At 43.8% G+C, this 72089-nt stretch overlaps 1 protein-coding gene across 1 annotated transcript; it reads right to left on the bottom strand.

The window, feature by feature from the left end:
• Nucleotides 1–58789: 58789 nt before the first annotated feature.
• On the bottom strand, nt 58790–60691 carry LOC138674470 (uncharacterized). Its single transcript, XM_069762311.1, has 2 exons — nt 59875–60691; nt 58790–59400 (listed from the first exon to the last, which is right to left on the bottom strand). The coding sequence occupies exons 1-2, from the start codon at nt 60292–60294 to the stop codon at nt 58873–58875; spliced, it is 948 nt and encodes a 315-aa protein (XP_069618412.1). The 5' UTR covers nt 60295–60691; the 3' UTR covers nt 58790–58872.
• Between the last annotated feature and the right edge of the window lie 11398 nt (nt 60692–72089).

Here is a 72089-nt window from a genome sequence, read left to right as displayed (position 1 = left end):
GTTTGAAAATTGCTAAATTTTAAAATTTTTCGCCATATTTCTGTTTTTTTCATAAATAATCGCAAGTAATATCGAAGAAATGTTACCACTAACATGAAGTACAATATGTCACGAAAAAACAGTCTCAGAATCAGCGGGATCTGTTGAAGCGTTCCAGAGTTATAACCTCATAAAGTGACAGTGGTCAGAATTGTAAAAATTGGCTCGGTCATTAAGTACCAAATTGGCTCTGTCACTAAGGGGTTAAATTATTGTTTATTATTTGCTCTTTTGTATTTAACACGACTGATCTATACAAAAAAACTATTTCACTTGATTCATTTTTTTTCAGGAGATATTCCACATTATGTACTTAATTCATGTGTGCTAATAAGGATGAGCAGTACTTTATATATTGTAATGCATTTTGTACACATACAGTAATGTGTTATGTGAAATGTGAATTATGTACTGCGGTTTTAGTGTATATACTGTGATATTGTAATGTATAGAATAGGATAAATATAGATTAGGATCTAGGACATAAGACAAGGGCAATAAGCTTAATATATAGTGTTATAGGATAAGGTACAGTTAATGTTTCGGGCTACCCTACAATAAGATGGGGCTAATGCTAGTATGAAGCAGGCTACTTCCTGATAGTTAGTCAGATAGGGAAGTACAGTTACAAGGTCCAATTCAAGTGCAGTGGGCTGCTAGGGCCATCATTCAAGGCAGTGGGAGGCTGTACTAGAATTTTGCGCCGACATTCCGGCAATGTTAGGAGCTCAATACTTGGCATAGGGGCTAAAGGGCGAATTGTGATCTTTAGCGCACAGGTGAGGATGGACGCGGAATCATGTGAAGAGAAGGTAGCGAATCCTGAGTGCATTGCGATATGGCTGAATATGTATTGTGCTAAGAAGATAGGGAACATAAAATGTTGTGCCCTATCCAATGTAATAAACAGGCACTGGGATGCAGCGACATAAATGCTGCAGAGCAGGGATAAACTGTATTTAATTATTTAGCAGTGGGAGAACTCCTCACAGGGAGATAGTAGCGTAAACAAAGAGTACAGTCATGGCCAAAAGTTTTGAAAATGACACCAAAATTATATTTTCACATGATCTGCTGCCCTCTGGTTTTTATTAGTGTTTGTCTGATGGTTATATTACATACAGAAATATAATTGCAATCATATTATGAGTACCAATAGGTTATATTGACAGTTAGAATGAGTTAATGCAGCAAGTCAATATTTGCAGTGTTGACCCTTCTTTTTCAAGACCGCTGCAATTCTCCCTGGCGTGCTCTCAATCAACTTCTGGACCAAATCCTGACTGATAGCAGTCCATTCTTGCATAATCAATGCTTGCATTTTGCCAGAATTTGTTGGTTTTTGTTTGTCCACCCATCTCTTGATGATTGACCACAAGTTCTCAATGGGATTAAGATCTGGGGAGTTTCCAGGCCATGGACCCAAAATCTCTATGTTTTGTTCCATGAGCCATTTAGTTATCACCTTTGCTTTATGGCAAGGTGCTCCATCATGCTGGAAAAGGCATTATTGGGCGCCAAACTGCTCTTGGACGGTTGGGAGAAGTTGCTGTTGGAGGACATTCTGGTACCATTCTTTATTCATGGCTGTGTTTTTAGGCAAAACTGTGAGTGAGCCGATTCCCTTGGCTGAGAATCAACCCCACACATGAATGGTTTCAGGATGATTTACAGTTGGCATGAGACAAGACTGGTGGTATCGCTCACCTCTTCTTCTCCGAATAAGCTGTTTTCCAGATGTCCCAAACAATCGAAAAGGGGATTCATCAGAGAAAATGACTTTGCCCCAGTCCACAGCAGTCCACTCCCTGTACCTTTTGCAGAATATCAGTCGGTCCCTGATGTTTTTTCTGGAGAGAAGTGGCTTCTTTGCTGCCCTCCTTGAAACCAGGCCTTGCTCAAAGAGTCTCCGCCTCACAGTGCGTGCAGAAGCACTCACACCAGCCTGCTGCCATTCCTGAGCAAGCTCGGCACTGCTGGTAGTCTGATCCCGCAGCTGAAACAGTTTTAAGATACGGTCCTGGCACTTGCTGGTCTTTCTTGGGCGCCCTGGAGCCTTTTTGACAACAATGGAAGCTCTCTCCTTGAAGTTCTTGATGATGCGATAGATTGTTGACTGAGGTGCAATCTTTGTAGCTGCAATACTCTTCCCTGTTAGGCCATTTTTGTGCAGTGCAATGATGGCTGCACGTGTTTCTTTAGAGATAACCATGGTTAACTGAAGAGAAACAATGATACCAAGCACCAGCCTCCTTTTAAAGTGTCCAGTGATGTCATTCTTACTTAATCATGACTGATTGATCGCCAGCCCAGTCCTCATCAACACCAACACCTGTGTTAATGGATCAATCACTAAAACGATGTTAGCTGCTCCTTTTAAGGCAGGACTGCAATGATGTTGAAATGTGTTTTGGGGGTTAAAGTTCATTTTCTGGACAAATATTGACTTTGCAAGTACAGTAATTGCTGTTAAGCTGATCACTCTGACATTCAGGAGTATATGCAAATTGCCATTAGAAAAAATGAAGCCGTAGACTTTGGAAAAATTAATATTTGTCTCATTCTCAAAATTTTTGTCCATGACTGTACTAAGGTAAAACTGAATAAACATTGGTTAACTAAACAGTCTCTTGTTAATGGTTCCACATATTGTGACTCCGTGGCCTGTCACTCTCTGAAGACGCTGTGGATCGCAGAATGCTGGCGGTGTTTGGTATAATGTCTGCTGGTATCCTCACCTTGCACACGGTCCTATTTCTGCTGCTGGCAGCGGGCAATCTCTGGTTTTACCAGCTGAGCCCCCTGTCCATATATCTGTGGAGTAGGAGAATAGAGCTCCCCACAAGATTCCTCACGGCGTGGGTCTCCTTGAGCAGCCGCTGTGACCTGAAGGGCTGCGCTGCAATGTTTTACCCGGTGTTTGCCTCTCTGGATATCAGCCAACATCCGGACATTTGTACTGCGATGCTCCGTCGATCACACGCTCCCTTGCGCACCCACCGGTTTTGGTGAGTCCCTCACTATGCCGCCCTTTCTCTTTGTGACGGGAGTCAGGAACGTAGTTGTGGCTGACATAGATTGCTCAAACACGCCCTGGTCTCCCACCACATGTATGCAATGTCCCCTTTGCCGCGTACCATCTTTAACACCTTCTGTAACTTTAGAGTCCCCTCTGGTCTGCTGTGGGTTCACTCCTATTGGTTTCACACAAAGAGAGACAGAGTCCAGTTTCAGCTTGTAACAGACAGTTCAGTTACAGCAACTTCACAGGGAACATCACAGTACGCATCCTTGTCTATTCCTGTGCTTTTCCCTACTTCTTCTAGAATACTCACGGGTTGTACCTTTTTGTCCAGTACCGCAGTGTTCCTTTTGTCCATCTTAACTACCTTCAGGAGTTCCCCTGTCCGTTTAATGCCAGACATAAGGAAATCTGCCCACGTAATAAGCTGCCACATCTTGGTGCTGCCCTGCATTCCACTGCTTATGTGTCCTTCAATTCCCAAGCCCTGGACGATGGGGCTCCTAGCTTGAAACATTGCACGGTCACTGTTTTGTCTGGGCTCTAAGGCCCTACAGGACTGTCTGGGCTCCCTGGCCCTACTAACCACATTCAGGAAATACTCCAGTCTTATTCACAGTAGGCCCCTCCTATGTTAGCTATTTATTATACTAAGCTCCTATTCCTATCCTACTATGCCCCCTCTAGTGGCTAACCCTATAACTGCACTTTCCCTATCTACCCAACATATACTGTATATATACCGTATATATATATGTATGTATATATGTATGTATATAAATATATATATATATATATATATATACATAGCAGCATCAAGTACATTATATATACAATATACGAATACCAACATGAGAAAAGGGAGTGGAGCATCACGTGATCTTGTTACTCCTCTTACATCTTCACGCAGTGGTCTGTCGCTCCCCTTTCAGCGTTTGCTGTCTGTACCCCATCAGCATTCTGGCGGGATGACCGCTTCCGTTGCCGCGCAACCCATTTTACCTCACACACACTGGTCAGGCCCCTTGACCCTGGTTACTGGCTCACTCCAGCTGCAATCTCGTTACCCCCAGGAACAGGAGGCTCGGCCCTAGCAGTTCTGGACCCAGCACCTCAGCAGCCCTGGCAGCCCGTCCCTCCCTTCTACACCTACATGCTACAATCTGATGCACATTGAGACTGGGGAATGATTTTCCTCCAAAGTGCCGGAGCAATGTGAAGCAGAAGCTCAGTCATCACTGCTGCCTGTTGTCACTTTACAGTGGTTAGCATTGTTGTCTTGCATTGCTGAGTTCCTGCGTTCAACTCACACCAAGAACAACATGTGCAAGGAGTTTGTATGTTCTCCCTTTGTTTGTGTGGAATTCTTCTGGGTAGTCTATCTTCTTCCCAAACACATACTAATAGGGAATTTACCTTGTGAGTCCCAACAGGGACTGTGGTAATAATATCTGTTAAGCGGTGTGAAATATGATGGTGTATAGTAACTAAATAATTGGGAGAATCTGAAATACCAAAGTACTTGTAAACAGACTGCTCTTTGGTTTTTGAAGAAAACAGCCATGTTTTTCCAATGCAGTACTCCCTTTTTATTCATTATGATGAGCTATTGAGCTGCAAAGGGCCCATACATTGTTCTTGCACAGGGGCCCTCTTCTGTTCTTGTCTGCCAGTGTATTACACTACTTCATAAATTCTATCTACAGTAAAAGTGACCTCATCTACTTTGGATTCCTTTGTACTCACACAATCTAATAGATATTGCAGGAACAGTGTTCTTGTTAGTCACAGCCGTTTTGTCTGACAGAACTTATTATGTAAGCCATTTCATGACACAACATGCTGTAAATGACGGGAATCCTGCTGTGACTGATCACTAAAGCCCAGGGCAGACTCAAACATCCTCACTATCCTGAAGTAATTAGTAATATAGTTCAGAGAGCAGCTGGTCATAAAAGTTAGTTATTGACGTAAGAAACAAGACTGCATACCGGCATTGAGAACCATACTGCTGCCTTCATACAATGCTCATTCATTCTTTCAGAGGGAAAAAAGTGGCCAGTAGGCTGGTCTTTATCCGAGAGTCGGGGCGACCGCAGACAAAATACTTTTACGTGTGATAATTGAACACACCAGCCCATATGAAACATCCATACAAAAGATTTATGCCTCCTTTCTAGTTGTGCAGCTATATAGATAAGCAAGTCATAACCACATTGTATTAGATTTGGCCAGAATATGTGCCATCTTTCACCACTAACCCAAAAATAAACCCTAGTCACACATTTTGACCTAAAAAAAATATTACTGTTGCCTACGGTTTGTGTAAACCAACATGTAACCTATTTCCAATCAAATTTGTGCCCTAATAAGTATTGCACCAATTTATCACTCCATTGTACATTACAATAACCTGTGGTTTAATTCTAATTATCTAATAAAAAACCTATACTGATAAACTGGAGCCAATTATAGCCAATAATTGCTGCAGAGTATGATGGAGCTATGTAAGTGAGCATAATAAATAAATGGTATAGCAACTGCATGATGCATTCATATACACACGTGGTAAAAATTAGTTGGTACCCCTCGATTAATGACAGAAAAACCCACAATGTTCACAGTAATAACAACTCTTAAAAAAAGTAATAAAAAATCTATGACAACGAACAAATGAAGTTAGACGTTTCTATGCGTTTATATGCGTTTTTTCCTGCGTTTGCGTTTTTGGTACACATGACGAGAAATTTCACAAGAGAAAAATCAAGATAACCAGACACCGCCAACTGGACTACAGAGGGCGTGTATTATGACGAAACGCGGAACGGTATTAATGGCCCCCCATAAGAAATTCATGAATAGCTGGTTTTTGTTCATTCTGCTTCACAAAATTCGGAATAAAAAGCGATCAAAAATGTCACGTGCCCGAAAAGGTTACCAATAAAAATTTCAACTCGTCCCGCAAAAAACAAGACCTCACATGACTCTGTGGAACAAAATATGGAAAAATTGTAGCTCTCAAAATGTGGTGAAGCAAAAAATATTTTTTGGAATAAAAAGCGTCTTTTAGTGTGTGACAGCTGCCAATCATAAAAATCCACTAGAAAAACCCCTATAAATAGAAATCAAACCCCCTTCATCAACTCCTTAGTTAGGGAAAGATAAAAAAATTAAAAAAATGTATTTATTTCCATTTTCCCATTAGGGCTAGGGTTAGGGTTAGGGCTAGGGTTAAGGTTAAGGTTAGGGTTAGGGCTAGGGTTAGGGTTATGGTTAGGGTTAGGGCTAGGGTTAGGGTTAGGGCTAGGGTTAGGGTTTATCACCTTGATGGTGGGGGGTGGCTTATCAGTGTCTAGACTTGTTTTTCTCTATTGAAACACATGCATTCAAAAATGCAACCAAACGCATGTGCTTAAAAACGCATGCGTTTACATAGACAGCAATGCGTTTTTTTGAAGCAAACCTTGCGCAATCGAACGCATGCGTTTCCTGGCGCAAATAGACGCCTCTAGAAATTACTACATGTTGCATTTCCGCGCCAAGCCGCAAGCGACGAAACGACGCATGCATCGTCAAACGCGGCAAAACGCGAACAAATAAAAACCGCCTGCGTTTTTAATGTTAAAAATACTGTAGGAAAACACGACGCATGCATTTATATGCGGTACAAACGCTGCGGCAAAAAAGGCAAATGTGAAACCAGCCTAAGATGCATCTTATTCAGGCAGCTAAACTCTGCTCCGCAATGATGAGAGTAAAAAACCTCAAAAAGCTATCTGTAAATGGATGTCTGTTTATACGAATTTCTCTAGTGATGCTGCAATGCTCATTAAATAGTTGGAGATTGATTTATAGGGTAGCTGCTAGAGATGAGTGAATTGATGCAAATAAAATTTCTGTAATTCTGTAATTTCTGTAAACTTCAATTCAAACAATTTGTGAATTGATTCCAGTGGATCAACTAAAATCGTTGCCACCAATTTACTCATTGCAGAAAATTGCATCAGCCATAAAAGGCTCAAACAATGTTGGAAACAGCCAGGTGGACTTACCCAATGCCCAGCGGCTATAACATCACATGTTAAATTAAAACCAATCAAGAACAATCATAGCCGGTGTAAAAGCAAAAGCAAGGAATGCAGCAGCCATTTTTTGCTGAGTCTGGATAGTGAGAAGATTTAACAGCTCACTACTTAGCCATGGAGATAGGGAGAGAAAGCCAGAAAACACAGAATAAACATTACAGAAAATGTGTGACTGCATAGCAGTGAAGAAAAGTGACCATCTATCCATTTATCTATGTATGTTGAGGTCAATTTGACATGACTAAGGCTGTGTTTGTATTAAAAAGCTTGAAAGGAGTTAAATTCATTGCTAGGAGACCTCAGAGTATGTTGAGTGCCTTTTTGGGGCATATGAAGTACTTTTGTTGTGAATCAAATTTATAAGAAAAGTTAATTCAAATTTAAAAAGATTCACTCATGTCTAGTAGCTACTTCCAATAGCGGGCATTTTATGAGTGTTTTTTCATGGGAAAGATCTAATTTACATACTTTTTACTTATGGAGGTTTGCCAATAAGACGTCATACTCAGTTAGAATCAATAATTGGTACCAGGCCCTTCCCCCACTAAATTGTATTAGGGAAGTGGTACAATTAGCGAATTATTGCAACATTCAAAAAGAAACAGTTAAATGACAAATTCAGCAATTCTACATCTTTATGTGTAGAATATTCTATATTTCCTTGTCACAGAACATAAACACATGAAAGCAAGTAAAAAAACAACTGAGCCACATTGTTATGTAATGAATTGCTGTATAAGCATTACTCCGACAGAAAGCAAAAAGCAGAAACTGCTGACCAAGCTGTTATCTGGACTGTTCTGTATATTGAGCTAAGAACAGTAAAGCCTTACCACAACTGACAATAGGATATTTACTAGGGTTAGTCGGTTGCTAGTTTTAGTTTTTATTGTGAAAGATGAGGTTGAGCTGAACATGTGCATGATTGCATTTGAGGTCACTTTATTTTTAGAGCACGTTAACTAATTTAGATTATTACAGAACTTCCATTTTGGGAAGTCTTCCCTGGTGGAAATCTTATCCTGATCTGCATTACCCTATAATTCTTCCAATGACAGTATATGATTGTTATAAATGATTTTTTTTTACCGGAGAGGGCACCACATTTTTGCATGTCATAGCTTTGCTGGATACTGTCTTACATGTTTTCTCATTACATTTATTGATTTTTTTATTGAATGCATTAGGATGAAGACTATTAATATTTTGTACTTATAATATTGAGACATAAATAACTATGACAAATGACTGCAATTGTCTATTTCTAACTGTAGAAATGTAGACCGTTCTTAAATATTCTAAAAATTTGTAGAAGCAATATAAAAGCAAATATTATCAACAATAAAACCATCTCTATGCCGACGACACCGAATTATACACCTCTTCTCCTGTTGTCACGGCGACCTTTTTAGAAAACACCAGTGATTGTCTTACCGCTGTCTCTAACATCATGTCCTCCCTCTATCTGAAACTAAACCTGTCAAAAACTGAACTCCTCGTGTTCTCTCCCTCTACTAAACCTACCTTTGCCTGACATTGCCATCTCCGTGTGCGGTTCCACCATTACTCCAAAGCAACATGCCCGCTGCCTTGGGGTCATCCTTGATTCTGACCTTTCATTCACCCCCCACATCCGATCACTGGCTCGCTCTTCTTACCTGCATCTCAAAAACATTTCTAGAATTCGCCCTTTTCTTACTTTCGACTCTGCAAAAACTCTTACTGTTTCACTTATTCATTCTCGTCTGGACTATTGTAACTCTCTACTAATCGGCCTCCCTCTTACCAAACTCTCCCCGCTAAAATCTGTCCTGAATGCTGCTGCCAGGATCATATTCCTCACCAACCGTTACACCGATGCCTCTACCTTGTGCCAGTCATTACACTGGTTACCCATCCACTCCAGAATCCAGTACAAAACTACTACCCTCATCCACAAAGCACTCCATGGCTTTAGCACCACCCTACATCTCCTCTCTGGTCTCAGTCTACCACCCTACCCGTGCCCTCCGCTCCGCTAATGACCTCAGGTTAGCATCCTCAATAATCAGAACCTCCCACTCCCGTCTCCAAGACTTTACACGTGCTGCGCCGATTCTTTGGAATGCACTACCCAGGTTAATACGATTAATCCCCAATCCCCACAGTTTTAAGCATACCCTAAAAACTCATTTGTTCAGACTGGCCTACAGCCTCAATGCATTAACCTAACGATCCCTGTGTGGCCTAATTAAAAAAAAAAAAAACAATCAGGTTCCTCGCATCATGTTCTCATTCACTTTATGCAGTTAATAGCCCTCTGTGTCTGTACTGCTACATACTTAGGCAGTTAACTGGTTCATGCAGCTTTACATGAACACCCGAGCCTTACACTATGGCCGGTCCGAATAACTAAAGCAATTGTTACCATTCACCTCTCGTGTCTCCCCTTTTCCTCATAGTTTGTAAGCTTGCGAGCAGGGCCCTCATTCCTCCTGGTATCTGTTTTGAACTGTATTTCTGTTATGCTGTAATGTCTATTGTCTGTACAAGTCCCCTCTATAATTTGTAAAGCGCTGCGGAATATGTTGGCGCTATATAAATAAAAATTATTATTATTATTATTATTATTATTATTAATAAAACAAATTGTTATGTTCAGAATATGACTTTTCATATTTTGATTTGATTTTTGCGATCACTTGTTTTTTCTTCTTTTGTCCTGCTTCTGTAGCTAACAGCTAGAAGATGTCTGTTTACATGACAAGAAAAAAGGCTGACAAACCACAAGACCTATTATCTGCTAAGTCCATTATACACATTAGACTAATATCAGCCAAACCCACTGATAATAACTGTTTCTACCGAGAGTATAAGGCTACTTTCACACTAGCGTCGTACAACGCACGTCGCAACGTATCCTGCAAAGTTGTTTGCAGGATGCGTTTTTTCTCCATAGGCTTGTATTAGCGACGCATTGCGACGCATTGCCACACATCGCAACTGTCGTGCGATGGTTGCGTCGTGTTGTGGCGGACCGACGGCACCAAAAAACGTTGCTTGTAATGTTTTTTGGTGCGTTGTGGCCGCCATTTGCGACTGCGCATGCGCGGCCGGAACTCCGCCCCTTCCTCCCCGCAACTCACAATGGGGCAGCGGATGCGTTGTAATAATACATCCGCTGCCCCCGTTGTGCTGCGTTGGCACAGGATGCGTCGGTATGTAGGCCCGACGCACTGCGATGGGCCGACGCCGACGCTAGCATGAAAGTAGCCTAATGTATATGGAAGTCCTGGATAATTGATTGTTGGGGAAGTTAAGGATTTGGCATGTCACATTTTGGACTGCTGATCATTTTTTCTCTCAGGGATAAGCCACCGCCAGACATAGAGAACATGGCCAAGCAAGTGCTCCCGTGTATGGGAGAGATGGTCAAGATGGATGCTGGCCAAATGATCAGATGAACATCTATCTAAGTTGTATGGGGGGGGTGCTTTACTTCATAAAGGAGTGAGAAAAGTTGTCAAACCATATAGGATCTAAGTTGACATCTTGCCCTCTCAATATGTAGATGAACTGAATTGTGACTTATTTGTTGTTCAATATGGTAACCAGGGGCAGACATACCATGGTGCAACTTGGGTAGCCACACAGAGGCCCAAGATCTATGGGGGCCATGTTATGTTTGCAAATGACAGGTGTTATGAAGGCAATCCAGAAACACAGTGTGCTTAGCGATCAGAGCGCACACAGTGATCTGACAAATACCCAAAAATACAAGAACGAGCTCTGAGACGTGGAAACTCTGTAGACTGCACACCTGATCCTATCCTAAACACAACTAAAAGCGGCTGTGGATTGCGCCTAACAACTACCTAGGCAACTCGGCACAGCCTAAGAAACTAGCTAGCCTGAAGATAGAAAAATAGGCCTGACTTGCCCCAGAGAAATTCCCCAAAGGAAAAGGCAGCCCCCCACATATAATGACTGTGAGTAAGATGAAAAGACAAAACGTAGGGATGAAATAGATTCAGCAAAGTGGGGCCCGATATTCTAGGACAGAGCGAGGACAGTAAAGCGAACTTTGCAGTCTACAAAAAACCCTAAAGCAAAACCACGCAAAGGGGGCAAAAAAAACCCACCGTGCCGAACTAACGGCACGGCGGTACACCCTTTGCGTCTCAGAGCTTCCAGCAAAACAAAAGACAAGCTGGACAGAAAAAAAGCAACAAAAAAGCAAAAAGCACTTAGCTATACAGAGCAGCAGGTCACAGGAACAATCAGGAGAAGCTCAGATCCAACACTGAAACATTGACAAGGAGCAAGGATAGCAGCATCAGGCGGAGTTAAGTAATGAAGCAGTTAACGAGCTCACCAGAACACCTGAGGGAGGAAGCTCAGAAGCTGCAGTACCACTTGTGACCACAGGAGTGAATTCAGCCACAGAATTCACAACAGTACCCCCCCCTTGAGGAGGGGGTCACCGAACCCTCACCAGAGCCCCCAGGCCGACCAGGATGAGCCACATGAAAGGCACGAACAAGATCGGAAGCATGAACATCAGAGGCAAAAACCCAGGAATTATCTTCCTGAGCATAACCCTTCCATTTAACCAGATACTGGAGTTTCCGTCTAGAAACACGAGAATCCAAAATCTTCTCCACAATATACTCCAATTCCCCCTCCACCAAAACCGGGGCAGGAGGCTCAACAGATGGAACCATAGGTGCCACGTATCTCCGCAACAACGACCTATGGAATACATTATGTATGGAAAAGGAGTCTGGGAGGGTCAAACGAAAAGACACAGGATTGAGAACCTCAGAAATCCTATACGGACCAATAAAACGAGGTTTAAATTTAGGAGAGGAAACCTTCATAGGAATATGACGAGAAGATAACCAAACCAGATCCCCAACACGAAGTCGGGGACCCACACGGCGTCTGCGATTAGCGAAAAGTTGAGCTTTCTCCTGGGACAAGATCAAATTGTCCACTACCTGAGTCCAGATCTGCTGCAACCTATCCACCACAGAATCCACACCAGGACAGTCCGAAGACTCAACCTGTCCTGAAGAGAAACGAGGATGGAACCCAGAATTGCAAAAAAATGGAGAAACCAAGGTAGCCGAGCTGGCCCGATTATTAAGGGCGAACTCAGCCAACGGCAAAAAGGACACCCAATCATCCTGGTCTGCAGAAACAAAACATCTCAGATATGTTTCCAAGGTCTGATTGGTTCGTTCGGTCTGGCCATTAGTCTGAGGATGGAAAGCCGAGGAAAAGGATAGGTCAATGCCCATCCTACCACAAAAGGCTCGCCAAAACCTTGAAACAAACTGGGAACCTCTGTCAGAAACAATATTCTCAGGAATGCCATGCAACCGAACCACATGCTGAAAGAACAAAGGTACCAAATCAGAGGAGGAAGGCAATTTAGCCAAGGGCACCAGATGGACCATTTTAGAAAAGCGATCACAGACCACCCAAATGACTGACATCTTTTGAGAAACGGGAAGGTCAGAAATGAAATCCATCGAAATATGTGTCCAAGGCCTCTTTGGGACCGGCAAGGGCAAAAGCAACCCACTGGCACGAGAACAGCAGGGCTTAGCCCTAGCACAAATCCCACAGGACTGCACAAAAGTACGTACATCCCGTGACAGAGATGGCCACCAGAAGGATCTAGCCACTAACTCTCTGGTACCAAAGATTCCAGGATGACCAGCCAACACCGAACAATGAAGTTCAGAGATAAGTTTATTAGTCCACCTATCAGGGACGAACAGTTTCTCTGCTGGACAACGATCAGGTTTATTCGCCTGAAATTTTTGCAGCACCCGCCGCAAATCAGGGGAGATGGCAGACACAATGACTCCTTCCTTGAGGATACCCGCTGGCTCAGATAAACCCGGAGAGTCGGCCACAAAACTCCTAGACAGAGCATCCGCCTTCACATTTTTAGAGCCCGGAAGGTACGAAATCACAAAGTCGAAGCGGGCAAAAAATAACGACCAACGGGCCTGTCTAGGATTCAAGCGCTTGGCAGACTCGAGATAAGTCAAGTTCTTATGATCAGTCAATACCACCACGCGATGCTTAGCTCCTTCAAGCCAATGACGCCACTCCTCGAATGCCCACTTCATGGCCAGCAACTCTCGATTGCCCACATCATAATTACGCTCAGCGGGCGAAAACTTCCTGGAAAAGAAAGCACATGGTTTCATCACTGAGCAATCAGAACCTCTCTGTGACAAAACCGCCCCTGCTCCAATCTCAGAAGCATCAACCTCGACCTGGAACGGAAGAGAAACATCTGGCTGACACAACACAGGGGCAGAACAAAAACGACGCTTCAACTCCTGAAAAGCTTCCACAGCAGCAGAAGACCAATTAACCAAATCAGCACCCTTCTTGGTCAAATCGGTCAATGGTTTGGCAATGCTAGAAAAATTACAGATGAAGCGACGATAAAAATTAGCAAAGCCCAGGAACTTTTGCAGACTTTTCAGAGATGTCGGCTGAATCCAATCCTGGATGGCTTGGACCTTAACTGGATCCATCTCGATAGTAGAAGGGGTAAAGATGAACCCCAAAAATGAAACTTTCTGCACACCGAAGAGACACTTTGATCCCTTCACAAACAAAAAGTTAGCACGCAGGACCTGAAAAACCATTCTGACCTGCTTCACATGAGACTCCCAATCATCTGAGAAGATCAAAATGTCATCCAAGTAAACAATCAGGAATTTATCCAGATACTCACGGAAGATGTCATGCATAAAAGACTGAAACACAGATGGAGCATTGGCAAGTCCGAACGGCATCACTAGATACTCAAAATGACCCTCGGGCGTATTGAATGCAGTTTTCCATTCATCTCCTTGCCTGATTCTCACCAGATTATACGCACCACGAAGATCTATCTTAGTGAACCAACTAGCCCCCTTAATCCGAGCAAACAAGTCAGATAACAATGGCAAGGGATACTGAAATTTAACAGTGATCTTATTAAGAAGGCGGTAATCAATACACGGTCTCAGCGAACCATCCTTCTTGGCTACAAAGAAGAACCCTGCTCCCAGTGGTGATGACGATGGGCGAATATGTCCCTTCTCCAGGGATTCCTTCACATAACTGCGCATAGCGGCGTGTTCGGGCACGGATAAATTAAATAATCGACCTTTAGGGAATTTACTACCAGGAATCAAATTGATAGCACAATCACAATCCCTATGCGGAGGTAGAGCATCGGACTTGGGCTCTTCAAATACATCCTGATAATCAGACAAGAACTCTGGGACCTCAGAAGGGGTGGATGACAAAATCGACAAAAATGGAACATCACCATGTACCCCCTGACAACCCCAGCTGGATACCGACATGGAATTCCAATCCAATACTGGATTATGGGTTTGTAGCCATGGCAACCCCAACACGACCACATCATGCAGATTATGCAACACCAGAAAGCGAATAACTTCCTGATGTGCAGGAGCCATGCACATGGTAAGCTGGGCCCAGTATTGAGGTTTATTCTTGGCCAAAGGTGTAGCATCAATTCCTCTCAATGGAATAGGACACGGCAAAGGCTCCAAGAAAAACCCACAACGTTTAGCATAATCCAAATCCATCAGATTCAGGGCAGCGCCCGAATCCACAAACGCCATGACAGAAAACGATGACAAAGAGCATATCAAGGTAATGGACAGAAGGAATTTGGACTGTACAGTACCAATGACGGCAGACCTAGCGGACCGCTTAGTGCGCTTAGGACAATCAGAAATAGCATGAGTGGAATCACCACAGTAGAAACACAGACCATTCAGACGTCTGTATTCCTGCCGTTCAACTCTAGTCATAGTCCTATCGCACTGCATAGGCTCAGGTTTAACCTCAGGCAGTACCGCCAAAGGGTGCACAGATTTACGCTCGCGCAAGCGTCGACCGATCTGAATGGCCAAAGACAAAGACTCATTCAAACCAGCAGGCATAGGAAATCCCACCATGACATCCTTAAGAGCCTCAGAGAGACCCTTTCTGAACAAAGCTGCCAGCGCAGATTCATTCCACTGAGTGAGTACTGACCATTTCCTAAATTTCTGACAATATACTTCTATATCATCCTGACCCTGGCACAAAGCCAGCAAATTTTTCTCAGCCTGATCCACTGAATTAGGCTCATCGTACAGCAATCCGAGCGCCAGGAAAAACGCATCGACACTACTCAATGCAGGGTCTCCTGGCGCAAGAGAAAATGCCCAGTCTTGAGGGTCGCCGCGCAAAAAAGAAATAATAATCAAAACCTGTTGAATAGGATTACCAGAAGAATGAGGTTTCAAGGCCAGGAATATCTTACAATTATTTTTGAAACTTAGAAACTTAGTTCTATCTCCAAAAAACAAATCAGGAATAGGAATTCTTGGTTCTAACATAGATTTCTGATCAATAGTATCTTGAATTTTTTGTACATTTATAACGAGATTATCCATTGAAGAGCACAGACCCTGAATATCCATGTCCACACCTGTGTCCAGAATCACCCAAATGTCTAGGGGAAAAAAAAAAAGTGAACACAGAGCAGAAAAAAAAAAAAAAATGATGTCAGAACTTTTTCTTTCCCTCTATTGAGAATCATTAGTAGGGCTCCTTGTACTGTTATGTTTGCTAATGACAGGTGTTATGAAGGCAATCCAGAAACACAGTGTGCTTAGCGATCAGAGCGCACACAGTGATCTGACAAATACCCAAAAATACTAGAACGAGCTCTGAGACGTGGAAACTCTGTAGACTGCACACCTGATCCTATCCTAAACACAACTAAAAGCGGCTGTGGATTGCGCCTAACAACTACCTAGGCAACTCGGCACAGCCTAAGAAACTAGCTAGCCTGAAGATAGAAAAATAGGCCTGACTTGCCCCAGAGAAATTCCCCAAAGGAAAAGGCAGCCCCCCACATATAATGACTGTGAGTAAGATGAAAAGACAAAACGTAGGGATGAAATAGATTCAGCAAAGTGGGGCCCGATATTCTAGGACAGAGCGAGGACAGTAAAGCGAACTTTGCAGTCTACAAAAAACCCTAAAGCAAAACCACGCAAAGGGGGCAAAAAAAACCCCACCGTGCCGAACTAACGGCACGGCGGTACACCCTTTGCGTCTCAGAGCTTCCAGCAAAAACAAAAGACAAGCTGGACAGAAAAAAAACAACAAAAAAGCAAAAAGCACTTAGCTATACAGAGCAGCAGGTCACATGAACAATCAGGAGAAGCTCAGATCCAACACTGAAACATTGACAAGGAGCAAGGATAGCAGCATCAGACGGAGTTAAGTAATGAAGCAGTTAACGAGCTCACCAGAACACCTGAGGGAGGAAGCTCAGAAGCTGCAGTACCACTTGTGACCACAGGAGTGAATTCAGCCACAGAATTCACAACACCTTTACCCCCAAGGGTGGTTTGCACGTTAATGACCAGGCCAATTTTTACAATTCTGACCACTGTCCATTTATGAGGTTATAACTCTGGAACGCTTCAACGGATCCCAGTGATTCTGAAAATTTTTTCTCGTGACATATTTCATGATAGTGGTAAAATTTCTTTGCTATTACCTGCATTTATTTGTGAAAAAAACAGAAAATTTTGAAAATTTTGCAATTTTCCAACTTTGAATTTTTATGCAATTAAATCACAGAGATATGTCACACAAAATACTTAATAAGTAACATTTCCCACATGTCTACTTTACATCAGCACAATTTTGGAACCAAAATTTTTTTTGTTAGGGAGTTGTAAGAGTTAAAAGTTAACCAGCAATTTCTCATTTTTACAACATCATTTTTTTTTAGGGACCACATCTCATTTGAAGTAATTTTTAGTGGTCTATATGACAGAAAATACCCAAGTGTGACACCATTCTAAAAACTGCACCCCTCAAGGTGCCCAAAACCACATTCAAGAAGTTTATTAACCCTTCAGGTGTTTCACAGGAATTTTTGGAATGTTTAAATAAAAATGAACATTTAACTTTTTTCACAAAAAATTTACTTCAGCTCCAATTTGTTTTATTTTACCAAGGGTAACAAGACAAAATGGACTCCAAAAGTTGTTGTACAATTTGTCCTGAATACGATGATACCCAATATGTGGGGGTAAACCACTGTTTGGGCGCATGGGAGAGCTCGGAAGGGAAGGAGCGCGGTTTGACTTTTCAATGCAAAATTGACAGGAATTGAGATGGGACGCTATGTTGCGTTTGGAGAGCCACTGATGTGCCTAAACATTGAAGCCCCCCACAAGTGACACCATTTTGGAAAGTAGACCCCCTAAGGAACTTATCTAGTGGTGTGGTGAGCACTTTGACCCACGAAGTGCTTCACAGAAGTTTATAATGCAGAACCGTAAAAATAAAAAATCATATTTTTTCACAAAAATTATATTTTTGCCCCCAATTTTTTATTTTCCCAAGGGTAAGAGAAGAAATTGGACCCCAAAAGTTGTTGTACAATTTGTCCTGAGTATGCTGATACCCCATATGTGGGGAGGAACCACCGTTTGGGCGCATGGGAGAGCTCGGAAGAGAAGGAGCGCCGTTTGACTTTTCAATGCAAAATTGACAGGAATTGAGATGGGATGCCATGTTTCATTTGGAGAGCCACTGATGTGCCTAAACATTGAAACCCCCCACAAGTGAAACCATTTTGGAAATTAGACCCCCTAAGGAAATTATCTAGATGTGTGGTGAGCACTTTGACCCACCAAGGGCTTCACAGAAGTTTATCATGCAGAGCCGTAAAAATAAAACAAAAATTTTTTCCCACAAAAATTATTTTTTAGCCCCCAGTTTTGTATTTTCCCGAGGGTAACAGGAGAAATTGGATCCCAAAAGTTGTTGTCCAATTTGTCCTGAGTACGCTGATACCCCATACGTGGGGGAAACCATCGTTTGGGTGCATGGGAGGGCTCAGAAGGGAAGGAGCGCTATTTGGAATGCAGACTTAGATGAAATGGTCTGCTGTTGTGAATTCTGTGGCTGAATTCACTCCTGTGGTCACAAGTGGTACTGCAGCTTCTGAGCTTCCTCCCTCAGGTGTTCTGGTGAGCTCGTTAACTGCTTCATTACTTAACTCCGCCTGATGCTGCTATCCTTGCTCCTTGTCAATGTTTCAGTGTTGGATCTGAGCTTCTCCTGATTGTTCCTGTGACCTACTGCTCTGTATAGCTAAGTGCTTTTTGCTTTTTTGTTGCTTTTTTTTCTGTCCAGCTTGTCTTTTGTTTTGCTGGAAGCTCTGAGACGCAAAGGGTGTACCGCCGTGCCGTTAGTTCGGCACGGTGGTTTTTTTTTGCCCCCTTTGCGTGGTTTTGCTTTAGGGTTTTTTGTAGACTGCAAAGTTCGCTTTACTGTCCTCGCTCTGTCCTAGAATATCGGGCCCCACTTTGCTGAATCTATTTCATCCCTACGTTTTGTCTTTTCATCTTACTCACAGTCATTATATGTGGGGGGCTGCCTTTTCCTTTGGGGAATTTCTCTGGGGCAAGTCAGGCCTATTTTTCTATCTTCAGGCTAGCTAGTTTCTTAGGCTGTGCCGAGTTGCCTAGGTAGTTGTTAGGCGCAATCCACAGCCGCTTTTAGTTGTGTTTAGGATAGGATCAGGTGTGCAGTCTACAGAGTTTCCACGTCTCAGAGCTCGTTCTTGTATTTTTGGGTATTTGTCAGATCACTGTGTGCGCTCTGATCGCTAAGCACACTGTGTTTCTGGATTGCCTTCATAACACCTGTCATTAGCAAACATAACAGTACAAGGAGCCAAACTAATGATTCTCAATAGAGGGAAAGAAAAAGTTCTGACATCATTTTTTTTTTTTTTTTTTTCCCCTAGACATTTGGGTGATTCTGGACACAGGTGTGGACATGGATATTCAGGGTCTGTGCTCTTCAATGGATAATCTCGTTATAAATGTACAAAAAATTCAAGATACTATTGATCAGAAATCTATGTTAGAACCAAGAATTCCTATTCCTGATTTGTTTTTTGGAGATAGAACTAAGTTTCTAAGTTTCAAAAATAATTGTAAGCTATTTCTGGCCTTGAAACCTCATTCTTCTGGTAATCCTATTCAACAGGTTTTGATTATTATTTCTTTTTTGCGCGGCGACCGTCAAGACTGGGCATTTTCTCTTGCGCCAGGAGACCCTGCATTGAGTAGTGTCGATGCGTTTTTCCTGGCGCTCGGATTGCTGTACGATGAGCCTAATTCAGTGGATCAGGCTGAGAAAAATTTGCTGGCTTTGTGCCAGGGTCAGGATGATATAGAAGTATATTGTCAGAAATTTAGGAAATGGTCAGTACTCACTCAGTGGAATGAATCTGCGCTGGCAGCTTTGTTCAGAAAGGGTCTCTCTGAGGCTCCTAAGGATGTCATGGTGGGATTTCCTATGCCTGCTGGTTTGAATGAGTCTTTGTCTTTGGCCATTCAGATCGGTCGACGCTTGCGCGAGCGTAAATCTGTGCACCATTTGGCGGTACTGCCTGAGGTTAAACCTGAGCCTATGCAGTGCGATAGGACTATGACTAGAGTTGAACGGCAGGAATACAGACGTCTGAATGGTCTGTGTTTCTACTGTGGTGATTCCACTCATGCTATTTCTGATTGTCCTAAGCACACTAAGCGGTCCGCTAGGTCTGCCGTCATTGGTACTGTACAGTCCAAATTCCTTCTGTCCATTACCTTGATATGCTCTTTGTCGTCGTTTTCTGTCATGGCGTTTGTGGATTCGGGCGCTGCCCTGAATCTGATGGATTTGGATTATGCTAAACGTTGTGGGTTTTTCTTGGAGCCTTTGCGGTGTCCTATTCCATTGAGAGGAATTGATGCTACACCTTTGGCCAAGAATAAACCTCAATACTGGGCCCAGCTGACCATGTGCATGGCTCCTGCACATCAGGAAGTTATTCGCTTTCTGGTGTTGCATAATCTGCATGATGTGGTCGTGTTGGGGTTGCCATGGCTACAAACCCATAATCCAGTATTGGATTGGAATTCCATGTCGGTATCCAGCTGGGGTTGTCAGGGGGTACATGGTGATGTTCCATTTTTGTCGATTTCGTCATCCACCCCTTCTGAGGTCCCAGAGTTCTTGTCTGATTATCAGGATGTATTTAAAGAGCCCAAGTCCGATGCTCTACCTCCGCATAGGGATTGTGATTGTGCTATCAATTTGATTCCTGGTAGTAAATTCCCTAAAGGTCGATTATTTAATTTATCCGTGCCCAAAAACGCCGCTATGCGCAGTTATGTGAAGGAATCCCTGGAGAAGGGACATATTCGCCCATCGTCATCACCACTGGGAGCAGGGTTCTTCTTTGTAGCCAAGAAGGATGGTTCGCTGAGACCGTGTATTGATTACCGCCTTCTTAATAAGATCACTGTTAAATTTCAGTATCCCTTGCCATTGTTATCTGACTTGTTTGCTCGGATTAAGGGGGCTAGTTGGTTCACTAAGATAGATCTTCGTGGTGCGTATAATCTGGTGAGAATCAGGCAAGGAGATGAATGGAAAACTGCATTCAATACGCCCGAGGGTCATTTTGAGTATCTAGTGATGCCGTTCGGACTTGCCAATGCTCCATCTGTGTTTCAGTCTTTTATGCATGACATCTTCCGTGAGTATCTGGATAAATTCCTGATTGTTTACTTGGATGACATTTTGATCTTCTCAGATGATTGGGAGTCTCATGTGAAGCAGGTCAGAATGGTTTTTCAGGTCCTGCGTGCTAACTCTTTGTTTGTGAAGAGATCAAAGTGTCTCTTCGGTGTGCAGAAAGTTTCATTTTTGGGGTTCATCTTTACCCCTTCTACTATCGAGATGGATCCAGTTAAGGTCCAAGCCATCCAGGATTGGATTCAGCCGACATCTCTGAAAAGTCTGCAAAAGTTCCTGGGCTTTGCTAATTTTTATCGTCGCTTCATCTGTAATTTTTCTAGCATTGCCAAACCATTGACCGATTTGACCAAGAAGGGTGCTGATTTGGTTAATTGGTCTTCTGCTGCTGTGGAAGCTTTTCAGGAGTTGAAGCGTCATTTTTGTTCTGCCCCTGTGTTGTGTCAGCCAGATGTTTCTCTTCCGTTCCAAGTCGAGGTTGATGCTTCTGAGATTGGAGCAGGGGCGGTTTTGTCACAGAGAGGTTCTGATTGCTCAGTGATGAAACCATGTGCTTTCTTTTCCAGGAAGTTTTCGCCCGCTGAGCGTAATTATGATGTGGGCAATCGAGAGTTGCTGGCCATGAAGTGGGCATTCGAGGAGTGGCGTCATTGGCTTGAAGGAGCTAAGCATCGCGTGGTGGTATTGACTGATCATAAGAACTTGACTTATCTCGAGTCTGCCAAGCGCTTGAATCCTAGACAGGCCCGTTGGTCGTTATTTTTTGCCCGCTTCGACTTTGTGATTTCGTACCTTCCGGGCTCTAAAAATGTGAAGGCGGATGCTCTGTCTAGGAGTTTTGTGGCCGACTCTCCGGGTTTATCTGAGCCAGCGGGTATCCTCAAGGAAGGAGTCATTGTGTCTGCCATCTCCCCTGATTTGCGGCGGGTGCTGCAAAAATTTCAGGCGAATAAACCTGATAGTTGTCCAGCAGAGAAACTGTTCGTCCCTGATAGGTGGACTAATAAACTTATCTCTGAACTTCATTGTTCGGTGTTGGCTGGTCATCCTGGAATCTTTGGTACCAGAGAGTTAGTGGCTAGATCCTTCTGGTGGCCATCTCTGTCACGGGATGTACGTACTTTTGTGCAGTCCTGTGGGATTTGTGCTAGGGCTAAGCCCTGCTGTTCTCGTGCCAGTGGGTTGCTTTTGCCCTTGCCGGTCCCAAAGAGGCCTTGGACACATATTTCGATGGATTTCATTTCTGACCTTCCCGTTTCTCAAAAGATGTCAGTCATTTGGGTGGTCTGTGATCGCTTTTCTAAAATGGTCCATCTGGTGCCCTTGGCTAAATTGCCTTCCTCCTCTGATTTGGTACCTTTGTTCTTTCAGCATGTGGTTCGGTTGCATGACATTCCTGAGAATATTGTTTCTGACAGAGGTTCCCAGTTTGTTTCAAGGTTTTGGCGAGCCTTTTGTGGTAGGATGGGCATTGACCTATCCTTTTCCTCGGCTTTCCATCCTCAGACTAATGGCCAGACCGAACGAACCAATCAGACCTTGGAAACATATCTGAGATGTTTTGTTTCTGCAGACCAGGATGATTGGGTGTCCTTTTTGCCGTTGGCTGAGTTCGCCCTTAATAATCGGGCCAGCTCGGCTACCTTGGTTTCTCCATTTTTTTGCAATTCTGGGTTCCATCCTCGTTTCTCTTCAGGACAGGTTGAGTCTTCGGACTGTCCTGGTGTGGATTCTGTGGTGGATAGGTTGCAGCAGATCTGGACTCAGGTAGTGGACAATTTGATCCTGTCCCAGGAGAAAGCTCAACTTTTTGCTAATCGCAGACGCCGTGTGGGTCCCCGACTTCGTGTTGGGGATCTGGTTTGGTTATCTTCTCGTCATATTCCTATGAAGGTTTCCTCTCCTAAATTTAAACCTCGTTTTATTGGTCCGTATAGGATTTCTGAGGTTCTCAATCCTGTGTCTTTTCGTTTGACCCTCCCAGACTCCTTTTCCATACATAATGTATTCCATAGGTCGTTGTTGCGGAGATACGTGGCACCTATGGTTCCATCTGTTGAGCCTCCTTCCCGGTTTTGGTGGAGGGGGAATTGGAGTATATTGTGGAGAAGATTTTGGATTCTCGTGTTTCTAGACGGAAACTCCAGTATCTGGTTAAATGGAAGGGTTATGCTCAGGAAGATAATTCCTGGGTTTTTGCCTCTGATGTTCATGCTTCCGATCTTGTTCGTGCCTTTCATGCGGCTCATCCTGGTCGGCCTGGGGGCTCTGGTGAGGGTTCGGTGACCCCTCCTCAAGTGGGGGGGTACTGTTGTGAATTCTGTGGCTGAATTCACTCCTGTGGTCACAAGTGGTACTGCAGCTTCTGAGCTTCCTCCCTCAGGTGTTCTGGTGAGCTCGTTAACTGCTTCATTACTTAACTCCGCCTGATGCTGCTATCCTTGCTCCTTGTCAATGTTTCAGTGTTGGATCTGAGCTTCTCCTGATTGTTCCTGTGACCTGCTGCTCTGTATAGCTAAGTGCTTTTTGCTTTTTTGTTGCTTTTTTTTCTGTCCAGCTTGTCTTTTGTTTTGCTGGAAGCTCTGAGACGCAAAGGGTGTACCGCCGTGCCGTTAGTTCGGCACGGTGGGTTTTTTTTGCCCCCTTTGCGTGGTTTTGCTTTAGGGTTTTTTGTAGACTGCAAAGTTCGCTTTACTGTCCTCGCTCTGTCCTAGAATATCGGGCCCCACTTTGCTGAATCTATTTCATCCCTACGTTTTGTCTTTTCATCTTACTCACAGTCATTATATGTGGGGGGCTGCCTTTTCCTTTGGGGAATTTCTCTGGGGCAAGTCAGGCCTATTTTTCTATCTTCAGGCTAGCTAGTTTCTTAGGCTGTGCCGAGTTGCCTAGGTAGTTGTTAGGCGCAATCCACAGCCGCTTTTAGTTGTGTTTAGGATAGGATCAGGTGTGCAGTCTACAGAGTTTCCACGTCTCAGAGCTCGTTCTTGTATTTTTGGGTATTTGTCAGATCACTGTGTGCGCTCTGATCGCTAAGCACACTGTGTTTCTGGATTGCCTTCATAACACCTGTCATTAGCAAACATAACAGTCTGCAGGCGTCACATTGCGTTTGCAGAGCCCCTAATGTACCTAAACAGTATAAACCCCCCACAAGTGACAGCATTTTGGAAAGTAGACCCCATAAGGAACTCATCTAGATGTGTTGTGAGAGCTTTGAACCCCCAAGTGTTTCACTACAGTTTATAATGCAGAGCCGTGCAAATAAAAAATATTTTGTTTTCCACAAAAATTATTTTTTAGCCCCCAGTTTTGCATTTTTCCAAGAGTAACAGGAGAAATTGGACCCTAAATATTGTTGTCCAATTTGTCCTGAGTACGCTGATACCCCATATATGGGGGAAAACCACCGTTTGAGCGCATGGCAGAGCTCGGAAGGGAAGGAGTATCATTTGGAATGCAGACTTAGATGGATTGGTCTGCAGGCGTCACATTGCGTTTGCAGAGCCCCTAATGTACCTAAACAGTAGAAACCCCCCACAAGTGACCCCATGTTGGAAACTAGACCCCCCAAGGATTTTATCTAGATGTGTTGTGAGAACTTTGAGCCCACAAGTGTTTCACTACAGTTTATAATTCAGAGCCGTGAAAATAAAAAATCTTTGTTTTTCCCACAAAAAATTATTTTTTAGCCCCCAGTTTTGTATTTTCCCAAGGGAAACAGGAGAAATTGGACTCAAAAAGTTGTTGTCCAATTTGTCCTGAGTACGCTGATACCCCATATGTTGGGGTAAACCCCTGTTTGGGCACACGGGAGAGCTTGGAAGGGAAGGAGCACGGTTTTACTTTTTCAACGCAGAATTGGCTGGAATTGAGATCGGACGCCATGTCGTGTTTGGAGAGCCCCTGATGTGCCTAAACGGTCGAAACCCCCAATTATAACTGAAACCCTAATCCAAACACACCCCTAACCCTAATTCCAACGGTAACCCTAACCACACCTCTAACCCAGACACACCCCTAACCCTAATCCCAACCGTAAATGTAATCCAAACCCTAACTGTAGCCTTAACCCTAGCCCCAACCCTAACCCTAGCCCTAACCCTAACCCTAGCCCTAACCCTAACCCTAGCCCTAAACCTAACCCTAATGGGAAATGGATATAAATACATTTTTTAATTTTTCCCTAAGGGGGTGATGAAGGGGGGTTTGATTTACTTTTGTAGCGTGTTTTTTAGAGGATTTTTATGATTGGCAGCCGTCACACACTGAAAGATGCTTTTTATTGCAAAAAATATTTCTTGCGTTACCACATTTTGAGAGCTATAATTTTTCCATATTTGAGTCCACAGAGTCATGTAAGGTCTTGTTTTTTGTGGGATGAGTTGACGTTCTTATTGGTAACATTTTCGGGCACGTGACTTTTTTGATCGCTTTTTATTCCGATTTTTGTGAGGCTGAATGACCAAAAACCAGCTATTCATGAATTTCTTTTGGGGGAGGCATTTATACCGTTCCGCAATTGGTAAAATTGATAAAGCAGTTTTATTCTTCGGGTCAGTACGATTACAGCGATATCTCATTTATATCATTTTTTTTAATGTTTTGGCGCTTTTATACGATAAAAACTATTTTATAGAAAAAATAATTATTTTTGCATCGCTTTATTCTGAGGACTATAACTTTTTTATTTTTTCGCTGATGATGCTGTATGGTGGCTCGTTTTTTTGCGGGACAAGATGACGTTTTCAGCTCTACCATGGTTATTTATAGCCGTCTTTTTGATCGCGTGTTATTCCACTTTTTGTTTGGCGGTATGAGAATAAAGCGTTGTTTTTTGCCTCGTTTTTTTTTTTTTTTCGGTGTTCACTGAAGAGTTTAACTAGTGATATACTTTTATAGGTGGGGTCGTTACGGAACGCGGCGATACTAAATATGTGTACTTTTTATTGTTTTTTTTTTATTTAGATGAAGAAATGTATTTATATAAACAATATTTTTTTTTGGGGGGGGAATTTATTTTTAATTTTTTTTACACATTGGAATATATTTTTTTTACACTGTAACATTGCCCCAGGGGGGGGGGCATCATGTTATAGTGTAAGATCGCTGATCTGACACTTTGCTGTGCACTGTCAGATCATTGATCTGACGTGCACTTTTCTTATGCTTCCTTGCGCCTGCTCTGAGCAGGCGCAGTGAAGCCACCTCCCTGCAGTACCCGGATGCCGCGGCCATCTTGGATCTGGGCCTGCAAGGAGGAGGAGAAGGTAAGAGACTCTCGCAGCAAAGCGATCACATCGCGTTGCTGCGGGGGTCTCAGGGAAGCCCGCAGGGAGCCCCCTCCCTGCGCGATGCTTCCCTATACCGCCGGCACATCGCGATCATGTTTGATCGCGGTGTGCCAGGGGTTAATGTGCCGGGGGCGGTCCGTGACCGCTCCTGGCACATAGTACCGGCCGCGATCAGCCACGCTTCCCCCGTGGTACCCCACTGACCCCTGTGGTACCCCACTGCTAACTGCGACCCAGTCCGAGTGTGCTCCATTAATAACCACCCTTTGTTTCCTATCCCTGAGCCAGCTCTTAACCCACTTACACATGTTTTCCACTATCCCCTTTATTCTCATTTTATGTATCAACCTTTTGTGTGGCACCATATCAAAAGCTTTTGAAAAGTCCATATACACTACATCCACTGGGTTCCCTTGGTCCAGTCCATAACTTACCTCTTCATAGAAATTGATGAGATTAGTCTGACAGGAACGGTCCCTAGTAAACCCATGTTGGTATTGGGTCATGAGGTTATTCCTCTTCAGATACTCCAGTATAGCATCCCTTAGGATGCCCTCCAGGATTTTACCCACAGTAGAGGTTAAGCTTACTGGCCTATAATTTCCGAGTTCAGTTTTTGTCCCCTTTTCGAATACTGGCACCACATTTGCTATACGTCAGTCCTGTGGAACAGACCCTGTTATTATGGACTCTTTAAAGATTAAAAATAATGGTCTATCAATGACTGTACTTAATTCCTGCAGTACTCGGGGGTGTATCACATCCGGGCCCGGAGATTTGTCAATTTTAGTGATTTTTAGATGCCGCCGTACTTCCTGCTGGGTTAAGCAGGTGACACTTAATGGGGAATTTTTGTTATCACTGAACATATTGTCTGCCATGGAATTTTCTTGTGTAAATACTGATGAAAAAAAGTCATTTAGCATATTGGCTTTTACCTTATCCTCATCCACCATTTCACCCAGACTATTTTTAAGGGGGCCAACACTATCATTTTTTAGTTTCTTACTATTTACGTAGTTAAAGAATATTTTCAGATTATTTTTACTCTCTCTGGCAATGAGTCGCTCTGTCTCAATCTTTGCTGCCTTGATTTGCTTTTTACAGAATTTATTTAATTTTCTGTATTTATTTAATGCTTCATTACTACCTACTTCCTTTAATTCTCTAAATGCTTTCTTTTTGTCACTTATTGCACCCCTTACAGCTCTGTTTAGCCATATTGGTTTCCTCCTATTTCCTATTCCCATACGGTATATACTGTGCACAGGTCCTATCCAGGAAGCTAATAAACGTCTCCCATTTTCTTTGTGCATTTTTATGTCTCAGGATATCATTCCAGTTAATTGCACTAAGATCATCTCTCATCTGTTGGAAATTTGCCCCCCTGAAGTTTAGTGTCCTTGTAACCCCTCTACTACACATCTTATTAAAAGATGCATGAAAACTTATTATTTTGTGATCATTATTCCCCAAGTGACCCCCAACCCTTATATTTGATATACGTTCTGGCCTGTTGGTTAATATTAGGTCTAGCAGTCTAGGAGTCTTTTTCTCCACTCATGGTTAGTTGTTGGGTAAAGCCATTTATTGTCAAACTACAGTTTTTTTATCCTCTTAAATCATAATGATAACTCGATATACAAATTGCCTCTTCTGAGAAAAAGAGGACTTAAACTCTATAGCGCCACCTGTTGGAAGTAGCGATCCTACAAGTCACAATCAACTCTTTAACGAGTCGTGCAATATGACTTAGTATAAAAGCCAAATTAGCATAAAATATCCAATTGACCCTGATCAAAATTTTACATACCCCATTTCTAAATACCGTGTATTGCTTGAAATCTTTTGTGATAGTTGTGGATGAGGTTCTTTATTTTCTCAGATGGTAAAGCTGCCCACTCTTCTTGGCAAAAAGCCTCCAGTTCCTGTAAGTTCCTGGGCTGTCTAGCATGAACTGCGCACTTGAGATCTCCCCAGAGTGGCTTCAATGATATTGAGGTCAGGAGACTGAGATGGCCACTCCAGAACCTTCACTTTGTTCTGCTGTAGCCAATGAAAAGTCGACATGGCCTTGTGTTTTGGATCATTGTCATGTTGGAATGTCCACATACATCCCATGTGAAGCTTCTGGGCTGATGAGTGCTAATTTGCCTTCAGTATTTGCTGATAATGTGCTGCAGTCATCTTTCCTTCAACTCTGACCAAGTTTACTATACTTTGTAGATCACACATCCCCAAAACATCAGCGATCTGCCTCCTTGCTTTACAGTAGGAATGATGTTCCTTTCATCATAGGCCTTGTTGACCTCTCTCCAAATGTAAAGTTTATGGTTGTGGCCAAAATGTTCAATTTAGGTCTCATGACTCCAAACTACCTTGTTCCAGAAGTTTTGAGACTTGTCTCTGTGCTGTTTTGTTTATTGTAGGAAAGATACATTGTGGCATTTGCACAGTAATGGCTTTCTTCGCGTGACTTGGCCATGCAGCCCATTTTTCTTCAAGTGTCTCCTTATTGTTCATCTTGAAACAGCCACACCGCTAGTTTTCAGAGAGTCCTGTATTTCAGCTGATGTTATTTGTGGGTTTTTCTTTGCATCCCAAACAATTTTCCTGACAATTGTAGATGACATTTTTGTTGATCTACCTGACTGTGGTTTTGTTTTTACAGAGCCCCTGATTGCTCTGCACTTAAGTGCAGGGGTGGATTAAGGGTAGCCAGGGCCCCGGGCTGTTCAGACACTGTGGGCCCCCCCGGTCATGTGATGGGGGTCATGTGACGGGGGTCATGATATACCCGAACCAGATTATTCCAGAAAAATGGCCGGGCCCTACTCTATTGTAACCTATTAAATATTTGTTAAAATATGCAATACAATTTAGGTATAATTTGACCAATAATATCACATACAAGGAACAAATACCACCGCACCATGTCAAGACCACATATTACCACCACTTGGTGACCAAATAGCACATACAAGGGACAAATATCACAACACCATTTCCAGACCACATATTACTACCACATAGTGACTGAATACTACAATACTGATCAGTAGAGTTGAGCGACCTTGACCTTTTTAGAGTCGAGCCGGGTTTTGCGAAACCCGACTATGTCCAAAGTCGGGTCGAGTGAAATCGGCCGATTATGACGTAAAGTCGGGATCGACCGAAACACGAAACCCAATGCAAGTCAATGGGGCAGCATAGTCGGCAGTGAGTGGGGGCCAGGAAAACACCTAGAGTGCCCATTTTAATGTCAAAACCATCCATTCTTCTTAATGAAGCTTGTCAAGCGTAATTTACCTTATAATAATTGGAAGGCATTTGAAATTGGGGGTCATTTGGCTAAAGTTGTGGGGGGTAGGGCTGGTTCAAGTAATTAGTGGTCCCAGGAAATCTGGACCACGTCACGGCAGTGGAGCAGGGAGAGGTAAGTATTTCAACTTTGCAAGTGCTGTGAACCTGAGCAAGCAGGGGGGGCCCACTCGTTGGCATTGGCACTGGCACAGGGCCCCTCAAAGTACAGCGGTGTGTTTGCACGGCGGGGGCGCCTCCCACCGGCAGCAACACTTTTGCGTACTATGAGAGGCCCTGTGCCAGTGACGTCGCCAACTAGTATTCCTCCCCCCACCTGATGAAGGAACCTGCACTTTCATCTGCACCTTCCTCTTTGTCCCCGTGTAAGGTGGTATGGTATGCGGGAAGAGCAACCTGACTTTCAGCAGGGTCACAATGTTGTTGTGTAGCGTGCACGGGGAATGTTGCGTTATGGGTCAATGTACCAGCAGACTCATCTATCACTGGCTGGGCAATGGGCACGATGAAGTGGAAACACAGATATAGGCCCAAAGAAGAAAGTGGGCTAAATGCAGTTCAAAATTGGTAACACAGGAATAACCAGGGGGCATTGCAGTGGAGGACAACTGGAATGAGAGGCTGACACAGAGAGTAGGGCCAAATCAGTAAGTAGTCGAAATGCAGTTCAAAATTGGCAACCGTAGTAAACAGGCGGCACAGCTTTGTTCAGTGGAGGAGAACAGCAAGGAGTGGCAGACACCGATAGTAGGCCCCAAACCAACTAGTACGCCAAATGCAGTTGTTCCATTTAACCACAATTTAATGAGAGCCTGAAGATAGAAGCTCAGGAAAGGCAACCTGGGGAACACCTTGGAGTGTAACACACCATCTCTCTCCACCCCATACCCATTTTGTAGGCCTAATGCTGTGTACTTTTCTACAACTACTAAACGAGAGTCGGAAGACCGAAGCAATGGCAAGGAAACCTGGGGAACACCTTGGAGTGTAACACACCATCTCTCTCCACCCCATACCCAATTTGTAGGCCTAATGCAGCCTACTTTCCGACACCTACTAAACGAGAGCATGAAGATCGAAGCTCAGGAAAGGCAACCTGGGGAACACCTTGGAGTGTAACACACCATCTCTCTCCACCCCATACCCATTTTGTAGGCCTAATGCTGTGTACTTTTCCACCAACTACTAAACGAGAGCCGGAAGATCGAAGCTCATGAAAGGCAACCCGGGGAACACCTTGGAGTGTAACACAACCTCTCTCTACACCACGAAAGGGCTGATTCTTAGGAAGGAAGGCTGTTGTAAATAAGCATTGCGCGTCCGAGGGTGATTATATTCTTATTCGGTATCTACTCACCCTCGGACGCGCCATGCTTCTTGATTTGTAATTAATGTTTATTTGCAATGTGCTTTTGACTTACTCAATTATTTTTTTAATTATTGATTTTATTAAATTAATAGTTTAACATCTTATTGGAAATAATTTAAAGGAGACGCGACAGGACAACACTCGGTGGATGCCATATCTGTGTTAACAACTCCAAAAAACTTTCAGTTAACTTCTTGCAGGAGAAAGAAATTGTAGCTGTTGGACCTTTGTAGTACAGTTCCAGATATTTGTTGTGTGTTTGTTTTGATTGTTAAAATGTCTGCATTTGAGATCTCAACACGATCTTATTTTTTATAATCAAATTAATTTTTTAAATATTTTATTAGGTTGGTTCAAGGGGTACACGGGCCGCAGTAGACAGGTCAGTGGAGGCCTAGTGGAAGGAGGGACCGCAGATGCGCCACTGTTTCACCCATACACAATTAGTAGGCCTAATGCAGCGTAGTTTCCAACAGCTACTAAACGAGAGCCGGAAGATCGAAGCTCAGGAAAGGCAACCTGGGGAACACCTTGGAGTGTAACACAACCTCTCTCTACACCACGGAAGGGCTGATTCTTAGGAAGGAAGGCTGTTGTAAATAAGCATTGCGCGTCCGAGGGTGATTATATTCTTATTCGGTATCTACTCACCCTCGGACGCGCCATGCTTCTTGATTTGTAATTAATGTTTATTTGCAATGTGCTTTTGACTTACTCAATTATTTTTTTAATTATTGATTTTATTAAATTAATAGTTTAACATCTTATTGGAAATAATTTAAAGGAGACGCGACAGGACAACACTCGGTGGATGCCATATCTGTGTTAACAACTCCAAAAAACTTTCAGTTAACTTCTTGCAGGAGAAAGAAATTGTAGCTGTTGGACCTTTGTAGTACAGTTCCAGATATTTGTTGTGTGTTTGTTTTGATTGTTAAAATGTCTGCATTTGAGATCTCAACACGATCTTATTTTTTATAATCAAATTAATTTTTTTTATATTTAATGATGTTGGTTCAAGGGGTACACGGGCAGCAATAGACAGGTCAGTGGAGGCCTAGTGGAAGGAGTGACGGCAGACAGGCATCAAAGGCCTAACATTGGGCTGGCTGTAGGCAAGTTAAAATTGGTTCCAGGGGAACACGGCCATCAGTGGCCTGGTCAGTGTAGTTGTAGTTGAAAGAACGGGACGCAGACAGGCTTCGAAGGCCTAACATAACAAACTTGGGCTGGCTGTAGGCACTTTTAAATTTGTTCCAGGGGTACATGGGCAGCAGTGGTCTGGTCAGTGGAAGTCTAGTGGAAGGAGTGACCGCAGACAGGCTTCCAAGGCCTAACATAACAAACTTGGGCTGGCTGTAGGCACTTTTAAATTGGTTCCAGGGGTACACGGGCAGCAGTGGTCTGGTCTGTGGAAGTCTAGTGGAAGGAGTGACCGCAGACAGGCTTCGAAGGCCTAACATAACAAACTTGGGCTGGCTGTAGGCACTTTTAAATTGGTTCCAGGGGTACACGGGCAGCAGTGGTCTGGTCTGTGGAAGTCTAGTGGAAGGAGTGACCGCAGACAGGCTTCGAAGGCCTAACATAACAAACTTGGGCTGGCTGTAGGCACTTTTAAATTGGTTCCAGGGGTACACGGGCAGCAGTGGTCTGGTCAGTGGAAGTCTAGTGGAAGGAGTGACCGCAGACAGGCTTCCAAGGCCTAACATAACAAACTTGGGCTGGCTGTAGGCACTTTTAAATTGGTTCCAGGGGTACACGGGCAGCAGTGGTCTGGTCAGTGGAAGTCTAGTGGAAGGAGTGACCGCAGACAGGCTTCGAAGGCCTAACATAACAAACTTGGGCTGGCTGTAGGCACTTTTAAATTGGTTCCAGGGGTACACGGGCAGCAGTGGTCTGGTCAGTGGAAGTCTAGTGGAAGGAGTGACCGCAGACAGGCTTCGAAGGCCTAACATAACAAACTTGGGCTGGCTGTAGGCACTTTTAAATTGGTTCCAGGGGTACACGGGCAGCAGTGGTCTGGTCAGTGGAAGTCTAGTGGAAGGAGTGACCGCAGACAGGCTTCCAAGGCCTAACATAACAAACTTGGGCTGGCTGTAGGCACTTTTAAATTGGTTGCAGGGGTACACGGGCAGCAGTGGTCTGGTCAGTGGAAGTCTAGTGGAAGGAGTGACCGCAGACAGGCTTCGAAGGCCTAACATAACAAAATTGGGCTGACTGTAGGCACTTTTAAATTGGTTCCAGGGTAACACGGCCAGCAGTGGCCTGGTCAGTGTAGTAGTTGTAGAAAGAAGGGACCGCAGACAGGCTTCGAAGGCCTAACATAACAAAAATGTCAAAACAATGGTATTGTCAGTGCCAGGCATTGAAGGATGTCAGCGCCTAGACTACACATTGGTGAAGCTGTGAGAGATAATTTTGCTAGTGGTAGAGCACTGTTTGAGCTGGGGGGGGGAACTGTCTTGTGGCCGGCGGTACAGGCACAGGGCCCCTCATATTACAACGGTGTGTCTGACGTTGGGTGCGCACCACCACCGCCAGAGACACTTTATTGTACTATGAGGGACCCAGTGGCAGTGCCGTCGACCAAAAGCGGCCACACCCACCTCTTCAGACAAACAGCACTCTCAAGGGTCCAAGCGCAAAGTGGCGATAGCACGGCCCCGTGTGGGGAGTTTGGCCATTTCGTGAGGTGGAAACATGTCGTATGCTGGACAATCAGGTGAAGAAAATTACGAGATTGGAAAAGTCATTCAGAATAGTCCACAGGCAAGACCTTTTCATAGGAAAGCTAGGTGTCAGCCGGGCAGGGTGGGGCAAAAGATTTTGAAATCCAGTTGTGGTTCATTTTAATGAAGGTTAGATCATCTACATTTTGGGTAGCCAGACGAGTCCTTTTTTCTGTTAGTATTGAACCTGCAGCACTGAATACTCTTTCTGATAGGACACTAGCTGCCGGGCAAGCAAGCTCCTGCAATGCATATTCTGCCAATTCTGGCCAGGTGTCTAATTTGGATGCCCAGTAATCAAATGGGAATGACGGTTGAGGGAGAACGTCGATAAGGGATGAAAAATAGTTTGTAACCATACTGGACAAATGTTGTCTCCTGTCACTTTGAATTGATGCTGCAGTACCTGTCCTGTCTGCGGTCATAGAAAAATCACTCCACAACCTGGTCAGAAAACCCCTCTGGCCAACGCCACTTCTGATTTCTGCCCCTCTAACACCTCTGGTCTGCTGGCCCCTGGAGCTCGTGTGAGAACGATCACGGGCGCTGTGTGCAGGGAATGCCAGAAGCAAACGGTCAACAAGAGTTGATTGTTTTGTTGCTAATATTAGTTCCAAGTTCTCATGTGGCATAATATTTTGCAATTTGCCTTTATAGCGAGGATCAAGGAGGCAGGCCAACCAGTAATCGTCATCGTTCATCATTTTTGTAATGCGTGTGTCCCTTTTGAGGATACGCAAGGCATAATCCGCCATGTGGGCCAAAGTTCCCGTTGTCAAATCTGCGGTTGTGCTTGGTTGAGGGGCAGTTGCAGGCAAATCTACGTCACTTGTGTCCCTCAAAAAACCAGAACCCGGCCTTGCCACGCCACCAATTTCCCGTGCCCCCGGGAAAGCTTCCTCATTAAAAATATACTCATCCCCATCATCCTCCTCATCCTCCACCTCCTCTTCGCCCGGTACCTCGTCATGTACACTGCCCTGACCAGACAATCGCTGACTGTCATCAAGGCTTTCCTCTTCCTCTGGTGCAGACGCCTGATCCTTTATGTGCGTCAAACTTTGCATCAGCAGACGCATTAGGGGGATGCTCATGCTTATTATGGCGTTGTCTGCACTAACCAGCCGTGTGCATTCCTCAAAACACTGAAGGACTTGACACATGTCTTGAATCTTCGACCACTGCACACCTGACAACTCCATGTCTGCCATCCTACTGCCTGCCCGTGTATGTGTATCCTCCCACAAAAACATAACAGCCCGCCTCTGTTCGCACAGTCTCTGAAGCATGTGCAGTGTTGAGTTCCACCTTGTTGCAACGTCTATGATTAGGCGATGCTGGGGAAGGTTCAAAGAACGCTGATAGGTCTGCATACGGCTGGAGTGTACAGGCGAACGGCGGATATGTGCGCAAAGTCCACGCACTTTGAGGAGCAGGTCGGATAACCCCGGATAACTTTTCAGGAAGCACTGCACCACCAGGTTTAAGGTGTGAGCCAGGCAAGGAATGTGTTTCAGTTGGGAAAGGGAGATGGCAGCCATGAAATTCCTTCCGTTATCACTCACTACCTTGCCTGCCTCAAGATCTACAGTGCCCAGCCACGACTGCGTTTCTTGCTGCAAGAACTCGGACAGAACTTCCGCGGTGTGTCTATTGTCGCCCAAACACTTCATAGCCAATACAGCCTGCTGACGTATGCCAGTAGCTGCCCCATAATGGGAGACCTGGTGTGCAACAGTGGCAGGTGCGGATGGAGTGTTTGTGCGACTGCGGTCTGTGGACGAGCTCTTGCTTCTGCAGGAGGACGAGGAGGAGGAGGAGGAGGAGGGGGTGCGAACGGCTACAGACAACTGTTTACTAGACCGTGGGCTAGGCAGAACTGTCCCAAACTTGCTGTCCCCTGTGGACCCTGAATCCACCACATTTACCCAGTGTGCCGTGATGGACACGTAACGTCCCTGGCCATGCCTACTGGTCCATGCATCTGTTGTCAGGTGCACCTTTGTGCTCACAGATTGCCTGAGTGCATGGACGATGCGCTCTTTAACATGCTGGTGGAGGGCTGGGATGGCTTTTCTGGAAAAAAAGTGTCGACTGGGTAGCTCGTAGCGTGGTACAGCGTAGTCCATCAGGTCTTTGAAAGCTTCGCTTTCAACTAACCGGTAGGGCATCATCTCTAACGAGATTAGTCTAGCTATGTGGGCGTTCAAACCCTGTGTACGCGGATGCGAGGCTAAGTATTTCCTTTTTCTAACCATAGTCTCATGTAGGGTGAGCTGGACTGGAGAGCTGGAGATCGTGGAACTAGCGGGGGTGCCGGTGGACATGGCAGACTGAGAGACGGTGGGAGATGGTATTGTTGCCGCCGGTGCCCTAGATGCAGTGTTTCCTACTACGAAACTGGTGATTCCCTGACCCTGACTGCTTTGGCCTGGCAAAGATACCTGCACAGATACAGCAGGTGGTGCGCTAAATGGTGGTCCTACACTGCCGGAAGGGATGTTGCGTTGATGACTAGCTTCATTGGCCGAGGGTGCAACAACCTTAAGGGACGTTTGGTAGTTAGTCCAAGCTTTCAAATGCATGGTGGTTAAATGTCTATGCATGCAACTAGTATTGAGACTTTTCAGATTCTGACCTCTGCTTAAGGAAGTAGAACATTTTTGACAGATGACTTTGCGCTGATCAATTGGATGTTGTTTAAAAAAATGCCAGACTGCACTCTTTCTAGCATCGGATACCTTTTCAGGCATTGCAGACTGAGCTTTAACCGGATGGCCACGCTGTCCTCCACCAGGTTTTGGCTTTGCCACGCGTTTTGGGCAAGATACGGGCCCGGCAGATGGAACCTGTGGCGATGTTGATGCCTGCTGCGGCCCCTCCTCCTCCTCTGCTTCAGAACTGCTGCCGCCTGCACCCTGTTCCCCCAATGGCTGCCAATCGGGGTCAAGAACTGGGTCATCTAATAACTCTTCTTGTACCTCCTGCGCAACTTCGTCTGTGTCACCGTGTCGTTCGGTGGTATAGCGTTCGTGATGGGGCAACATAGTCTCATCAGGGTCTGATTCTTGATCAGCACCCTGCGAGGGCAATGTTGTGGTCTGAGTCAAAGGACCAGCATAGTAGTCTGGCTGTGGCTGTGCATCAGTGCACTCCATGTCAGATTCAATTTGTAATGGGCATGGACTGTTAACTGCTTCACTTTCTAAGCCAGGGACGGTATGTGTAAAGAGCTCCATGGAGTAACCCGTTGTGTCGCCTGCTGCATTCTTCTCTGTTGTTGTTTTTGCTGAAGAGGACAAGGAAGTGACTTGTCCCTGACCGTGAACATCCACTAACGACGCGCTGCTTTTACTTTTACCAGTTTCACGAGATGAGGCAAAAGAGCTAGAGGCTGAGTCAGCAAGATAAGCCAAAACTTGCTCTTGCTGCTCCGGCTTTAAAAGCGGTTTTCCTAATCCCAGAAAAGGGAGCGTTCGAGGCCTTGTGTAGCCGGACGACGAACCTGGCTCCACAGCTCCAGACTTAGGTGCAATATTTTTTTCCCCACGACCACCTGATGCTCCACCACTACCACTACCCTCATTACCAGCTGACAATGAACGCCCCCGGCCACGACCTCTTCCACTAGACTTCCTCATTGTTTTAAAAACGTAACCAAACTAACGTTATTTGTTGCAGTCACACAACTTACACGGTGAGCTATAACTTCAGTATGATTTAGCTACCCCTTTACAGGTTGGTGAGACCACAGCGAAAATCAGGCCCAATGTTACACACTCTTTTTTTGGTGGCTGCAAATTAGAGAGATGCCCCACACGCAGGACTGTCACTGAAGCACAAATGTTAATATTAATGTCACACTATTATTTTTTTTTTATTTTTATTTTTTTCAGGAACACTTTAGAAACCCCCCCAAAAAAAAAAAATAGATTTTTGCAGGGAGAATTTAGAAAACAAATGTAACAAACTATATGCTTTCTATGGGCCACTGAGTGAGAGATGACGCACACAGGAATCAGGAGTGGCACACAAGCCCAGAGGCCAATATTTTTCTACCAATGATTGATGGAGTTATTTTCTCTGGTAGATTTTGGAACCCAAATCAAGGAAAAAAAATGTAGGCTTTCTATGGACCACAATTGGAGAGAGAGAGAGAGAGAGAGAGAGAGATGGCACACCCAGGAGTCAAGACTGGCACACAAGCAGAAAGGCCAATATTAATCTCCCATTTTTTTGGGGGTTTTGTTTTTTTTTTTTGTTTTTTTTTTTTTTCAGGGAGACTTTAGAAAAAAAAATAATAAAAAAAATATGATTTTATCAGGAAGAATTTAGAAACCAAATAAAATAAAATGATTTTTTCAGGGAGAATTTATAAAACAAATAAAAACAAAAATAGGCGTTCTATGGCCCACTGACTGAGAGATGACGCACACAGGAGTCAGGAGTGGCACACAAACCCAGAGGCCAATATTTTTCTACCAATGATTGATGGAGTTATTTTCTCTGGTAGATTTTAGAACCCAAATCAAGGAAAAAAAATATAGGCTTTCTATGGACCACAATTGGAGAGAGAGAGAGAGAGAGAGAGAGAGAGAGAGAGAGAGATGGCACACCCAGGAGTCAAGACTGGCACACAAGCAGAAAGGCCAATATTAATCTCCCACTGTTTTTTTTGGTTGTTTTTTTTTTTTTTTTTTCAGGGAGACTTTAGAAAAAAAAATAATAAAAAAAATATGATTTTATCAGGAAGAATTTAGAAACCAAATAAAATAAAATGATTTTTTCAGGGAGAATTTAGAAAACAAATAAAACCAAAAATAGGCGTTCTATGGCCCACTGACTGAGAGATGACGCACCCAGGAGTCAAGACTGGCACACAAGCAGAAAGGCCAATATTAATCTCCCACTGTTTTTTTTTTTTTTTTTCAGGGAGACTTTAGAAAAAAAAATAATAAAAAAAATATGATTTTATCAGGAAGAATTTAGAAACCAAATAAAATAAAATGATTTTTTCAGGGAGAATTTAGAAAACAAATAAAACCAAAAATAGGCGTTCTATGGCCCACTGACTGAGAGAGAGAGAGAGATGGAACGCTTAGTACTGGCACACAAGCCCAAAGGGCAATATTAATCTCCCTTTTTTTTTCCAGGGAGAATTTCTAAAACCCAAAAAAAAAAAAAAATAGGCTTTCTATGGCCCACTATTTGTGAGAGAGATGGGACGCTCAGGACTGGCACAGATGGCACGCTCAGGACTGGCACAGAAGCCCAGAGGCCAATATTAATCTCCCTTTTTTTCTGGGAGAATTTATAAAACCAAAAAAATATTTAAATAGGCTTTCTATGGCCCACTATTTGTGAGAGAGATGGCACGCTCAGGACTGGCACAGATGGCACGCTCACAACTGGCACACAAGCCCAGAGGCCAATATTAATCTCCCTTTTTTCAGGGAAAATTTATAAAACCAAAAAAAAAATTAAATAGGCTTTCTATGGCCCACTATTTGTGAGAGAGATGGCACGCTCAGGACTGGCACAGATGGCACGCTCACAACTGGCACACAAGCCCAGAGGCCAATATTAATCTCCCTTTTTTCAGGGAAAATTTATAAAACAAAAAAAAAAATTAAATAGGCTTTCTATGGCCCACTATTTGTGAGAGAGATGGCACGCTCAGGGCTGGCACAGATGGCACGCTCAGGACTGGCACACAAGCCCAGAGGCCAATATTAATCTCCCTTTTTTTCAGGGAGAATTTATAAAACCAAAAAAAAAAATAAATAGGCTTTCTATGGCCCACTATTTGTGAGAGAGATGGCACGCTCAGGGCTGGCACAGATGGCACGCTCAGGACTGGCACACAAGCCCAGAGGCCAATATTAATCTCCCTTTTTTTCAGGGAGAATTTATAAAACCAAAAAAAAAAATAAATAGGCTTTCTATGGCCCACTATTTGTGAGAGAGATGGCACGCTCAGGGCTGGCACAGATGGCACGCTCAGGACTGGCACACAAGCCCAGAGGCCAATATTAATCTCCCTTTTTTTCAGGGAGAATTTATAAAACCCAAAAAAAAATAAAATAGGCTTTCTATGGCCCACTATTTGTGAGAGAGATGGCACACTCAGGACTGGCACACAAGCCCAAAGGCCAATATTAATCTCCCACTGTATTTTTATCAGGGAGAATTTATACACCCCACAAAAAAAAATACAGAAAAATGAAAAGGCTTTCTATGGCCCACTATGTGAGAGAGATGGCACACACAGGGATGGCACTCTAGCAGAAATGCCAAATTGCCAATCTTAATCTCCCACCAAAAAAAAAAAAAAAAAAAAAAACAGGGAATGTCCTACAATTACTATCTCCCTGCCTGCAGTAATCTCAGCCAGGTATGGCAGGCAGCTACTATCTCCCTGCCTGCAGTAATCTCAGCCAGGTATGGCAGGCAGCAATAAGGAGTGGACTGATGCACAAATGAAATAAAAAGTGTGGACAAACAAAAAAGATAGCTGTGCAGAAAGGAAGGAACAAGAGGATTTGTGCTTTGAAAAAAGCAGTTGGTTTGCACAGCGGCGTACACACAGCAATGCAGCTATCAGGGAGCCTTCTAGGGCAGCCCAATGAGCTACAGCGCTGAGGGGAAAAAAAAAAAAAAAAAAACTTCCACTGTCCCTGCACACCGAGGGTGGTGTTGGACAGTGCAAATCGCTGCAGCACAAGCGGTTTTGTGGTTAATGGACCCTGCCTAACGCTATCCCTGCTTCTGACAAAGCGGCAGCAACCTCTCCCTAAGCTCAGATCAGCAGCAGTAAGATGGCGGTCGGCGGGAACGCCTCTTTATAGCCCCTGTGACGTCGCAGACAGCAAGCCAATCACTGCAATGCCCTTCTCTAAGATGGTGGGGACCAGGACCTATGTCATCACGCTGCCCACACTCTGCGTTTACCTTCATTGGCTGAGAAATGGCGCTTTTCGCGTCATTGAAACGCGACTTTGGCGCGAAAGTCGCGTACCGCATGGCCGACCCCGCACAGGGGTCGGATCGGGTTTCATGAAACCCCGACTTAGCCAAAAGTCGGCGACTTTTGAAAATGTTCGACCCGTTTCGCTCAACCCTACTGATCAGTAATAAAAAAAACAAAACACAATATTATCACCATAAGTGCCAGTATTCAAATGAGATCTGTACTTAGTATGCAGTGTCTGTGTACAGTCATGGCCAAAAGTTTTGAGAATGACACCAAAATTATATTTTCACATGATCTGCTGCCCTCTGGTTTTTATTAGTGTTTGTCTGATGTTTATATCACATACATAAATATAATTGCAATCATATTATGAGTACCAATAGGTTATATTGACAGAATGAGTTAATGCAGCAAGTCAATATTTGCAGTGTTGACCCTTCTTCTTCAAGACCTCTGTAATTCTCCCTGGCATGCTCTCAATAAACTTCTGTACCAAATCCTGACTGATAGCAGTCCATTCTTGCATAATCAATGCTTGCATTTTGCCAAAATTTGTTGGTTTTTGTTTGTCCACCCGTCTCTTGATGATTGACCACAAGTTCTCAATGGGATTAAGATCTGGGGAGTTTCCAGGCCATGGACCCAAAATCTCTATGTTTTGTTCCATGAGCCATTTAGTTATCACCTTTGCTTTATGGCAAGGTGCTCCATCATGCTGGAAAAGGCATTGTTGGGCGCCAAACTGCTCTTGGACGGTTGGGAGAAGTTGCTGTTGGAGGACATTCTGGTACCATTCTTTATTCATGGCTGTGTTTTTAGGCAAGACTGTGAGTGAGTCGATTCCCTTGGCTGAGAAGCAACCCCACACATGAATGGTTTCAGGATGCTTTACAGTTGGCATGAGACAAGACTGGTGGTATCGCTCACCTCTTCTTCTCCAAATAAGCTGTTTTCCAGATGTCTCAAACAATCGAAAAGGGGATTCATCAGAGAAAATGACTTTGCCCCAGTCCTCAGCAGTCCACTCCCTGTACCTTTTGCAGAACATCAGTCAGTCCCTGATGTTTTTTCTGGAGAGAAGTGGCTTCTTTGCTGCCCTCCTTGAAACCAGGCCTTGCTCAAAACGTGTCCAGCAATCTGCACCAGTGTCTACAGCATTGCCCCCAGTGTGTCCAGCATTGCCCCAGTGTCTCCAGCAATCTGCACCAGTGTCTACAGCATTGCCCTCAGTGTGTCTAGCAATCTGCCCCAGTGTCTCCAACATTGCCCCAGTGTCTCCAGCATTGCCCCCAGTGTGTCCACCGTAACGGTTATCAAAAAACAAAAAACAAAAAGAAAAGAGTCTCCTCACCTGACCTGTGCGCTCCAGCGGCGAGCTCCCTCCAGCAGCGCACACTCGCCGGTGACTGACAATGATGTCAGACGCCGGCGACATTAGCTGCCAGCCTCCAATTGGCTGGCGGCTGTTGTTAACTATTGACATGCGGGCGCGCGCCCGCACGTCAATAGGAAACCGCCGCAGGCAGCGCCAGAAGGGGCCCAGTGTGCAGATGAGACGGGGCCTGATGCGGGCCCCCTCTCTCTGCCCACCGGGTCGAGGGCACACAAATGCCAGATTATAAGAGGGTCAATCTGTGCGGTAGCCCAGGGCCCCCCCACACCACTGGGTCCTGGGCTACCGCCCATATTGACCATCTTATAATCTGCCCCTGCTTGAGTGATATCCAGGTGCAGTGCTATGTTTCACATGCGGCCATAGACTTACATGGGTGCGTGTGATCCAAATTCAGCATACAATCGCAGCATGCTGCAATTTATTCCCTGTCCGATCCTCATCTGATTGGAGCAGGAAAAAAAACGCAATTGAAAATAGAATCATAGGATTAATTTGGTACGAATGCAATCTGATTTTTAAGTGTATTGCATTTGTCCGGCTTAATTGCAAGTGGCAGAGAACTTTTATAGTATAACACTGATGTAGTTCAGAGTCAGATGCACTTGTGTGATCAGAAACTGTCACTTGGAAAGCTTTAGCTCAGTAATAACACCTAAAATTGCTACGCTATTTCTGAAATACAGCATTTTTTTATATAAATTTTCATTCTTTTGAGATAAATGTATTTCACATCAATTTTCAATAAGAATATCATTATTGCATAGATTATTTTAAAATAATATTTAGAGTGCAGCTATACAAAGCAGAATATCAGAAAATTACTCTATCTGCAAGCAGATAAACAGCAATCAACTATGATCACTGGGAAATTATGGTAACAAGTGTTCAACATCCCCACAGTGCCACTGCGGGGAAAAAGAAGAATTACATAACTCACATTCAAATCAATGAATTCATTGTGGTCTTAGGAGGATATACAGTATGTTTGTGCAGGTAACTATTACTGTGCAGAATTATTAGGCAACTTAATCAAAACCAAATGCATTCCCATCTCACTTGTTTATTTTCACCAGGTAAACCAATATCACTGCACAAAATTTAGAAATAAATGTTTCTAACATGCAAAAATTAGTGACCAATATAGTCACCTTTCTTTATGATGACACTCAACAGCCTTCCATCCATAGATTCTGTCAGTTGCTTGATCTGTTTACGATCAACATTGCGAGCAGCAGTCACCACAGCCTCCCAGACACTGTTCCGAGAGGTGGACTGTTTTCCCTCCATGTAGATCTCACATTTTATGAGGGACCACAGGTTCTCTATGGGGTTCAGATCAAGTGAACAAGGGGGCCATGTCATTATTTTTTCTTCTTTGAGACCTTTACGGGCCAGCCACGCTGTGGAGTAGTTGGAGGCGTGTGATGGAGTATTGTCCTGCATGAAAATCATGTTTTTCTTGAACGATACCGACTTCTTCCTGTACCACTGCTTGAAGAAGTTGTCTTCCAGAAACTGGCAGTAGGTCTGGGAGTTGAGCTTCACTCCATTCTCAACCCAAAAAGGTCCCATAAGTTCATCTTTTATGATACCAGCCCATACCAGTACCCCACCTCCACCTTGCTGGTGTCTGAGTCGGAGTGGAGCTCTCTGCCCTTTACTGATCCAGCCTCTGACCCATCCATCTGGCCCATCAAGAGTCACTCTCATTTCATCAGTCCATAAAACCTTTGAAAAGTCAGTCTTAAGATATTTCTTGGCTCAGTCTTGACGTCTTATCTTATGTTTCTGGTTCAAAGGTGGTCATTTTTCAGCTTTCCATACCTTGGCCATGTCCCTGAGTATCGCACACCTTTTGCTTTTTGCTACTCCAGTGAAGTTGCAGCTCTGAAATATGGCAAAACTGGTGGCAAAAGGCATCTTGGCAGCTTCACGCTTGATTTTCCTCATTTCATGGGCAGTTATTTTGCGCCTTTTTTGCCCAACACGCTTCTTGCGACCCGGTGGGCTATTTGCCATGACACGCTTGATTGTTTGGTGATCACGCTTCAAAAGTTTTGCAATTTCAAGACTGCTGCATACCTCTGCAAGACATCTCACAATTTTGGTACTTTTCAGAGCCCGTCAAATTTCTCTTCTGACCCATTTTGCCAAATGAAAGGAAGTTGCCTAATAACTAAGCACACCTTATATAGGGTTTTGATGTCATTAGACAACACCCCTCCTCATTACAGAGATGCACATCACCTGATTTACTTAATTGATAGTTGGCTCTCAAGCCTGAACAGCTTGGAGTAAGACAACATGTATAAAAAGTATCATGTGATCAAAATACAACTTGCCTAATAATTCTGCACACAGTGTAGTAACAAAGCGAAAGCATAAAAACACATAACAATAAAATCATTAAAGTGGTTCTCAACTATTAAACATCATGTTAATCTTATTCTCATTACAAGAAAACAAAAAAATGTATTCTCAAGTCTTGGACTAGCGTTGCTCTGTCACCGGTCTCCTGGCACTAACATCCAGTGGGTGACATCATGTAACCGCTGCAGTTAGTCAATGGACACTGATTGGCTACAGCCTTTATATTCTATCTAAACAGTTTTTTCCTGATGAGATGAAATGTGAAGACTGCAGTTAATCCTGTGATGCCTCCCTAGATGTTATGATTAACAGGAAAAATTAGGAATGTAGAAAAGTGATTTCATTATGGGAGGTTGTTATAGATTTTTATTTTCTGCCTTCTCAATACCACCCTTAACAGAGGAAAATTAACTTGCTTAGGGTACTTTCACACTAGCATTTTTTAAAATCCGTCACAATGCGTCGTTTTGCAGAAAAAACGCATCCTGCAAAAGTGCTTGCAGGATGCGTTTTTTCCCCATAGACTTCTATTGACGACGCATTTGCGACGGATTGGCACACTTCGCATCGGTCTTGCGAACATGGCGCGAACTACAGATTCATCATTGTCCAAGAATGAATCTGCTGTATGTAGCAGAGATACTACAGCATCATCCACCCCCAATCTCTGCTGGTACGCAAACTGTAGGGGGGCAGTAAAAGCCCTCACCATCGGACACAAGGCGAGTGTTATTCTCTCCAAGGCCTTCATAGCATGCAATGTTAAGGCCACTGGACAATAGTCTTGTAGGGAAGTTGGAAAAGTGGTCTTAGGAATCGGCACCAGGCAGGTGGTCTTCCACAGTTCTGGTACACCCTGTGATTGAAGGCTCCAGTTAAATAGGTCCTGGAAGACAGTACACAGTTGGTTTGCACACGCTCTGAGAACATGTAGACTGAGGCCATCGGGCCCAGCTGCTTTGCCAATAACAAGTCTACTAAACTGTTTTCTCACGTTGCTCTGGGAGACGGTGAAAGCAGGCAGTTTATCGCATTCAAATAACTTTATGAAATAACAATCATTTATTCGAAAAAATATAAATTAAACATTTATTGCATTGTGTATTTGGTTTGGGTGGCTTTTAGCACAGTCGCGCTATATATTTCGAGACATTACGTTAGTCAAACTGTTGCTCAATGTTCCCCTCTAGAGGAATAAAGCAGTACTGCAGGAAAGTTCCAGGAAAGTTGCATGCAATATACCAGCTTTGTGTAACACAGTCATCGTTTCAGAGTTTAGATAACTTCTCCATTTCATATAAATTTCCCAAACTTTATTTCGAGAATATTACAAAATTTAATAGAAAATTATGTAATTTATCTGACTAACACATACTTATGTGATTATGTCTTAGTGTATTACATAACTTACGAAGAAATGTACAGCAATACATAGAGTGCATTATGGCTTATGATATTATGTGACTATGCATTTATGCTGTAGTGCATTACAGCAGTTTTTCAGGTCTGTGTGCAACATAATGATTGAATTGTTACTTACTGAAATTTAACATGACAATATAAGGATAATGATCACAATATTAGATCAAAAATGTGATTTCAAGTCAAGGGACCCTTGGGGCCAAAGCTTCTTGAGCCACATGCAGCTAATGCTTCAGACTACGGTACCTTCAGGTTGAAATAGATAGTTAGACATGTTTTAAGTTACTGTTGTAGAAATTCTCGTTGTATCTACTCATTATCTACCCTGAACTCATTTTATTTCCTCCATCTCACATATATTCCCTACCTGATCTCTCTATCACAATAAATGACATCACACTTACCCCTGTACCAGAAATCCACTGCTTCGGAGTAACCCTTGACTTTGCCCTGTCCTTCAAACCACACGTCCAAGCTCTCATCACCTCCTGTCTCCTCCACCTCAAAAATATTTCATCCTTCCTTTCCTCAACCCTCAATCTACTAAATTGCTTGTGCATGCCCTCATCATCTGCCTCCTTGACTACTGCAATATCATCCTCCGTGGCCTACCTTCTAACACTCTGGCACTTCTCCAGTCTGTCCTTAACTCTGCTGCCCAACAAATCCATCTCTCTCCTCGCTGCACTCCTGCTTCTTCCCTTTGCAAATCACTTCATTAGCGCCCAATTCTCCAATGTTTCCAGTTCAAATTACTAACACTAACCTACAAAACCATCCATAACCTGTCTGCTCAGTACATCTCTGAATTAATCTCCTGATATCTTCCCTCACGTAATTGCCGGTCCTCCCAAAACCTCCTTCTCTCCTCCACACGTAGTCATTCCTCTCCCAATCACCTTCAAGACTTCTCCCGAATATCCCCATTCTCTGTGATTCTATGCCCCAACAAGTCCGACTATCCACCACATTCGGATCCTTCAAATGGAACCTGACAACTCATCTCTCTTGAAGAAAGGTTACAACCTGCAATGACCACGCTGCCAACTTAACACCATCAGAGCTGCTGCAACCCCCAACCTACCGTCTCCTTCCCCATAATCCTGTAAAAATTAAGCCCACAAGAGCAGGGTCCTCTTCCCTATGTACCAGTCTGTCATTGTTAGTTTGTTTACTGTAAGTGATATCTGTATTTTGTACGTATCCCCTTCTCATTTACAGCACCATGGAAGCAATGGTTTTATATAAATCAATAGTATATATACTGTATATATATATATATATATATATATATATATATATATAACCTCAAATAGTTGGGATTAAAAACATAACCTTTATTAAGTCCATTCTACAGGGTGGGCCATGTATATGGATACACCTAAATAAAATCAGAATGATTGGTGATATCAACTTCCTGTTTGTGGCTCATTACTATGGGAGGGGGGAAACTTTTCAAGATGGGTGGTGACCATGGTGACAATTTTGAAGTCGGCCATTTTGGATCCAACTTTTTTCCAATGGAAAGAGGGTCATGTGACACATCAAACTTATTGAGAATTTCACAAGAAAAACAATGATGTGCTTGGTTTTAACATAACTTTTTTCTTTCATGAGTTTACAAGTTTCTCTTTGTTTACAGCCATTGACATGTTGCAGAGGTTAACACGTGAGGAGCTGATAGAAATTGTGTTGATGTCTGGTAAATGCAGTACCCGGGTCATTGCAACAGATTTCAATGCAAGACACCCTACGCAAGAAAACTGTCACCATTCCCATATTATTTAGGTGTATCCATGCAAATGGGCCAGCCCAAAAAGTTTGCCTCATCACTGAACATAATGTTCTGTTTAAACTGAGGGTCCTGTTCCAATTTTTGTTTTGCCCATTCTGCAAATTCAGCACGCCAATCTGGGTCATCCTCTTTGAGATGCTGCAGCAGCTGGATTTTGTAAGGGTGCTGTTTGTGAGTAGCTAATATCCGCCGAAGGGATGTTCGACTGATGCCAGATCGGCGCTCTGAATTTGCAGAATGGGCAAAACAAAAATTGGAACAGGACCCTCAGTTTAAACAGAACATTATCATAGAATCATAGAATCATAGAATGTTAGAGTTGGAAGGGACCTCCTGGGTCATCTGGTCTAACCCCCTGCTCAAAGCAGGATTCACTAAATCATCCCAGACAGATGTCTTTCCAGCCTCTGTTTGAAGACTTCCATTGAAGGAGAACTCACCACCTCTCATGGCAGCCTGTTCCACTTATTGATCACGCTAACTGTCAAAAAGTTTTTTCTAATATCTAATCTGTGTCTCCTCCCATTCAGTTGCATCCCATTGCTTCTAGTCTTTCCTTGTGCAAATGAGAATAAAGATGACCCTTCTACAATGTGACAACCCTTGAGATATTTGTAGACAGCTATTAAGTCTCCTCTCAGTCTTCTTTTTTGCAAGCTAAACATTCCTAAATCCTGTAAACACTCCTCATAGGACATGGTTTTCAGACCAGTTACCATTCTGGTAGCTCTTCTCTGAACTTGCTCCAGTTTGTTGATGTCTTTTTTAAAATGTGGTGCCCAAAACTGGACACAGTATTCCAGATGAGGTCTGACCAAAGAGGAGTAGAGGGCAATAATGACTTCACGTGATCTAGACACTATGGTTCTGTTAATACATCCCAGAATTGTATTTGCCCTTTTTGCTGCTGCATCACACTGTTGACTCATGTCCAGTCTGTGATCTATTAGTATAGCCAAGTCTTTTTCACATGTGCTGTTGCTTAGCCCTATTCCTCCCATTCTGTATATGCTTTTCTCATTTTTATTGCCCAAATATAGTACTTTGCATTTTTCCCTGTTAAAAATCATTGTTATTTGCTGCGCACTGCTCCAGTTTATTTATATCTTTTTGAATCCTCTCTCTTCTCTAGTGTTAGCTATCCCTCGTAGCTTTGTGTCATCAGCAAATTTAATCAGTTTACCCTTGATTCTTTCATCTAAATCATTGATAAAGATGTTGAACAATACAAGGCCCAGGACAGAGCCCTGTGGTACCTCACTTGAGACATTCTTCCAACTGGATGTGCAGCCATTTACGGACACACTTTGGGTCCGATCACTAAGCCAATTATGAATCCACCTTACAGTTGCCTTGTCCATTCCATACTTGGTCATTTTTTCAATAAGGATTGTGTGAGATACTTTGTCAAATGCTTTGCTGAAGTCAAGATATACTATATCTACAGCATTTCCCTGATTCACCCAGTCAGAGATTCTGTCATAGAAGGATATTAAGTTAGTCTGACATGACTTATTAGTTACAATCCCATGCTGACTCTGTTTAATCACTTCATTCTTATCCAGGTACTTACATACATGTTGTTTAATAATTTGTTCAAAGATCTTTTCTGGTATAGACATCAGACTCACTGGCCTATAGTTCCCTGGGTCCACCTTCTTCCCCCTTTTGAAGATAGGAACAACATTTGCTCTTCTCCAGGCTTCTGGGACTTCTCCTGTTCTCCAAGAATTTTCAAAGATTATGGAGAGTGGTTCAAAAAATGCTTCTGCTATCTCCTTCAGTACTCTGGGGTGTAATTCATCTGGACCTGGAGACTTGAATTAATTTATGTTAGCTAAGTGTTTCCTCACTATCTTTCTGTTTATAGATAACCTGGATTCTTCTATTCCCTTAATAGGACAGTGACAATCAGTTGATGTTAGATTCTCTTTTTGAGAGAAAACAGATGCAAAATAGGAATTTAAAAGTTCGGCCTTCTCCACATCCGTTCTTACCATTTCATCATTTTCATCCTGTAAAAATCCTATAGCATTTTTGAGTTTTCTTTTACTTTTGACATATCCCCAAAATCCTTTTTTATTGCTTTTGACATCTCTTGCAAGCCTTAATTCATTGTCAGCTTTAGCTAATCTGAATTGTGCCCTGCAGGTTCTGCAGACAGCATTATATTCTTCTTTAGATATGCCTCCCTCTTTCCATTTGATATACATTTCTTTCTTCCATTTTAGCATGTGTTTGAGTTCTGTGTTCATCCATCCTGGTTTCCTTAAATGCTTCCTATTCTTCCTTCTTTTCAGAATGGTTAATGATTGTGCTTTGAGAATCTCATTTTTCAAGATTTCCCATCCTTCCTAGACATTTTTGTCCTTAAGGATATCCAGCCATTGGATTCCTCCGATTCTCTTTCTGAGTCCCTTAACCCCTTAATGACCGCCAATACGTCTTTTAACTGACCTTAGATATAAGAGAATAGCCTCCCCATACAGATGACAATCCATCATCTGTCGGCTGTACACTATAGCTGATAACTTGCTGCACCAGCCACGATCAGTATTTGCACCTTCTAAATCTGTTTAACCCCTTAGATGCTGCTGTCAATAGTGACTACATCATTATAAATGGTTAACAGAGTGTGGGGGCTTCCTCTTTATCCCAATTGGTGCCCTCAGATCATGATTTTGTTGTCCTGATGTTTGCCATGGCAATTCATGACCAAATAGCGGCCTTAGAGTCTGACGGCTGTAGTAATCTGTTTAGAAGTTAGCAACATTTAGGTGGTAAAAATACACATTTTCATTTCTGTCATACCACTTTGCATTAATTCCTGTAAAGCACCTGAAGGGTTAATAGACTACCTGACAGCAGTTTTCAATATGTTTAGGGGTGCTGTTTTTAAAATGGTATCACGTTTGGGGGTTTCCCAATATATGGGACCGCTAAAGTCCCTTCAAACATGGATAAGTCCCTAAAAAAATAAATTTTGTAAATTTCTTTGAAAAAATGAAAAATTGCTGCTACATTTTTAAACCTCCTAAAATGCTAACAAAATAAAATAACATTTTACAAATGGTCCTGATGTAAAGCAGACATGTGGGAAATGTTATTTATTTATGGTTTGCTGTTGTATGACTATCTGGATTAAAGGGATAATCATTCAAATTTAGAAAATTGCTAATTTTTTAACATTTTTCTCAAATTTTTGATTTTTTTTATAAATAAAAACAAAAAATGTTGAACTAAATTTACCATTATCATAAAGTAGAATGTGTCATGAAAAAACAGTCTCAAAATCACTGGGATTTGTTGAAGCGTTGCAGAGTTATTACCACATAAAGTGACACCGGTCAGATTTCAAAAATTTGGCTCGGTCACTAAGGGGTTAAAATCTGACTTTCTGAAATCTAACCTTGAAGTCTTAGTCTTCACACGTCTTCTTCCTATAGTCATCCAAAATTCTAAAATAGCATGGTTGCTACCTCCTGGGGTCCAAGCCACTCTAACCTCCACAACCATTTTTTCCCTGTTTATAAGAATTATGGTACCGTCACACAGTGCAATTTAGATCGCTACGACGGCACGATTTGTGACGTTCGAGCGATATAGGTACGATATCGCAGCGTGTGACACGCTCCTGCGATCAGGGACCCCGCTGTGAATCGTACGTCGTAGCACATCGTTTGAAACTTTCTTTCGTCGTCTAGTGTCCCGCTGTGGCGGCATGATCGCATGGTGTGACAAAGGTGTGCACGATATTGTATACGATGTAAAGGGCGGAGGAGCTGGCTACGTAGGAGCGCTGAATTCTCCACCTCCCGTGTGCTGATTGGGCGGTACAATACTGTGCGCTCATTCGACAAAGGACTATTGTTCCCAGCGGATAAAACCGGAGCTCTCGAGCGCGCTATTCATTTCTCTCTGTAGCACGTGCTGTGAACAGAACTCCTAAATTCGCTGGATTCCCTGGACTTTTAACTACTAGACTTTTACCGCAAAAGGTATGTATAACGCTACAGCGTAGCATATGTTGCGCTTCAACGGGGATAAACGCTGGAGTGTGGTTGATTGTTCCTTTGAGTAGGGTAGGCCTGAGAACCTCAGGTACACAGCTGTTGCGTGGCCCAATTAATTAATCCTTTTACAGATCGAGATGGTTGACTGCCCCATTTAATACCAGTAGTAACATATATAGTTATTAGATCAATGGTCAGAACATTGTTTTGTAAGCACGTGTATTTATTGTACGTTTGTTTTCTTTTTAGGAACTATGCTCACTTCCGATGAGAGTTCTGTTGTTGCTGCTGCCCTGGTGTTTGAGGCAGCACGTCTCCAAGAGGAGAGACGTCCTAAACGAAAACGTCGCATGTGGACCCGGAGCTGGCTGCAGAAAAGATCCACATTGTCACACATGGGTCTCATAAGAGAGTTACGTGACAATAACCCTCAAGATTTCCGAAACTACCTTCGGATGTCCGAGGAATCCTTCAAAATAATACTGTCTGCTGTTACGCCACTCATACAAAGGTGTGATACGCCGATGCGTGCAGCCGTGCCCGTGGAGGAAAGGTTGGCGGTGACACTGCGCTTCCTGGCAACAGGAAGGTCTCTTCAGGATTTGCAGTTTTCCGCAGCTGTTTCCAGACCTTTCCTGAGCGTTGTGATTCCGGAGACATGCGAGGCCATTGTGCAGAGCTTAAGGCATTATATGGAGGTACTACTATTTTTTTTTGGCTGCTGTGTTATGTCGATATATTATACTAGCTATTGAACCAGTTCTACGCCCTGATGGCGAGCATTTCTATAGGTATATGTTCTACATCCTATCATGTGCTGCTCCCATCCTGCGCCCCCATTCAGACATGTGCTGCTGTGATCCTGCGCCTCCATTCTGACATGTGCTGCTACCATTTTGCGTCTCCATTCTGATATGTGCTGCTCCAACCCTGCGCCACCCTTTTTTATTTGCTGCTCCCAACGTAATTTTATTGATTCTATTATTTAGATATATTGTTTAGCACCCCCTCTGAGTGACCGAAGCCATCTGTAAAAAAAATGGCTGCCTGCATACTCTGTGTTGTTGACTTTGTTATACTAATCCATACTGCGCCTCAATCGCTGTAGGATGTCCACATGAGAGTGTATGTGCATAATATATTTGACCAAATTTGTACATGTTTCCTTCTCATCTTGCAGTTTCCCAAGACGGCGGATGACTGGAAGAGGATTGGTTCCGATTTTGATGAGCTGTGGCAGTTTCCAAACTGCGGTGGTGCATTAGATGGAAAGCATGTGCGCATCACGCAACCAGCCAACTCTGGATCATTTTTTTTCAACTACAAAGGATATTTCAGTGTGATCCTCATGGCCCTTGTCAATGCAAACTATGAGTTTGTCGATGTGGATGTTGGCATGAATGGTCGAGTCTCCGACGGTGGTGTTTTTGAACACACTTCATTTGGGGAAAGCTTGAGGAACAATGAACTGCTGTTGCCACTAAATGAAGACACAAAAGCAAACCTAAATTTTGTCTTCATCGCTGATGAAGCTTTCCCTCTTCATCCACATTTGCTGAAGCCATTTGCACAGAGAACACTCACACCGGAGCGCAGAATCTTTAATTACCGGTTGTCGAGGGCCCGTCGTGTGGTTGAAAATGCCTTTGGGATAATGGCAAATCGGTTTAGAGTGTTCCACACAGCTATCAACTTGAAGCTGCCGTCTATAGACATTGTGGTTTTGGCATGCTGTGTGCTCCATAATTTCCTGAGACGTCATGATACGAACTCCTATTCTCCTCCTTCGTTTATTGATGCAGTGGACGCACGAACCGGAGATATTGTGCCCGGGGAATGGCGTACACAACCTGAAAATTTTACAGCTCTTCAAGCTCTTGGATCTGGCAGACAGGCAGACGATGCAAGGGACTGTCGCGAAAAATACTGTCAGTACTTTAATGGTTCTGGAGCTGTACCGTGGCAGGATCGCGCCGTATAACATAAAAATTTGTTTTTTTGCTTTGCTGTCATATAAACCTCGCTAAATAACTTTAAATGTGATGCCTATACAATGTTGCTGTTAACCCTTATAGCTTGGTAAACATTAAAGAAAGAATGCGAAGATTTTTGTTTTTTTTTGTAACACTTCTTGGTTTTAAATTATTTTACAACAAAATATAACATAACCCCCCCACCAAAAAAAATATTATCTCCTGCCCAAGAGGTGTCGCAGCGTCACGCCCTGCTGCTCCACTTGACTCTGGAGGAGTGCTGCTGTCTGCTGCAGGAGCGCTGCTGTCCGCTCCAGTCGCAATTGTCTCGCCAGGAGCTCTCTTACGGTGGCCGTTTCTGTGGATAGAAGAGGTTGGAGAACCAACGTTGATTCCTCTGAAAATACATCTCGACCTCTGGGGCAGGACCGAATTTTCTGTGTTGTAAATTTCTATTTGGTCTGGCACCACAGGGCGATGTAAATTTTAATATATTTTACAGTTTTGGTTGTCTATGGTGACATCCAGCAGAAAACCACTCGCATTATCTTGATACTTACGGAGAAGGGACGCCGGTTCCTCATTGCCAGAACCAGAGCTGCTAATGTCCCATCCCAGCGATCTGGCCACTGCTGCAGCACCTAAAAGCAAATAATAACAGATCTGGTTAACTATGGAACACGCCGTTGGGAAGCGCTCGCAGTTTTGGTCACTTACGTATGTTAGCTTCTGGGGAGAATGCCGCCGACCCGGGGGAGGAAGAGGAGTGTCGAAAGGGAGGTGTTGAGGGTGGTGTAGGGGTGCGAGGCCGTCTGCTCTCTGGTGGTGGCGTGGTAGGCCGCTGGGTCATTACTGCGTCTGTAATGTATTCAAATATTTCCGCTACCCTCTTATGTCCCGTATGCAGTTGAAAAATTGTAATCTATGATTGTTAACTTACGTGACGTCACGGACTGTGGGCTCCCGCTGGTGCTGGATGCTGTGGTGCTGCTGGCAATGGCAGGTACCTGTTGCTGCCGCTGTCTCTCTACACAGAAAGTTTACAAACGCAATCTTTAAAAACACATGTAGAGTGCTGCAGATCAAAGCTAACAATATACTGAAACATAAAATTTATATCACACTTCACAGGGGTGCGAGGGTGCATGGTCGCAACAGATGGTGGAGGTGTGGTAGGCCGCTGGGTCATTACTGCGTCTGTAATGTCTTCAAATATTTCAGGTACCCTGTTATGTCCCGTGTGATGTTAAAAAAAATGCAATAAATGATTGTGAACTTACGTGATGTCCCGGACTGTGGGCTCCCACTGGTGCCTGAAGATGGGGTACTGGTGGCAATGGTGTGTCTGACTTGCCGCCGCTGTCTCTCTACACCTAAAGTAAAGAATCACAATGTTTACACACAAATGTTGAGTGCTGCAGAGCAAAGCTAGTACTAGTACTTGCCTCGCCTTGCCTCCGCACGCAACTCCGCAAACATTTGTGGCGTTTTATAGCGGAGGTCAGCCCATTTTTTACGCAGCTGAAGCTGACTGCGGCAGACACCAAACCTCCTTTCCATCATTCTTGTTATTTGTCCAAGCACTTCTCGCTTGTGGATGTGTGGGTGGGCAGGGCGGCTCTCCAGACCCTCGTAATCCATGGCATCCATCTGGGAAATAAAAAAAAGGAGTTCTGGCTGCCCCAGAGGAGCAGAACGCATTCTCGCCGCCATTTTAGATGGAATGACCCTGAAGAGCAACGCCCAGAGGAGGAGCTGCGCTCCGCCGTCCTGCCGCGCCATTGGCATCGCAATAGCGTTGCCGTTTATGAACAGCGTCACATTTGTGACGACTGAGCGTTAAGAAAGGAACGCACATAGTAAATGCCGTTCGAAGTATCGTTATATAACGCCGGAGCGGCACGTTAAGTACGCTCGTGGTCTATGACGGCGTGATGACGTTACAGCGTTCCTGCGTGCCTGCCCTAGCTTGTTTTTGTCCCCTGACATCGTGATAATGGCTGCCAGTCGCCGTGGTCCACCTATGGGCATCCCAGAGCTCAAGTTCCTTATTGGAACAATGGATAGGATGCAGTATGAAACCACAGGGATGGTGCTGCACCGCAACCAGCACAAGGAGGAAGTTGTCCGTGTGGTGTCTGAGGGCCTCAGGAAGCGGTTTGGGATAACTCGGACCAAGGCCCAGATTGTTAAAAAATGGGGCGATCTCAAGTCGAAAAGCCCAGAGCGCCTGCAGGAGCTTCGCCAGGAGATTAGCAGAGGTTAGTACTCAGGTACCCAAAAGTATGTTGGACAGCTATGGGACAGTTTGAATGTTGCAGAGCCACTATGTGCCACAGCTATGGGACAGTATGAACGTTGCAGAGCCACTATGTGCCACAGCTATGGGACAGTTTGAACGTTGCAGAGCCACTATGTGCCACAGCTATGGGACAGTTTGAACGTTGCAGAGCCACTATGTGCCACTGCTATGGGACAGTTTGAATGTTGCAGAGCCACTATGTGCCACAGCTATGGGACAGTATGAACGTTGCAGAGCCACTATGTGCCACAGCTATGGGACAGTTTGAACGTTGCAGAGCCACTATGTGCCACAGCTATGGGACAGTTTCTACGTTGCAGAGCCACTATGTGCCACTGCTATGGGACAGTTTGAATGTTGCAGAGCCACTATGTGCCACTGCTATGGGACAGTTTGAACGTTGCAGAGCCACTATGTGCCACAGCTATGGGACAGTTTCTACGTTGCAGAGCCACTATGTGCCACTGCTATGGGACAGTTTGAATGTTGCAGAGCCACTATGTGCCACAGCTATGGGACAGTTTGAACGTTGCAGAGCCACTATGTGCCACAGCTATGGGACAGTTTCTACGTTGCAGAGCCACTATGTGCCACTGCTATGGGACAGTTTGAACGTTGCAGAGCCACTATGTGCCACAGCTATGGGACAGTTTCTACGTTGCAGAGCCACTATGTGCCACTGCTATGGGACAGTTTGAACGTTGCAGAGCCACTATGTGCCACTGCTATGGGACAGTTTGAACGTTGCAGAGCCACTATGTGCCACAGCTATGGGACAGTTTCTACGTTGCAGAGCCACTATGTGCCACTGCTATGGGACAGTTTGAACGTTGCAGAGCCACTATGTGCCACTGCTATGGGACAGTTTGAACGTTGCAGAGCCACTATGTGCCACAGCTATGGGACAGTTTCTACGTTGCAGAGCCACTATGTGCCACTGCTATGGGACAGTTTGAATGTTGCAGAGCCACTATGTGCCACAGCTATGGGACAGTTTGAATGTTGCAGAGCCACTATGTGCCACAGCTATGGGACAGTTTGAACGTTGCAGAGCCACTATGTGCCACAGCTATGGGACAGTATGAACGGTGAAAAGTACTATGTGGCACAGCTAACTGCTGACCGAACTTTTTTTTTCCTTCACAGAGGCAAAGAGACAGCGCCGCCGTAGACACGAGGCATCACACACCGCCTCTGAAGTCCCAGAGCCCTCCGGGTCAAAGACAACTGATCCTAGTAGGTTCCCACAATAATGTGATTTGGGTTTGGTTGCAGGTCCCCTCCTCCCCCCCCCCCCCCGGCAGCCAGTGTTGCCATATATGCTGACAGACCTTTTTTTTTTTTTTTTCCCTTCACAGAGGCAAAGACACAGCACCACCGCCGCCACGAGGCATCCCGCCCAGCCTCTTCTGGCTCTGTGCCCTCAGGGTCAACTCCTCCAGATCCTAGTAGGTTCCCACAAAAATGTTATTTGGATTTTGTTTCTGGTCCCCTTCCCCCCCCCGGCAGCCAGTGTGGCCATATATGCTAACAGACCTTTTTCAAAAATTTTTTTTTTTTTTTTTTTCTTCACAGAGGCAAAGACACAGCACCGCCGCCGCCACGAGGCATCCCGCCCAGCCTCTTCTGGCTCTGTGCCCTCAGGGTCCAATGTCCCGGAGCCCTCCGGGTCAACTCCTCCAGATCCTAGTAGGTTCCCACAAAAATGTTATTTGGATTTTGTTTCTGGTCCCCTTCCCCCCCCCGGCAGCCAGTGTGGCCATATATGCTAACAGACCTTTTTCAAAAATTTTTTTTTTTTTTTTTTTTCTTCACAGAGGCAAAGACACAGCACCGCCGCCGCCACGAGGCATCCCGCCCAGCCTCTTCTGGCTCTGTGCCCTCAGGGTCAACTCCTCCAGATCCTAGTAGGTTCCCACAAAAATGTTATTTGGATTTTGTTTCTGGTCCCCTTCCCCCCCCCGGCAGCCAGTGTGGCCATATATGCTAACAGACCTTTTTCAAAAATTTTTTTTTTTTTTTTTTTTCTTCACAGAGGCAAAGACACAGCACCGCCGCCGCCACGAGGCATCCCGCCCAGCCTCTTCTGGCTCTGTGCCCTCAGGGTCCAATGTCCCGGAGCCCTCCGGGTCAACTCCTCCAGATCCTAGTAGGTTCCCACAAAAATGTTATTTGGATTTTGTTTCTGGTCCCCTTCCCCCCCCCGGCAGCCAGTGTTGCCATATATGCTAACAGAACTTTTAAAAAAATTTTTTTTTTTTTTTTTTCTTCACAGAGTCAAAGACACAGCACCACCGCCGCCACGAGGCATCCCGCCCAGCCTCTCCTGGATCTGTGCCCTCCGGGTCAACTCCTCCAGATCCTAGTAGGTTCCCACAATTATGTGATTTGGATTAAGTTGCAGGTCCCCTCTTAACACCCCCCCCCTCCCCCGGCAGCCACTGTTGCCATATATGCTGACAGACCTTGTTTTTTTTTTTTCCTTCACAGAGGCAAAGAGACAGCGCCGCCGCCGACAGCACGAGGCATTCAACAGCGACTCAGATCCAGAAGTGCCCTCCGTGCCTCAACATTCTAGTAGGTTCCCACAATTAAGTTATTTGGATTTTGTTGCAGGCCCACTCTTTCACCCCCAACCCAAACAACCACCCTCCCCCCCCTTTGCTTATTTTTTTTATTTTTTTTCATTCACAGAAGCAAAGACACATCGGGAGACTACAGTGTTATTAATGTTATGTTTTTTGACCCACAGCTCTCGTCACTGTCAACAAAGAGGATATTGAAGCCGGCATAGACAAGTTACTCCACACTATGGCACATATTCAGGAGCAGCACAATGTGGCAATGGAGGAGCTGCAGAAGCTGCGGGACATGTGCCAGCAGTTGTAGGCGGGCCAATAATCCATTTTTTGTTGTTCCAATTAAAAGATTTAGTTAAACTTTCATTCGATTTTTTCTTTTTAGTTAACTGTACATGAATTTGTTACGTTAATTTGTTCCCTCATACAGTGCTGTGATTGAGACACACCAATCAAAAAGTAGTGATAGAATGTATAATAAAAGCTTTTATTTCAAACATTATTTTAACAAGACAAAAAAAAAAAAGGGATGTAAAAGTAGTTAGGAAATCACAAATTATGATACGACGATTGTTCCGGCTGAAAATTTTGGTGCCTGATGGGCGAAGCCATATGTAAAGGTATTGGTGTGTAGGAGTTATTAGGGGGTGGCTGGCCGAAGTGGGAAACGTGAGGATTGTGTCGCATCGATGTCTGACCCTGTGACCAACCATTGAAATTTGATGGCTCTGTCCGCTGTATTGGCCGGGAAGAGACCAAACAAGTGTTCTTGTCCAAATCGCCATCAGTACCCTTGTTTACTGCTTCCAGAATCAGACGCTCTGCTAGTATTCTTTGGTTGTCGTCCATTTTTGCCAGTTTGTCAACCACATAGTGTCCAAACCCCTCTAACGCAGGGCTAACATTTCTTGTCAACACCTTCTTTGCCAGGCTCAATAGTTCATTTGAGGCGTCTGAGGTGGCTTTCCGTTTTCTTTGAACTTGCCTCGATTGACTCCTGGCAGGTGCAGCCTCCACTAGATCTGTTGTTGTGCAGTCCTGTGAACAGTCAAGTGTACTCTCCTGCGCACTGTCATCCTGGGGGGGGGAAAAAAAAAAAAAGTTATGAACCCGGCAACAAAAAGTAGTACCACCATAACCGCATCCAAACTATATATTCGTAGTAGGTAACAAAAAGATTATAATATATTTGATGCTTAGTAATATTCTTTAACCCTCCCTTTTATTGAATACTTTGAACTACACTGTTCTGACTGCTATGGGAACCTGACCAATATTTAATAGTCTAAATAGTCTCAACAAGAGTACATCGGCAGCTTGACGCGATACTATTTTCTATATTGCTTCGATGGTATGGTTTACATATATCTCCATTTCATACATATTACGTTCCCCTTATAATTCTTGACTGCAACAGGGTTACTTATGTGTACATGTTTTTGTAACAACTTTAAACTGATGTGATAATCAGAAGTATAAAACCTAAAATGCAGAGAAAAATTATGTAATTATAGGACACATTGGTGAACTTTCGTCCAAAGAGCTACTTACTTGTTGCCCTTGTGACTCCTGCTCGGCGTGGTTCTCCGAAACTATTGGTTCCACAGGTGCCAACAATCGAAGACACGTTGAAGTCCGTGGCACCTCTTGGTCCCTCAGAAAATTAAGATGCTCAAAATACCACAGTTTTGGCACATAAACTTCTTCAGTGGAAGCTCCGGACCTTGTAGTCTGAAGAACCTTGTTCAGCTCCTTCCTCCAGACCGTGCGGAGCGCCTGGATTTTCTTTTTAATAACTGCTTCGTTAGCTGCCTCATCTGGTGCCTGACGATTGTAAAGCTCAATGAGCTGTAAGTAACCCTCCCTCCTCTTTTCCCTGTTACAATACTCAGGAGATTTTATTTTCCAGAGGCAGGGAAAAGACTGATAAATCTCGATGAAATCCCGGATGAACTCCACACGATTTGACATCTAAAAAGTAATTAAAAAAAAAAATTACATGGTTGACAAAGCGTCCTATTAACAATACTTTTGCCAGTGTGCCAAACGCTTAACAACAGCAGCCACACAAAGCGCTCATGCCTACCATCGCTTCTTCCATCTGCCGCGCCTATAGTCCACCATAACCCAAAACAGTGTACCGCCCGCTTCCCTACAGCAGCCACACAAAGCGCTCATGGTGACCATACATTGTACCATCTGCCACGCTCTAACTCAACAGACACAACCGGTCATAAGCAGTCACAACAGCGTACCATCCGCATCGCTTCAGCGGTGGAACGAAGCGGTCATGCCGAACAAACTGAGTTCCATCTACCACGCTGTAGCCCACCAGTCACGACCAGTCACGACCAGTCACAACAGCGTACCATCCGCATCGCTTCTTCAATCTGCCGCGCCTATAGTCCACCATAACCCAAAACAGTGTACCGCCCGCTTCCCTACAGCAGCCACACAAAGCGCTCATGGTGACCATACATTGTACCATCTGCCACGCTGTAGCGCAACAGACACAACCGGTCATAAGCAGTCACAACAGCGTACCATCCGCATCGCTTCAGCGGTGGAACGAAGCGGTCATGCCGAACAAACTGAGTTCCATCTACCACGCTGTAGCCCACCAGTCACGACCAGTCACAACAGCGTACCATCCGCATCGCTTCTTCAATCTGCCGCGCCTATAGTCCACCATAACCCAAAACAGTGTACCGCCCGCTTCCCTACAGCAGCCACACAAAGCGCTCATGGTGACCATACATTGTACCATCTGCCACGCTGTAGCGCAACAGACACAACCGGTCATAAGCAGTCACAACAGCGTACCATCCGCATCGCTTCAGCGGTGGAACGAAGCGGTCATGCCGAACAAACTGAGTTCCATCTACCACGCTGTAGCCCACCAGTCACGACCAGTCACAACAGCGTACCATCCGCATCGCTTCTTCCATCTGCCGCGCCTATAGTCCACCATAACCCAAAACAGTGTACCGCCCGCTTCCTTACAGCAGCCACACAAAGCGCTCATGGTGACCATACATTGTGCCATCTGCCACGCTCTAGCTCATCACACACAACCGGTCATAAGCAGTCACACCAGCGTACCATCCGCATCGCTTCAGCGGTGGAACGAAGCGGTCATGCCGAACAAACTGAGTTCCATCTACCACGCTGTAGCCCACCAGTCACAACCAAGCACAACAGCGTACCATCTGCCACATTGTAGCCCTCCAGTCACAACAGTGTACCATCCACTTCGCTTCAGTGGTGGAACGAAGCACTCATGCCGTCCATACAGCGTTCCATCCACCACGCCCAAGCGGTTTACATACCTCGAAGCAGCGGTGCAAAGCGTGGTATATTCAGCGAGGTACAAAATTCCGATGTCCAGGTCCACCAAGTGTCCAAGTACGAAGTGAAGAAAGGAAATTTTGAAAGCAGTGAAGTGGCATTGGGAACAATAGCGCTCAGGTGACAAATTTTCCAACCAATTGTGTGCACAGAACCTTTGGCCTATCACCACACTAACTAGTGGCACAACACGCCCCTTGTGAACAACGTCACGCACAGATTATGCAAAATTTGCTCTGAATCGTCGTGTGTGACACGACCGTACGACTGTCCCATACGACTTCTACATCGCAAATACGTCATGAATTTATCGCTTCAGCGTCGTGCATCGTGTAGTGTGACCGCAGTCTACGATGTTTGAAACGATAATTAAGCGACGATGCAACGTCACAAATCGTGCCGTCGTAGCGATCTAAATTGCACTGTGTGACGGTACCTTTAGATCCAAGGTAGCAGATCCCCTTGTTTTCTCTCCTACCTTTTGAAAGATAAAATTGTCAGCAAGAGAGGATAAGAATTTGTTTGACCTGTTAGTTTTGCCTGAGAGAGATTCCCAACAAATGTCTGGATAGTTGAAATCTCCCATGACAACTATGTCATATTTTTGGAGAACTTGCCATTTGATGTATAAAGAGTTCATCCATATCTTCAGCTTGCACAGGCGGCCTGTAGTAAATGCCTACAATGGTGTCTTTTCCGTTGTTCTCTCCTTGTATTCTTACCTAAACAGATTCCACAGAACTCCCAGTCTCTGAAGCTTCAATCTCTGTGCAGATATATGCTTTTCTAACATACAATACGACACATCCTCCTCGTTTATCAAATCTGTTTCTTGCAAATAAGTTGTATCCTTCTAGCCTTGAATTCCAATCATGTGTATCGTCCCACCAAGTTTCAGTAATTCCAATTATATAATATTTCTTCTCCTGTGTTAGTAGTTCCAATTCTCCTTGTTTGTTGCCCATGCTTTGTGCATTCGTATAGAAACATATTAGTTTGTGATTGGTTTCTCTTTCTCCAATATTTTTATTATTTAGATTTTTTTTACATAGTTACATAGTTACATAGTTATTAAGGTTGACGGAAGACTATAAGTCCATCTAGTTCAACCCATAGCCTAACCTAACATGCCCTAACATGTTGATCCAGAGGAAGGCAAAAAAAAATGCATGTGGCAAGAGTAAGCTCCACATTGGGGAAAAAAATTCCTTCCCGACTCCACATACGGCAATCAGACTAGTTCCCTGGATCAACGCCCTATCAAGGAATCTAGTGTATATAACCTGTAACATTATACTTTTCCAGAAAGGTATCCAGTCCCCTCTTAAATTTAAGTAATGAATCACTCATTACAACATCATACGGCAGAGAGTTCCATAGTCTCACTGCTCTTACAGTAAAGAATCCACGTCTGTTATTATGCTTAAACCTTTTTTCCTCCAAACGCAGAGGATGCCCCCGGTTTCAGGTCTATGATTAAAAAGATCATCAGAAAGGTCTTTGTACTGTCCCCTCAAAGATTTATACATTAACATAAGATCACCCCTTAGTCTTCGTTTTTCCAAACTAAATAGCCCCAAGTGTAATAACCTATCTTGGTATTGCAGACCCCCCAGTCCTCTAATAATCTTGGTCGCTCTTCTCTGCACCCGCTCTAGTTCAGCTATGTCTTTCTTATACACCGGAGACCAGAACTGTGCACAGTATTCTAAGTGTGGTCGAACTAGTGACTTGTATAGAGGTAAAATTATGTTCTCCTCATGAGCATCTATGCCTCTTTTAATGCATCCCATTATTTTATCTGCCTTTGTAGCAGCTGCCCGACACTGGCCACTGAATATGAGTTTGTCATCCACCCATACACCCAGGTCTTTTTCATTGACGGTTTTGCCCAGAGTTTTAGAATTAAGCACATAATTATACATCTTATTACTTCTACCCAAGTGCATGACCTTACATTTATCCCCATTAAAGTTCATTTGCCATTTGTCAAGCTTCTAGTTTACATAAATCATCCTGTAATATAAAATTGTCCTCCTCTGTATTGATTACCCTGCAGAGTTTAGTGTCATCTGCAAATATTGAAATTCTACTCTGAATGCCCCCTACAGGGTCATTAATAAATATGTTAAAAAGAAGAGGGCCCAATACTGACCCCTGTGGTACCCCACTGCTAACCGCTACCCAGTCCGAGTGTGCTCCATTAATAAACACCCTTTGTTTCCTATCCCTGAGCCAGCTCTCAACCCACTTGCACATATTTTCCCCTATCCCCATTATTCTCATTTTATGTATCAACCTTTTGTGTGGCACCGTATCAAAAGCTTTTGAAAAGTCCATATACACTACATCCACTGGGTTCCCTTGGTCCAATCCGGAACTTACCTCTTCATAGAAACTGATCAAATTAGTCTGACATGAACGGTCCCTAGTAAACCTGTGCTGATCCTGGGTCATGAGGTTATTCCTCTTCAGATACTCCAGTATAGCGTCCCTTAGAATGCCCTCCAGGATTTTACCCACAGTAGAGGTTAAGCTTACTGGCCTATAATTTCCGAGTTCAGTTTTCGTCCCCTTTTTGAATATTGGCACCACATTTGCTATACGCCAGTCCTGTGGTACAGACCCTGTTATTATGGAGTCTTTAAAGATTAAAAATAATGGTCTATCAATGACTGTACTTAATTCCTGCAGTACTCGAGGGTGTATCCCATCCGGGCCCGGAGATTTGTCAATTTTAGTGATTTTTAGACGCCGCCGCACTTCCTGCTGGGTTAAGCAGGTGACATTTAATGGGGAATTTTTATCACTAGTCATTTTGTCTGCCATGGGATTTTCTTGTGTAAATACTGATGAAAAAGAGTCATTTAGCATATTGGCTTTTTCCTCATCCTCATCCACCATTTCACCCAGACTATTTTTAAGGGGGCCAACACTATCATTTTTTAGTTTCTTACTATTTATGTAGTTAAAGAATATTTTAGGATTATTTTGGTCACTGCCCATTTTGAAAAGTTTTCCCCTCCCATATACTAATGTGCCACAAACAGGAAGTTGATATCACCAACTAGTCACATTTTATTTAGGTGTATCCAAATACATGGCCCACCTGGTAGAATTATAAAACCTGAAGATATGAACTGGAATATAAGTTGGTGTGCCTGCAGCACATAAGCATGTTCACACTGGCCACTAAACAGACAAAAATCCAAAACAAAAATATAATAAGCAAATACCCTGCAGTAAATACATAAACAGCAATAGGGTATGAAAATAACACAGGATGCTTAGTTAACATGCTGTTGATTAAAAAAAATCACGGTGACCGTATTTGGGACGGTCCTAACCTCTAATATTAAAACCTTACCATTTGTCAAGTGACTTGTGGATAAGGGCTGAGAAGGACTGAAACCCGGCTAGTGGACACACAACAAAGGGCAACTACAGGAATGTAATGTCTGGCTCAAGGAAAAGGCAGGCCACTCCTGAAGTATCTAACATGCAGCATGTAAGCGCATGTTCGCAGTGGCCACTAAACAGGCAAAAACCCTAGACAAAAGTATAATAAGCTGTGTGTCCACTAGCCAGGTTTCAGTTTCTCTCTGCAATTATCCGCACGAACGTCACTTGACAAATGGTAAGGTTTTAATATTAGGGGTTAGGACCATCCCAGATAGGGTCACCATGATGTGGTGTGATGGCTTTTCCATTTTTTTAATCAAAATTATGCTAACTAAGCACCCTATATTATTTTCATGCACTATTGCTGTTTATTTATTCACTGCATGGTATTTACTTATTTTGTTTTCGTCTTGTGTTTTTGTGTATTCTACAATTATAAACCTGGTCAAAGACCAAACATAACATTATAAACATAACATAAAAGCATACAAACATCAAACATATAATAGGTGCAATAAAAACAGACACAACTCCCTGTTATGCAGCACCTCAATGTTACAATTAAGAACCAGTTGATATCTATTTTGGTGCCTAAGCAAAAAACAGGGATACTGTATAACTATGAAGGATAGCTGAAATATACAAATAATATATTAGATAAGGATGTTGTTGCTGGAGTGTGAAAATACATTTGCAGTTCCGTAGTCGTTCCCTAGGAATCCTTTATATATGGGTAAAAATGGGATATTCAAACCTAGGCTTTGCCAATGGTAAATGAGTTTCCTAATTAAAGATTCATCAGGAGAGCAGAGTATATAGCCTGGTACTCAGCAGTATAAACATGTAAAGAAACCTTTTCATCTCATTGTATTCATCCCACGATAGCATCTCAGAGCTTGGGTTAACAAATAGATCAGCCATAGCGTCTTCTACAGTTGTTTGTCAAGTCAGCCTCATAGGGCCCTACATAGTACATGAGATGGATATGACACAGTTACACAAATAAGACACATAAAAAAGCACAAAGAAGAAAATGTGTAACACAACAAAGACTACTTCTCAAAGAAGATATAATGCAACCCACACAATATGGATATAACAGTGAAATATGGTGTGGACTTAATCAGTGGACTCTGAGCACATGACATCCTAAGTACAGGCCTCAAATGTTTGGTCATGAGCTCTGGATCTCCCTGTTCCAAAATTCATTTTCTGGCCCATTGTACAGACAGGCAAAACATAGCGTTGGCCTGCATTGGAGTCCAGTTTAGGAGTCTTGGCTTTAATTGTCCTACAGCCGGTAAGATTATCTGGACAGAACATCAGCATAGACTGGCACAAAGCAGTGATGTAACTCTGCCAACCACAAACTACAGTATAAAAACTGCAGGAGAAGCTCTATATGATGACTTCAAACATTCATCTTGAATATGTGATAAGTTGAATATTCATTTTACGAAGACACTAAGAGAAAATGAGGCTGTATTATGTGAGGTTGCACTAAGTGAATACAATATTACTGTGTGCCAACCAGAGAAGGCGCTATGAAAGCGTGTATGGTAACAAAGGTTATGCATACGATTTGGGTGCACTAAGGTGGTACTACTGCTGTTTACTGAACCAAAGAAGACACTATCACTATGTGGGCATCCCAAAAAGGAGCACTATCACTATGTTCGGAACTAATACTGTTTACGGACAGTATCCCAGTGTGAATTTCATATTACTGTACAGGGCACTATTACTTAGTGAGGCACAATATAGAGAACTTTATTACTGTGTGCAGCAAATGAAGGACTCTTACTATGTGGTGCACGGTATCAGCCACTATTATCATTGCTGATACTTTCTATGTGGTTGAAGTTTTTGGCAGTAAGATATAGGAATGGGAGGTTGTGTGGATAATGGGGAGGTTGTTGGAAAATTGAAGAGCCAAAGACATATAAATAGCAAACTCTGCAAAGATGAGTCCTGGTAGGGAGAAGTCATTGTAGTGGTCTGGATCTGATGGAAATAAAAGGGAAAGTAATTAATTCCAATCAGAGAATATATCTACTGCAAGTCACTGGATTAACCATACTCTATTCATTGCCCAGCATTCACACCATAATTATACGTTGCAGAATGCAGGATTTGTATGTGATTTTATAGATGCGGTATTTATGGTGATTTTATAGTTGCTTTAGTATTTTCATCTTGAAGTTATACCTCTACTTGCATGAGATCTCAAGGTACCACCACACTCTTCCTGAATATTACTACAAAATAATTCTATCATACAGTTCTTGCATGACCGCATATACACACATCTATTATATGCATTTTCAGTACACACATGCATACCTATATATGCATACTCACACGCATACAAGTATACATAAATGTTTTGTGGCTAAATTACACCTCATTATACATTCTGCAACCTATTCTTCATTTAGTCTTGATGACCAGTGTATGATAAGTAGTAGTACATATATGACTGAATTTATTTGCAATCAAAAAGTATAATGACTGCCATAGATAAGCTATGTACGAAATTGCATTTCAAAGATGGGAGCAGCATACATGTATTGTAGTCAGATACATCAGTGCCCGAAGATTCTTTGAACATGATTCACTAGTTCATTGATAGGGGTTACAAAAATAACTGAAGGAAGCTGGTCATTTTTATTAATGAGTAGTGTTGAGCATTCCGATACTGCAAATATCGGGTATTGGCCGATATTCGCGGTATCGGAATTCCGATACTGAATTCCGATACTTTCACAATATCGGATACCGGAATCGGAAGTTCCCATAATTCAATGAGCCAGTTTGATTTAATTCAGCCAATGAGGAATCCTAAGTGTGGGCACCTCCTGTTATGCATGTTAGTAATGTAACTACTGGCATGGCTGTGAATGGCTGCTGAAATGATGTCATGATGCACTATAAAGTCGCCGCCGCCGCCATTTTGGGTTTACTCTACTGTTCCATTGTCCTTTTTTCAATTAGTGCTGCCTGCCGCACATTGTTCCTGATTTATTCTATCAGTGGGTTTCCATCTGTATCCTGCTAGATTGTGGAAAAACACTATATAGGATTACATAGAGGAGCTTTTTTTGGCCTTGCAGCGCCATTCACGGCTGTCTGCAAGGTCTCTGTGTGAGTGCAGCTCACTCTGTAGTCTGTTCTGCAGCCACAGCCGGTTGTAGACAGCTCAGCGTGCGTCACTGCCTCATACTGTTCCATTGTCCTTTTTTCAATTAGTGCCGCCTGATGCACATTTTTCCTGATTTATCCTATTAGTGGTTTTCCATCCGTATCCTGCTAGATTGTGGAATAACACTATATAGGAATACATAGAGGAGCTTTTTTTGGCCTTGCAGCGCCATTCACGGTTGTCTGCAAGGTCTCTGTGTGGGTTCAGCTCACGCTGTAGTCTCTTCTGTGAAAAAAACAAAAAGTTATGAAAGTTCACTAAGCACTCCACTTTACATTTGTGTAGGTCACATTAGCTCATATTAAAGTGTAGTCCACACTTTATAAAATTAGTGTTTCTTATACCTGTTAGCAGCTGTTCAGGAATACACACAATAAGCCCTTAGTACTTTTCTGCCTATCTTAATCAGTCTACCATGATGAAGAAGGCAGGGAGTAAGGCACGTGGTCATGGGCGTGAAGTTTCTGCAGGGAGAGGACGTGGGGATTCTGTGCCTGCTGTGGGCACCGGTGACTCATCATCCCCCAGTTTTAGCACGGAACAGTCCTTCATGCGTAGCTTTGTAGGAGCTCGCCATACCCCACTGCTGCGGGACGAGCAAATTGAAGCCGTTGTCGGATGGATGGCAGCTAACGCATCAACTTCAATTAGTGCCACATCCTCTCAGGCACAGAGCACTGAAAAGCACCCATCTGTCTCTTCACCACCTGCCAAATTGCCCAGGCAGTCAGAGAGCCCAGGACAGGAGCCATCTCTACTTCTGTTCTCTGAATATCTTGGCTTGGAAAGAGGGGGCAAGCCAAGCAGCATTCGAGAAATGGAAGAAGAGGCAGTATGCAGTGATGCCCAACTGCTTTGTCTCTCTGAATCTGAAGAGGCAGCTGGGCCAGTTGTTGTGAATTCTGCTTTTGGGCTCCCTCTGGTGGTTGTAGGTGGTAATGCAGTTGTCCCAGGGCTGCAGTCATGGTCAGGTGATTCTGCTGATTGCAATTCTGACTGGGGTATTTAGGTTTGCAGGATTCATTAGTCCTTGCCAGTTGTCAATGGTTCTTGGGAGGTGTTGGACCTCTGTCTGGTTTCTCCTGCTTAGCTGCCAATTCAGCAAAGATAAGTGTCTGTTTTTTTTCTATGGCACACATGCTGTGTGCTGGATTTTTGATTGTATTTCTGCTCTGTGTGTAGGATTCTCTGGAGTTGCAGATATACGTTCCACGTCTTTAGTTAGATGGAGGAATTTTTTGCATAATCTGCTGTGGATATTTTTGGAAGGGTTTTAATACTGACCGCACAGAACTCTGTCCTATCCTTTCCTATTTTAGCTAGAGTGGCCTCTTTTGCTAAATCCTGTTTTCTGCCTACGTGTGTCTTTCCTCTCCTACTCACAGTCAATATTCGTGGGGGGCTGCCTATCCTTTGGGGTAGGGTTGAGCGACTTTTCTTTTTATAGGATCGGGTCGGGTTTCATGAAACCCAACTATTTCAAAAGTCGGGTCGAGTGAAATCGGCCGATCCTGTAGAAAAGTCGGGGTCGGCCGAAACACGAAACCCAATGCTGTGCATTAGGTTTCTAATGGTTCCCAGGGTCTGAAGGAGAGGAAACTCTCCTTCAGGCCCTGGGATCCATATTTAAGTGTAAAATAAAGAATCAAAATAAAAAATATTGATATATTTACCCTCGGACGCGCCCTGGTTCTCACCGGCAGCCTTCCTTCCTAAGAATAAGCGCCTGAAGGACCTTCGATGACGTCGCGGCTTGTGATTGGTCACGTGAGCGGTCACATGGGCGTCATGCGACCAATCACAAGCCGCGACATCATCTAAGGTCCTTCAGGCGCTGATTCTTAGGAAGGAAGGCTGCGGGTTAGAACCAGGGCGCATCCGAGGGTGAGTATATACCTATTAGGAATATACTCACCCTCGGACGTGCCCTCGGATGCTTCCTTCCTATGAATTAGCGCCTCAAGGACCTTAGATGACGTCGCGGCTTGTGATTGGTTGCGTGACCGCCCATGTGACCGCTCACGCGACCAATCACAAGCCGCGACGTCATCGAAGGCCCTTCAGGCGCTCATTCTTAGGAAGGAAGGCTGCTGGTGAGAACCAAGGCGCGTCCGAGGGTGAGTATATCAATTTTTTTTTTTTATTCTTTATTTTACACTTAAATATGAATTCCGATACCGATTCCCGATATCTTAAACATATCGGACCTCGGTATTGGAATTCCGATTCCAGATCAGAAGATTGCCGACCTCATGGCCGACCCCGCACAGGGGTCGGGTCGGGTTTCATGAAACCCGACTTTGCCAAAAGTCGACGACTTCTGAATCTGGCCGACCTGTTTCGCTCAACCCTACTTTGGGGTTCTGCTCTGAGGCAAGATAGTATTCCTATTTCCATCTATAGGGGTATTTAGTTCTCCGGCTGTGACGAGGTGTCTAGGGTTTGTTAGGCACACCCCACGGCTACTTCTAGTTGAGGTGTCAGTTCAGGATTTGCAATCAGTACAGTTACCACCTACTCCAGTGAAAGTTATTCATGCGGCTCCAAGGTCACCGGATCAGAACAGTACAACTGGCCAATAATGAGTTAAATGCATCTCAGAAGAAGGGAAGAAAGGTGTTGTGCAATTTTTTTTTCTGCAGTCTGCTTTGTCTACTCTTCCCTCTTTATCTCTGGGTGGCTGAGGAGCCTTGTGCTAGCATGAATGTTCAGGAATTAGCTTCTCGTGTAGACCAGCTTGCTGCTAGGATACAGGGTAGGGCAGCACGGTGGCGCAGTGGTTAGCACTGCAGCCTTGCAGCGCTGGGGTCCTGGGTTCTAATCCCACCCAGGACAACATCTGCAAAGAGTTTGTATGTTCTCTCCGTGTTTGCGTGGGTTTCCTCCGGGCACTCCGGTTTCCTCCCACATTCCAAAGACATACTGATAGGGATTCTAGATTGTGAGCCCCATCGGGGACAGTGATGATAATGTGTGCAAACTGTAAAGCGCTGCGGAATATGTTAGCGCTATATAAAAAAAAAAAAAAAATAAAAAATAAAGGGTATTTCTGATTATATTGTTCAAACTCCTGTTTTAGAGCCGAAGATTCCTACTCCTGATTTGTTTTTTGGTGACAGGTCCAAATTTTTGAGTTTTAAAAACAACTGTAAACAGTTTTTTGCTTTGAGACCTCGATCCTCTGGTGATTCCATTCAGCGGGTTAATATCGTCATCTCCCTGCTGCGTGGTGATCCACAGGATTGGGCATTTTCCCTGGAATCTGGGAATCTGGCTTTGCTTAATGTAGACTCCTTTTTTCAGGCTTTAGGATTATTATATGATGAACCTAATTCTGTGGATCAAGCGGAAAAGACCTTGATGGCCCTGTCTCAGGGTCAAGAGGTGGCAGAATTGTATTGTCAGAAATTTAGAAAATGGTCTGTGTTGACTAAATGGAATGATGATGCTTTGGCGGCAATTTTCAGAAAGGGTCTTTCTGAATCCGTTAAAGATGTTATGGTGGGGTTTCCCACGCCTTTCGGTCTGAGGGATTCTATGTCTCTGGCCAGTCAGATAGATCGGCGCTTGCGGGAGCGCAGAACTGTGCGCGCTGTGGCATTGTCCTCAGAGCAGATTCCTGAGCCAATGCAGTGTGATAGAATTCTGTCTAGAATGGAACGACAAGGATTCAGATGTCAGAATAGGTTGTGTTATTATTGTGGCGACGCTTCTCATGTAATTTCAGTCTGCCCTAAGTGGACAAAGAGGATCGCTAGTTCATTTACCATCAGCACTGTACAACCTAAATTTCTGTTATCTGTGTCCTTGATCT

This window comes from Ranitomeya imitator, chromosome 1, assembly GCF_032444005.1.
Source record: "Ranitomeya imitator isolate aRanImi1 chromosome 1, aRanImi1.pri, whole genome shotgun sequence".
NCBI classification, from domain to species: Eukaryota; Metazoa; Chordata; class Amphibia; order Anura; family Dendrobatidae; genus Ranitomeya; species Ranitomeya imitator.
The sequence above is the reverse complement of the archived record's forward strand: the minus strand, read 5'-3'. Positions and strand labels throughout refer to the sequence as shown.

Excerpts from the sequence above, each read along its gene's own strand:
- LOC138674470 (XM_069762311.1), bottom strand. The coding sequence starts at position 60,294 with ATGTCAAATCGTGTGGAGTTCATCCGGGATTTCATCGAGATTTATCAG. Across the intron at positions 59,401-59,874 it reads AGGAGTCACAAGGGCAACAA|GATGACAGTGCGCAGGAGAG; the intron begins GTAAGTAGCTCT and ends TCCCCCCCCCAG.